At 42.8% G+C, this 60,948-nt stretch overlaps 1 protein-coding gene across 1 annotated transcript; it reads left to right on the top strand.

Moving 5' to 3' along the window:
- Positions 1-6,582: 6,582 nt before the first annotated feature.
- Positions 6,583-49,408, top strand: CUNH12orf75 (chromosome unknown C12orf75 homolog). The gene is made up of 6 exons (XM_033220804.1): positions 6,583-6,875; positions 25,870-25,894; positions 43,704-43,739; positions 44,510-44,589; positions 45,383-45,420; positions 48,530-49,408. The coding sequence occupies exons 1-5, from the start codon at positions 6,830-6,832 to the stop codon at positions 45,385-45,387; spliced, it is 192 nt and encodes a 63-aa protein (XP_033076695.1). The 5' UTR covers positions 6,583-6,829; the 3' UTR covers positions 45,388-45,420; positions 48,530-49,408.
- The last annotated feature ends 11,540 nt before the right edge of the window (positions 49,409-60,948 follow it).

The raw sequence follows: 60,948 nt of genomic DNA, 5'->3' as shown, positions 1-60,948 counted from the left end.
AGCAGACACAGTAGTTGCTGAAACTGTGCTATGCTATGCTATGCTATACTGTGCTATGCTATGCTATACTGTACTATGCTATACTATGCTGTGCTATGTTATACTATACTGTGCTATGCTATGCTACGCTATGCTGTGCTATACTGTGCTATGCTATGCTATGCTATGCTATACTGTGCTATGCTATGCTATATACTGTGCTATGCTATGCTATGCTGTGCTATATACTGTGCTATGCTATGCTATATACTGTGCTATGCTATGCTATACTGTGCTATGCTATGCTATGCTGCGCTATGCTATACTATACTGTGCTATGCTAAAATATCGTATGTTATGATAACACAACCCTAACATCTCAGGTGGCTTACAGATCACAAATGTTTCTTTCTCATTCATGTTGCAGGTTCAGTGTGGGTGTGGGTGAGGTCCTCCGCCCCACGCCATGCAGTGACTTAGGGGTGCAGTCTGATGGAGGAGCCAGCATCTCCACATGTGCTTCTGGGGTCATTGCAGCTGGAGAATCTAGAATCTACTTACTGCAGAATCTCTTTTTGGGGGTGTGGGTATAGAGTCTTACTCTGTAGCCCAGGCTAGACTGCAGTGGCATGATCTTGGCTCACTGCAACCTACACCTCCCAGGTTCAAGCGATTCTCCTACCTCAGCCTCCCAAGTAGCTGGGACTACAGGCATGCACCACCGTGCCTGGCTAATTTTTGTATTTTTAGTAGAAATGGGGTTTTACCACGTTGGCCAGGCTGGTTTCGAACTCCTGTCTTCAAGTGGTCTGCCAGCCTCGGCCTCCCAGAGTGCTGGGATTATAGGCATGAGCCACAGCCTCTGGCCTGCAGAATCTTTATTACTCTTGTAATCAAGTACTTCTTGTCTACCACCCTTGAAGATGCTGTGCTGTAAGGAGTGAAGTTGGCTGACAGCCTCCAGCTGTTGGCACCTTTGGAATCTGCTGCTGTGTTGAAGCTGAGCTCTGGGCAGCTCAAAGCCTGGTGGAATTACTAGGGCCTGGTAATGTCTGCCCAACAGGGGACTCCCCTCCAAGCAATCTGCCTTTGAGAGTCCCACTGGCCTTGGCCAAGACTTTCTCAGAGGTGGACCACAGTCTAAGCTTCTTTCTGCTCACTCCTTCTAATTTACCTGTCTTTGGATTTCCCCCTGAAGGGTGTCAGATGTGCACTGCAGTCTGAAGCCTTTCCCTGCCTACTCCTGATTCCCTTCTGCCCCACACTCCCTGTATCTTTCAAGCATTGCCCCCAATAAACCACTTGCATTCCTACCTCCTAACTCCCAGCAGTCCAGAATCTCGAAGTCATGGTTCACCTTTAATCACATTTCATTGGTCAAAACTAGTCACATGTCCATGCCCATCTTCAAAGGGTTAGGACAGTCTAACCCAAAGGAGAACTGGATATTGGGGCACATTTGTAATTTTTATCACTAGTGAAAAACCCTAAATAATGGAAAGAGAGGTTCTCTAAAAGAAAATAATATTTATTTGGGAGTAAGCATTGCAATGGAATATGGTGGGTATATTTGGGGAAGTAAAAGAAGGTAATGGTTTTTAAAGAATAAACAAGGAGGATTACATAATTGTTTTGAGATAATTATCCTTGGCTACAAGGATCAATAACAAGGGTTATGTCAGTCAGGTTCGACAGGCAGTTGCTGGGCAGATGTCCTTGCAGAAAAATATCTTTTTTTGTATAAGGCTGCAGCACCCTTTGTGCAAGATTGTGAGTTTTGGTCAGGTGCAGTCGCTCATGCCTGTAATCCCAGCACTTTTGGAGGCTAAGGCGGGCAGATCACCTGAGGTCAGGAGTTGGAGACCAGCCTGAATAACATGGCGAAACCCCGTCTCTGCTAAAAATACAAAAATTAGCTGGGCATGGTGGCACACGCCTGTGATCCCAGCTACTTGGGAGGCTGAGGCAGGAGAATCTCTTGAACCCAGGAGGCAGAGGTTGCAGTGAGGTGAGATCGCGCCATTGCACTCCAGCCTGGGCGAGAAGAATGAAACTCTATCTCAGAAAAAAAAAAAAAAAAAAGATTGTGAGTTTTGCATTCTTTTCTAGTTGTTTTTGTAATCAGCCATATGTACGTGGGAACACTTCCTTCATGGCCTTCCCAGCCTCTATTTGTCAGGGCTTTAATAAAGTGATTCCATTTTGATTCTGACAACTTTGGATACACAACTAATGATTAAACAGTTATTCGTTACCCTCCTTTTCTTGCCAGCAGAGCCCCAATTTTTTCAGGTGACTATCCTGCACTTCTATCACGACTCAGGGGTAAACTGTAACTTACTAGAGCCAATTATAACCAATTTCCAGTAATTGGATCAAGAAAAGGCCAATGAAATCTTGGTTAATGCAATGGGAGAGGAAGTGTTCTGGGTGCCACCTGGATTTAAAAGTGACACAGGCCGGGCACAATGGCTGACGCCTGTAATCCTAGCACTTTGGGAGGCTGAGGCAAGTGGATCACCTGAGGTCAGGAGTTCAAGACCACCCTGGCCAAAATGGTGAAACCCCATCTCTACTAAAATTACAAGATTAGCCTGGCGTGGCATGTACCTGTAATCCCAGCTACTGGAGAGGCTGAGGCAGGGGAATCACTTGAAACCGGGAGGCAGAGGTTGCAGTAAGCCGAGATCCCGCCACTGCACTCCAGCCTGCCTGGGTAACAAGAGCGAAACTCCGTTAAAAAAAAAAAAAAAGTGACACAGTGTGGGGAAGAGCCTTTTTTCTCTTTTCTGTTGGTGGGTATGGTTATATATGAACTTGCTACCTACCGGGTGCTGAGGCAGCCATCCTGCAGCATGTCAACAAGGAAAAAGAGAAAAGCAAAAAGAAAATCTAGGCTGCCAAACTTTTTGTAGGGAGCCCTTTATAGGAAGAAAAATCATGAAAACTTAGACTTACTCAGGTTTATATTCTCCTACCTCTTGCTTTCTTTTTCTTGTCAGAAGAAGATTACTCATACACCTCTTCTCTCTCCTTCACGCCAGATCAGTTCTGGTTGGAAGAATGAAAACAACAGCTAAGTGGTGTGATCTAACTGACACAGGGAAAGAAGCTAAAATTGACCACTCAGGAAATGAGGCATGTATTAATGATTTTCTTTTGACTAGTTGTTTTTAAAAACATCGACATGCAATTAACTGTTGTCTATAAAATAAAGGAAAAAGGGGGCATAGACTTGCTATTTCATTCCACATTAGGAAGAGGACTAACATTTATTGGGTACTTACTATATGCCTGACATTTTACTAGGAACTTTTCATACTCTGTCTCACCAAATGACCTTGCTTGCCCTTTGAATAAAATTTTAACTCCTTTCCAAGGTGTATGTTCTGACCTCCCTCTCTGAAATCCGCACCCTCCCCATCTCTGCTCCACAGATCAGCCTTTGAATTCTGGCTTTATTTTTTTCTCCTCCTGTTTATGAAACACACCCAGCACATTCCTGTCTCAGGGCTCCTGTTCTTGTCATTCTCTTTGCCTGGAATCCTCTTTCCTTGGATCTTCCCATGTCTGATTTCTTTTTTTTTTCTTTCTTTCTTTTTTTTTTTTTTTTTTGTGAGACAGAGTCTCACTCTTCACCCAGGCTGGAGTGCAGTGGCACAATCTCGGCTCACTGCAAGGTCCGCCTTCAGGGTTCATGCCATTCTCCTGCCTCAGCCTCTGGAGTAGCTGGGACTACAGGCACCTGCCACCATGCCTGGCAAATTTTTAGTAGAGACGGGGTTTCACCATGTTAGCCAGAATGGTCTCAATCTCCTGACCTTGTGGTCTGCCATTCTTGGCCTCCCAAAGTGCTGGGATTACAGGTGTGAGCCACTGCGCCCAGCCAATGTCTGATTTAATGCAATTGCCATTAAAAGTAATTGCAAAAATTGTGATTACTTTTGCACCAACCTTCTATCTAGAATAGCACCTCTCCCTCCACCCCTAGTCTCCTATTCCAGTGACTTATTTTTTTCCCGTTGCACTTGTATCTAAAATTATCTCATTGTATTTGTTTTGATGTATCACCTCCCACTTGATTTTTCCTCTCTGTCTTGTTCACTGCTGTCTCTCAAACATTTAGAAGAGCGGCTGGCACTTATAAATAGATTGGGGGTACAAGTGCATTTTTGTTACACGGATATATTGGGTTGTGGTGAAGTCTGGGCTTTTAGTGTAACCGTCACCCAAACAGTGTACATTATACCCAACAGGTAATTTCTCATGGCTGGAGCTCTTAAGGTGATACTCAACAGTGCTTGTTGAAATAATCGATAGATCACATAATCTATAACATTGTAACACAGAATGCACATCACAAGGAACCACAAGGTATCTCAGTAAGTGAGTGTTAGAAAAGAATTTATAGGATTTAGGTTCATAATAGGTGATTTTGGTTGGGATTTAAGGAAGCAGGACTTTTTTTTTTCTACATTGGATATTGTCAGAAAGCAGGGACAATTCTAATCTCTAATCAGAGATTCTTAATGAACCTCATATCTAGGCAGGAAGACCAGAACAGGGCTAAAACCATAACTGGTAAAGCAGCAGCAGACAATCATATCAGGCAGGATGGGGAGATGTTTGGTGTTTTGGGGTTTGCACAATGACCTTGTTTTTGTCAGCACTTAGACATGATTACTGAATGGCCTTGTCTTTTTGTCTCATTTCAGAATTCACAGAGTGGCCTTGTGCGATATTGGTGTTCTATACAACTGTGTTTAACAGGAGAATGCAAAGGGCCAGCTGTTGAGTATCACAGCTTCTAGGCCAGTTTCTAGGTGTCAAGGTCCGTTTTCTGTCTCTTACAAGTGTCCTAAGGCTAGAGTCTAGTGTCAGCACAGAAATAAGCAGGAGTATATCTTTTGGCTACTTGATAGTCCCCTTTTCCCCAATTCTGGATTTGTATTGGATGGACACTGAACCAAGACAGCACAGGCCAAGGTAGAGAAGCAGTACTTCTAGAAGGCAACTAAAAATGCCTTTATTTATCCAAGAATTAATTATCCTCTCAGCACATGGCTAGCATAGTTAATTTTCAAATGGAGAATGCTGTATATTTTGCATCCTGAATGATAGAACCCACCACTGCCTCAAAGGTCATGTTCAAAAATCTGCCAAGTCCTTGATTCTGGTTCAAATTTTTATGTAAACACAACAGTATGGTTTTAGGAAAGTCTGTTTGTTTGTTTGTTTGCTTGTTTCTTTGAGACAGAGTCTCGCTCTGTCACCCAGGCTGGAGTGTAGTGGTGCCATCTCGGCCCACTGCAACCTCCACCTCCAGGTTCAAGCGATTCTCCTGCCTCAGTCTCTTGATTAGCTGGGATTACAGGCATGTGCCACCACACCTGGCTAATCTTTGTATTTTTAGTAGAGACAGGGTTTCACCATGTTAGGCTGGTCTGGAACTCCTGACCTCATGATCTGCCTGCCTCGGCCTCCCAAAGTGCTGGGTTTACAGGTGTAAGCCAACGTGCCTGGCTTTAGGCAAGTCTTTTAACCAGCATCCCAGCATCCTCTGGGACTCTATGGCAGCTGTATTCCTCTGTTAACATTCCTGCTATATCGTAATTAATTTGTTATAATCTATCTGCCTGGTTAGACTGTCTCCCACATGTTTGTAACCCTGGAACTTAACAACGGACTTGGCACAGGCTAGGCTCCTTACAAATATTAAGTGAATTTAAAATGGAGCTTTAATTCCTGGTTTGAAGTCACCTCACAAAACATTTAGTGAGTCTGTATTACGAGCCAGGAGGACGCTATGAAAAATCAGATAATCTTTCCCTTTAAGGAATTTGTATTCATTTCTCTTAGAGTTAATAATAATAATGATAATATTTGATATTTACTGAAGATAGGGAACTTTGTTAGGTACTTGATATGTACCTGAGTTATTGTCATTTTATAGGTGAAACAATGGATATACTCAATGGGTTAAGTTACTTTCCTGAGGTCACACAGCTATCACGGGGCAGAACGAAGACTGTAATTCAGACAGTCTGACTCCAATAACGCTGGCCCAACTACTAGGTTGAAACGTACCATCCACAGTTCTCTCATTTATCAGAGAGGAGGTCCTCAATCCAAGTTATCGAAATCGTTGCAGACATTTGTTTTAAAGAGGAATAGGTCAATATGACCAATCTGGGAAATAACTTACGTCTTTTGCCAGGCAATGCGTATGGGGAACAGAGCTGCGTTGGCCTTCTGTTAAAGCAGCTGTGGATTTCGGTTTTGGCTTCAGACCTGAACATCATTCAGTCAATAGCATTTATTGGGCGTCCACTGTGCGGAAAACAGATGCCCCCTGCTACTTCCTCTCCTCCCCACATCCTGGGGCAGGGAGGGGAAGTGAGGAAAGAAAAGCAAAAACAAGGCAAGGAGGATGCAGAGGGTGGGCAGGTGGGCACCCCCGCCCCGCCGCACCGGCCACGCCCCTTGCCGCGCCCTCGCCCCAGAACCCACTTTAAACTCCCGCCCCTCGTAACGACGACCAATGTCCGACCGCGAAACGAGCAGGCGGCTGGGGATTGGCCAGTACGCGGTTGCCGGGGCGACGGGTGGGTCCGGCGGGTCCCCGTGCGGGGCGGGGCGGGGGCGAGGGGTGCCGGGTTGTTTCCGCCCTGCAGCCCGCAGCCCGCCGCGCCACGGGCCGCGTCCCTCGGCTGTGGGAGGGGGCGGCCTCCACTAGGTTCCTTGCCCGGTCAGCCTCCCGCTCGGGGCGCGCCGCCTTTCGTCTGGGTCTCCGCCCCCCAAGACCCGCGGCCGCAAGCCCCGGAGTACGGCTTCCCCGGCCGGCTGCGCGATGGGCTGCGGGAACTCCACCGCCACAAGCGCGGGCGCGGGCAGAGGTGAGCACGGCGGGAGCGGGTGCCGGCGGGGGCGGGCTGGAGAGGCGGCGGGAAGGAAGGGTGCAGGGATCTTGGGTGGGGGGCGCGCAGCCCCCCTGTTCCCGTCCCCATTTTCGGGACAGGAGCAGACCGCCCGTTTCTGGAAAGACCGAAAGCGTGGAAAGTCCCCCACGCGGGGGCGGTCGCGCCTGGAGCAGACGAGCCTGCGGGGCATCTCTGCCGAGGGAGCGCGGGGAGGACTGTCGGGGGCTCCCTTGCAGCCGCCGGGGCTCCCCTGCAGCCGGTGGGGCTTGGCGCCCTCTTGGGGGAGAGGATTCCTGGACGTGGCCCCCGGCCGCTCCCCCACTTCCCACACTTGCTCCTCCAGGCCTCTCCCCCAGCTCCTCGGAACCCAGGCGCTGCACCGGGAAAAGTGCAGCAGAGCAAGACAGGACTTTCCGGGCAGTGGTGGTGGGGCAGAAAGCGGGGAGTGGGAGTGGGGTTAGGGAGAACTAGAAACAGAGCTGCAAAAACGCATCCGTGTCTGCCGTGATGTCTAAGACCGGCTGGGCTGCTCTTAGGATTTCTGTGAGAAGCTGCAGCAGTAAGGATGTTTTACATATGTGAGACAGAGCTTTATTATTAACAGATTAAAGATACTTTTCATTAAAAACTCACAGACACACACACAGACACAAATCGAAACTTCTTTTTATACCACTTCATTTTGTTGATTGGCAGGCAAGGTCTTCCAGCTTCCCCGGGCCAGCTAGGCTTTGTGTCAAGTGACTTTTTTCAAAACTCACCCTTCTATTTCACCCTGCCTTTGTCTCCGGATTTAAGATAGCCTGGATCTGTTTTGAGTAATAGCTGCTGACCTATTTCAGTGTCCTTTTGGATAAAGAGCTCCTATCTCCTCCAATTGAAATAAATCTGATGCCACATCCTAGCCTAACCAGCAAATGCAAACAGCAGTTGGAGGCTGCAGTATTTCCTAGGCGGCTGTGGAGGCCCTGGCAGTGACTTTGTAACCTTGGGCCTGTCGCATCCCTTAACTCAGACGCCGGTAAAAAATGTAGTTTTAGACTCAAGACTTATTTATTTATTTTACAGTTTATTTTGACTTTCACATAATGGAATCGGATGTGGCAATCTGCTCAGTACTTGCCAAGTTTTGTTTCCTCCTTGGCTGCCGTTGTTGCCACACACCGGGAATATTCCGCTTCAAGAGAAAGGGCTAACATATGTGCACTTCTAGTCCTAGAGATATGAATGAACCCAGGTAGCGATTTGTTGAAAAGTTTATGACTTAGAGTTAACCGTTACCATCTTGAATTAAATCCTGTCCTGGTGGTAATGCAGAGAGCCACAGGAGAGCGAATTTTTTAGATTCATGTAACAATGGAGAAGGCTAGCTTAGCGCCTTGTGCTAATGAGGGCAGACTGGCTTCAAACCTGCCGGTGGCCAGAAAGCTCCGCGTGTATGAAACAGTGTCAAGGCCACACCCTGCACTCAAATTGTGTCTCAGTCTACTAGGTACTGTGGCCCTATGCAATCTACTGCATGTGTAGCCTACTTTTAAAAAGGTTAAGAAAAATTATCCACATTAAAAAAAATTGTAGGAAGGATTTGTAACAGATTTCCCTTAAAACGAGGCTAGTTTCATGCATGTACATTTTGATTTATTAATGAACTGCTTGTCAGTTTTAGGGATGGAGAGGGGCTACCATTGCCAAATGAAAATCAGAATGATGGACCAGGCGCAGTGACTCATGCCTGTAATCCCAGCACTTTGGGAGGCTGGGATGGGTGGATCACCTGAGGTCAGGAATTCGAGACCAGCCTGACCAACATGGTGAAACCCAGTCTCTACTAAAAATACAAAATTAGCCGGGTGTGGTGGCGCCTGCCTGTAATCCCAGCTACTTGGGAGGCTGAGGCACGAGAATTGCTTGAACCTGGGAGGTGGAGGTTGCAGTGAGCCCAGATCACACCATTGCACTCCAGCCTGGGCAACGAGTGAAACTCCACTCCATCTAAAATAATAATAATAATAATAATAATAATAGAAAGATGGTAAGGTATGATGAACTAGCTTTAAAATGTTAATGTGAAAATCAAATTTGGGGGGAAAATATGATTTCTTGGGGAAATACGATTCTCTTTATGAATATTTGATTGACTTTTTTTTCCCCCTGGGAGCACATCCCTTATCACCTAAAGGGAAGTCATATTGAAAAAAAAAAAAAAAAAAACTACCAAAAGAGTAGTTTGAGGAGCAGTCTCACTTTTGTTTGTGAGGGAAAGTGCATGTGAGAGCATGCTATTCTCTCCTCCAGCGTGCTCTTGGCCAAAAATTACTTTTTGTTCAGAGGAGAGAAGGATAGTGAATGCAGACTCAAAGCATGCAGGAGACAACATGATGAGCAGGGAGTTATTGCATCATCTCTTTGATGGATCTGCCCTTGTCTTGGAGAAGCCATTCCCAAACATTTCCCTGCCTGTGAGTCCACCTAGCTGACTTTGGGATTTGGCCATTGTTATTTTGAAATGTTGTCAGTTGGTGGTAGGAGTTTAGGTTCAGAGAGGAAATACATCAGGATGAGAGGTGTAAAGAAAAATAAACCACCTTGCAAAGGTGGTACTGAAAATCTCTTCCAGCCGTGAGCTTGGGCATCCGTGTCAATTACACTGTTGACCAAGCTGCACACTTGGAGGACTGAACCTGAGCGATACGAAACATGTTAAAGAGATGTTGTCCTTCTCTTCTAGCTATTTACAGTGCACAACTGCCGATATGTCCTAGGAGTCTTAGAATTCAGTAGCCATACTTCAACTTTTCAGAAAAAAAAATGTCCAAAGAGATTGTGGAAAGGGTGCTGAACCTAAGAGTCTGGACAGTGAGCTTAAGCTTAGGTTTGGTGCTGGGCTGATTGCATTATTGTGGGTGTTTCATGTTACTTTTTTTAAACTTGGTTTCTTTGTTTATATAATGGGAATAATTGGGTGTATCTTGTTTCATAAGTGTTATGTGAAACTCAAAAATAATGTGAAAGCACTCTGTAAACTAATTGTTACTATATAATAATATTATTATTATCACCATTTTGAAGGCAAAGTGGTTTTCCTTGAATATTTTTCTATGAGAACATGCCACATCTTTTTTCATGCATTAATATATTATTATAAATACCCCTAAATCTGAAATCTCCATTCTAAGCCCTGTTTTACTTCTTGAGTTATTCAGGTAAACCAGATAATTGTTTCCCCTTCCCCTGAGATATCAGGACAGCTGCCTCTCTTGGCTTTTGTCTGGGGGACTTGGTTAACATGACAGATTAATATGCAGTAATGTACTTGAGTAAAGTGGGTTCCGTATGCCTCATGCGTGGAGAAACTGGTATGGAGTAAAAGGGTCAAGTGGCCATAAGGAGAAGTGAGATGGATCGGCCCCTTGATAATTCTGGGTAGACTTGCCCCTAGAGTATGTTTCTATTAATAACTGTAAGCTTACACATCATCCACCCCTACGTGGGACCTCCTCTGCTGGGAACTTCTAGGGCAACACTGGGGCAGTCAGCAGTGGATGTTTGTAGAATGAAGTCAAACTTGGTTGCTCTTGAGAAATTGATAGTCTAGGTAGGAAGATTAAGCAATTGAGAATCACTGCAAAGCAGTGGATAATAGAATATCATCTGGACCTCCAAGTTTTCAGGAGATGTTGAATGACACAGTTTAATCAGAGAAGTCCTCCTAAAGGAGTTGAGCTGTCGACCTAGATGGAATCGTGAGAGGCATTTTGAGTACACAAAGCTCTCACATTTTGATATGATCACTCTCTCAAGGTAGGAATTTGATTTTTCCCAACGTACAACTACATAAAGAATGCAGCAGTTTTTTTCTGCATAGTCTGGAGTCTAGACCCCAAATTATAGAGAAACATCTGGATTTAATAGTTCATTTTAAAGTCACATTTATTATAAGGCAGGGAGCTTTTGCACTCTCGCTCACTCTCGCTCTTTCTCTGCAGTCAGATTCTCTACTCGCTTGTTTTTCCCCCGAGCATATCTCCTGACTAGGCAGAGAAATGACCAACCTTGCATTCTGAGTTAATGATGCACAGCAGGTCAGTCATTCCCTTTTATGTAGTCACATACATACAGACTATGAAGCAAGTCTTTGTAATATAAATCAGAAATTCCTTTTTATGTAAACCAGAAAATCCCTTAAAAGTTTGATAGTTCCCCATATCTACAGTAGCCTGTTTTAATGCAGGCTAAAGGCTGTAGATATTATTTGCAGTGGGAGTTATCTCAGACATATTCAGCTCATGGTATTTGGTTAAATTGGTTAGTTGAAATTTTTCTGCCAGAGATATGTAATTGGCAACTGATCTTAACTTTGCAGGCAATTTATTGTCAGAATGTTTCCGTAATAGTTTTCCTACTGTTTATGTAACAATAGTCCAAGGGGAAGGAGCTTGATAATTATTTACCCTATTTTGTCAGTGTACCCCAGGGAGTTAATACCATCCTTTTGGGTCCAATTATTTAGATTAGTTATGTCCTTGTCCTCAATTAGCTAGATAATTGCATTCTTTTGAGGTAGCTGTATTGGTCCAGCCTTAATTTACATCTGTAAATGGTTTGGTAGTATTGAAATGATACAACTGTGTTTACCTTTAGTCCAAGATTTGTGGGGGAAATAATATAAAAATAATATAAAATTTTGTTGATATCATCAAACATTTTTGTCTTGCACTACTCCCCTTTCCCCACAACTGTGTACCATCCTTCTTTCTATTTAAACATGCTGAACTCACTCTTGTTTTCTCTGTGTGAAACATTTTTTTTGCTGGAGAGCTGATACTATGTTTATTTCTTGTCTCCTTTCCCCTCCCCCAAATGGAGGCCTCATGAAAGCCTATACATTTTGTTTACAGCTGTATCCTCAGCCTCTAGACCAGTTTCTACAATTTTAATGGATTTTTTTCCTTCTTGAAATATATTTGTTGAATGAATGAGCATATTTGAGAAACAAAAAAGATACAAAATGAAGTCCTGAGTTGGTGTGGGCACACTGTACTGATGTAGCAATTGAGGGAAGAAAATTAAACCTCAAGAAGTCAGGGAAACCTGCGTGGAAGAAGTGGAACTTTGTTTGGGTTTGAAGAATGGCTGGAGGAAGTGGAACTTTATTTGGCTTTGAAGAATAGGTAAGATTTGGATAGCAGAAAATGGAAGGCAGGTCATTTTTAGTGCTGTAGGAAGTCCTAAAGACAGAAATGGGCTTGGCGCGTTTCAGGGTAATAAGTCTAGCCTGATTGGATGTAGTCGTTCACATTGGTTGCAGGGTATTGGGAAGAAGGAATGGTTAGGATACGGGACGAGGAGGACAGAGAGGCACTGAGGCCACAGCGTTGAGAGTGGGCTCTGCAGGCAAAAAGGCCAAGTACAAATACTACATTTGCCATTCATCATTTGTATGACCTTGGGCAACTTGCTGAGGCTGTCTGTTCCTTAGGTTCCTTGACCATAAAATGGGGGTGTAATAAGAGAGCCTACTTCAGTGAGTTAATGCGTGTAAAGTGCTTAGAACAGTGACTTGTATATTATAAGTACCCAATATCACTGGTTTAGAACAGTGACTCATATATTGTAAGTACCCACACTGGTACTGTGTAAGTACCAGTACACAACTGGTATAGAAGGAAGGCGTGCACCACTGATGGCGTGTACATACAGAAGTGGCATCACTCACAGCTGCTCTCTGTGCTCAGAGAAGTGCTGAGGGCCTGGATCATGACTGTGGGCCCTGGAGGGGTAGAAGCGTTGAGGTCACAGAGATGGGGAAGACAGTTGAGCTAAAGAGAGGCTGCAGATGTGGGATGAAGGAAGAGGGAGAAGTAAAAATTAAACTGTTAGAGCCTGGGTAACTGGAAGGAGGTTGCTGCTCACTCTACAAGTAAGATAGTAAGGGACAGGTGGTCAGCATACTTGACTATACCATGTTTGAAGTGATGATGAATAAAGAGGGGTGTGGAGACCCCTTTGCTCAGGTAGTCATCACTGGTGAGACAGAACCAAGAAGCTCTGTGCATCATTTGCTTGTTCTGTCTCCCCAGAATTGATGGTACAACCATGTGAATGATTCATAAAGGCATCCAAAGTGAGTGATTCGTTTCTGCCATTGTCACAGCCTGGTAGGTTCTTTTTGCCCACTGCCCCAAACAAAATCAATGAGGGCTGGGTGTGGTGGCTCACACCTGTAATCCCAGCACTTTGGGAGGCTGAGGCAGGCAGATCACCTGAGGTCAGGAGTTTGAGATCAGCCTGGCCAACATGGCGAAACCCCATCTCTACTATAAATACAAAAATTAGCCAGGTGTGGTGGCACGTGCCTGTAATCCCAGCTACTCGGAAGGCTGAAGTGGGACAAATGCTTGAACCCAGGAGGGTTGCAAGCAAGGCTGCAGTGAGCAGCTTGGGTGACAGAGCAACATCCCTTCTCAAGAGAAAAAAAAGAAGCAAACAAAAAAACAATGAGAGCAGCAGTTTTTGTGGCAAAGAAAGAGTTTAATAATTGCAGGGCTGACCAAGTGCGGAGAACAGTGAGAAATTTCTCAAACCTGTCTCCCTGAGAATTTGGAGGCTAGGGTTTCTTTTTTTTTTTGAGACGGAGTCTCGCTCTGTTGCCAGGGCTGGAGTACAGTGGCCGGATCTCAGCTCACTGCAAGTTCCGCCTCCCGGATTTACGCCATTCTCCTGCCTCAGCCTCCGGAGTAGCTGGGACTACAGGCGCCCGCCACCTCGCCCGGCTAATTTTTTTGTATTTTTAGTAGAGATGGGGTTTCACCGTGTTAGCCAGGATGGTCTCGATCTCCTGACCTCGTGATCCGCCCGTCTCGGCCTCCCAAAGTGCTGGGATTACAGGCTTGAGCCACCGCACCTGGCCAAGGCTAGGGTTTCTTAAGGGGACTTTGATAGGCAGGGGGTTACTGGGGAATTGGAATAATTGGTTGGCTAGGGATGAGGTTATAGGGGCATGTAAAACATCTTTGGGCAGTAAAGTCAGTTCCCAGGAAAAGGTTGGTTCTCAGAACCAGGTGGCATCTCTTGATCTACCAAAATGTGAAATCCGAAAAATATCTCAAAGACCAGGTCTTTAGGTTTCACAATACTGATGTTATCTATAGGAGTATTTGGGGACATTGGAAATCTTGTAACCCTGGTTACGTGACTCTAGGGCAGTAGGCAGCTTATAGGAAAGCGTGCTAAAGAATAGCGGGGTCATTGTTTATGCCTATTTTTTAGTAAAGTTTAAGCCCCTACCATAATTTTAACCTTGCCATATGAATGCAGCTCTGATCTTTGAACAAGGATGGGGGCGTGGGGGTTGGGGGTCAGTTTTCCTTGCTTCAAAGTGTAACTGTAAACTAAATTCTTCTCATAGTTATCTTGGCTTCCATGTCAGAACAAGAAAAAAAAACCTATTTAAAAGCAAAGCAAAATAGAATCAGTTCTATTAAATTTCTCTCATTATTTATAATTCAGCAAAGGCAGTTTACCATGAGCCTTTACAGCTCCATGTAGACATGACTTAAATTTTAGTATATCAGCTAAATGTCAGTGCACTAACTTATGCCTGTACTTTTTATATGGCTGCATTTATTTTTGGTTTATTTATTTATTTATTTTTGAGACAAGAGTCTTGCTCTGTCGCCCAGGATGGAGTGCAGTGGCGTGATCTTGGCTCAGTGCAACCTCCACCTCCCGGGTTCAAGAGATTTTCCTTCCTCAGCCTCCTGAGTAGCTGGGATTACAGGCATGCACCGCCGCACCTGGCTAGTTTTGTATTTTTAGTGGAGATGGGGTTTCATTATGTTGGCCAAACTGGTCACAAATTCCTGACCTCAGGTGATCCACCCGCCTTGGCCTCCCAGAGTGCTGGGATTACAGGTGTGTGGCCATTTTTGCTACTTGTCTTAGTTCATTTTTGTGTTGCTATAAACGAATAACCAAGACAGGGTAATTGATAAAGAAAAGAGGTGTATTTGGCTCATGGTTCTGTAGCCTGTACAAGAAGCATGGCACCAACATCTGCTTCTGCTGAGGGCTTCAGGCTGCTATCATTCATGGCAGAACGTAAAAGGGAGCCATAGTGTGCAGAGATCACATGGCAAGAGTGGAAGCAGTAGAGAGAAGAGAGGGAGATGCCAGGCTCTTGCTAGTGACCAACCAGCTCTCATGGAAATGAATACAGTTAGAGCTCACTCTTTACCACCAGCCATTCATGAAGGATCTGCCCCTGTGGCCCAGACACCTCCCATTAGACCCCACCCCCATGAGATTTGGAGGGGACAAATAAACCAAACTCTAGCACTACTCAACAAGGGCGACCTATAAAAACGAGATTTTCTATAAGAGCTTCCATTTTCATTGACATAATTTTATATTTCTGGGACACATTGACCTGAATTTCTTTCCTCCATTATTTGAAGAAATCACTTACGAATCTGTATTTTTTTTATTGCACTCTGAAAAGCAAGCATTGCTTTGGATGAAGTAGTGAGCTGTTGTTCCATTTCTTTTGGCCAAACCAAGACTATGACATAGTTTTATAACTGTTATGGGTCAGAAGAGCCATAGCAAGCTGTCAAAATTACAGAGAATTTTGTTTTTTTTTCTGCAGTTATATTTATATAGTTCTCAGGGGGACTGTTTCTTTTCTAAAACAAATAAGGAGTAAAACATTCCTGCGTGTTTTTATTATTTCCCATAAGAGCCATAGACATTTATGTTTCTGATCATTTATGCTGAAAGAAGAGTGCTTCTTAAATCTTTAGTATTTTTTTTTTTTTTTACAAATTCTTCACATACATAATTTTGAGTGTGTGTGTGTGAATTATCATCACTTGGTTTGAAGAATATAACTTAATATGTAACTTAGCAATTCATTTACTTGTGAATATTTCTAGTATATTTTATAAAGTCTATAGAGTATATAGTGTAGTGATCATAAAAGGTATTAATAGACTAAAATGTATATGACCTTTTCTTTTTTTTTTTTCCCTGAGATGGTGTCTCGCTCTGTTGCCCAGGCTAGGTGGGCGCAGTGGTGAGATCTCCGCTCACTGCAAGCTCCGCCTCCTGGATTCACGCCATTCTCCTGCCTCAGCCTCTCGAGTAGCTGGGACTACAGGCACCCGCCACCTCACCTGGCTAATTTTTTGTATTTTTAGTAGAGACGGAGTTCCACTGTGTTAGCCAGGGTAGTCTCAATCTTCTGACCTTGTGATCTGCCCGTCTTGGCCTCCCAAAGTGCTAGGATTACAAGTGTAAGCCACCATGCCCGGCCCTTCTTTCTTTTAAAAGATAGAAGTATGTTCTTCATAATAGAGTTTGGCATGTGGGAGGAGAGTCTCACATCAATAGATGTTTGAATCTGTATAATACTGAAGGCATGCTGGACAGTATGACTCACAGTTTTTAATGTACATGACAGGCTGATTAGCTCTCAAAGGACCATCTGTCTGTAGGAACCAAGATATTGTATCCATCTACTTAAAATTACTCAATGCAGGCTGGGCATGGTGGCTCACGCCTGTAATCCCAGCACTTTGGGAGGCAGAGGCGGGTGGATCATGAGGTCAGGAGATCGAGACCATCTTGGCTAACATGGTGAAACCCCGTCTCTACTAAAAATACAAAAAATTAGCCGGGCGTGGTGGCACGCACCTGTAGTCACAGCTACTCGGGAGGCTGAGGCAGGAGAATCGCTTGAACCTGGGAGGCGGAGGTTGCAGTGAGCCGAGATCGAGCCACTGCAATCCAGCTTGGCAGCAGAGTGAGACTCCGTCTCAAAAAAAAAAAAAAAAAAAAAGTACTCAATGCAGTATCTTGTAGCTGGCTTGTGGATGAGAAATAAAATTCTGTTTGTGTTGTGCATGATATATATATAAAATTTAGTTTCCCTCCAGATATTAATTTTGCTGTGTATTTTAAAAGATAATAATTTTTGGAGGCAGGGAAGGACAAAGATAAGGTGTAGTGGGTTGAATGGTAGCCCCCAAAAAGATATGTTTGTGGGGAAAAGAAAGAGAGATCAGCCTGTTACTGTGTCTTTATAAAAAGAAGTAGACATAAGAGACTCCATTTTGTTCTGTATTTGAGATGCTGTTAATCTGTGACCCTACCCCCAACCTTTTCCTTGCAAGAGATACGTGCTGTGGTGACTCAAGGTTTAAAGGATTTTGGGCTGTGCAGGGTGTGCTTTGTTAAATAAGTGCCTGAAGGCAGCTTGCTCGTTAAAAGTCATAACCATTCTCTTAATCTCAAGTAGGGCCTCTGCCTAGGAAAGCCAGGTATTGTCCGAGGTTTCTCGCCATGTGATAGTCTGAAATACGGCCTTGTGGGAAGGGAAAGACCTGATCGTCCCCCAGTCTGACACCTGTGAAGGGTCTGTGCTGAGGAGGACTAGTGTAAGAGGAAAGAAGGCCTCTTGGCAGTTGAGATAGAGAAAAGCATCTGTCTCCTGCCTGTCCCTGGGCAATGGAACATCTTGGTGTAAAACCCGATTGTATGTTCTGTTTACTGAGAAAGGAGAAAACCGCCTTAGGGCGAAAGGTGGGACTTGCTAGCAATGCTGCTCTTTATGCACCAGAAAGGTTTATGGAGATGTTTGCATATGCATATCTAGGCACAGCACTTTTCCTTAAACTTATGTCACAGAGATCTTTATTCATATGTCTTACTGCTGACCTTCTCCCTACGATGATCCTATTATCCTGCTACTTCCTTTTTTCTTAGATGGTAAAGATAATTATCAATAATACTAAGGGAACTCAGAGACCGGTTCCGGCGTGGGTCCTCTGTGTGCTGAGCGCCGGTCCCCTGGGCCCACTTTTTCTTTCTCTATACTTTGCCTCTGTGTCTTATTTCTTTTCTCAAGTCTCTCGTTCCACCTAACAAGAAACGCCCGCAGTTGTGGAGGGGCAGGCCACCCCTTCAGTGTCCGTGTTCTCATCTCTGCAGTGAGTGAATGCAACCTTATTTGGATAAAGGATCTTTGCAAAGGTAATAAATAATGGATTTTGAGATGAGGAAATTATACTAGATTATCTGAGTAGGCTCTAAATCCAATGAGAAGGGTGTTTATGAGAGACACAAGAGGAGAAGACAGACATAGAAGGGAAGGTGATGTGAAAATAGAGGTGGAGCAGACAGTGATGGGGCCACAAGCCAAAGAATGCCAAGGAATGCTCGCTGCACGAGAAGCCAGGAGAGGCATGGAATGGTTGCTTCCCTAAGGCCTCTGGAAGGAGTGTGGATCTGCTGACACCTTGATTTTGTACTTCTGGCCTCCAGATCTATGAGTGAATAGATTTCTGTTGTTTAAACCACCCAGTTTGTGGTAATTTGTTACAGCAGTCATGGGATACCAAGACAATGTTTTTCTTCAGTAGTTCAGGAATGAGACAAAATTAGAATATAATAAAATGCATTAAACTCTATACCTGGAGTATAAGTAATTCTTTGCTGAAATAAATACAGCATGATGCAATCTTGGTGTGATTCATAAAGCCCTTCAAGACTGTTCAGAACCTTAGCCACTACTAGGACAAATACAATTTTTATATGAAACATAAAGAATGTCTGAGAAGTTTTTTTTTCCCCTTCCTGACACCTAATTCTTCGACACCAAGTGTCCTGCAATTCAATTCAGTTCTAACACTACCTGGAGTTAGCGTCAGCCTCCACAGGTTTAATGGGTCGGTCCCACAAGACTGCCCTCCCTTCAGACTCTAGTTGCAAATATTGGGCTTCCAGGTTGCCACACTTATGTCAACTTGGCTGTAGATTTGGGGGTCTTCACAAATCATCTCAGGCTCAATGATTTGCTAGAATAGCTTACAGGACTCAGGAGGACACTTTCCCCATATTTATTGTTTGATCATAAAGGTTCTGAATGAACAGCCAGTGGAAGAGGTACTTGGGGAATCTGGAAGTATCCCAAGTGCAGAAGCCTCTGACCCCAGTGGAGTTGGGCTGTGCCACCGTCCTGGTGCATAGACATCTTCACTACCCTGGAAGCTCACTGAATCCAGTAATATGGTTTGGCTGTGTCTCCACCCAAATCTCACCTTGAATTGTAATAATCCTCACATGTCAAGGGTTGGGCCAGATGGCGATAACTGAATCATGGGAGTGGTTCCCACATTCTGTTCTCGTGGTAGTGAATAAGTCTCATGAGATCTGAAGGTTTTATAAATGGGAGTTGCCCTGCACAAACTCTCTTGCCTGCTGCCATGTAAGATTTGACTTTGCTCCTCCTTTGTCTTCCACCATGACTGTAAGGCCTCCGCAGCCATGTGGAACTGTGAGTCAATTAAACCTGTTTCCTTTATAAATTACCCAGTCTAGGGTGTGTCTTTATTAGCAGTGTGAGAACAGACTAACACATCCAGTTATTTTGAGGTTTTCGTAGGAGCTGTGGTTTGAATGTGTTCCCCAGCATGTGTTGGAAATTTAATCCCCAATGCAGTAGTGTTGGGAGATAGGGCCTAATAAGAAGTGATTAGGGCTTGAGGGCTTTGCTCCCATGAATGGATTAATGTGTTTAATCATCAGTAAACTGGGGGACGAATGGAGTGGGTTGGTTATTGAGAGTGGGTTGGTTACTGAGAGAGTGGGTTGTTATAAAAGCAAGTTTGGCCCCTTCTTGCTGTCTTGCCCTTCTGCCTTCCCATATGGGATGAAGCAGCATAAAGGCCCTCACCAGATGTGGGCCCCTCAATCTTGGACTTCCCAGCCTCTAGACTGTAAGAAATAAATTTTACTTTCTTTGTAAATTATCTGGTCTGTGGTATTCTGTAACAGCAACACAAAAAAGGACCAAGACGCAAGCATGATTGGTTAAATCCTTGGCCACTGGTAATTAACTCAATCTCTAGCCTGTCTTCTCTCTCTGCAGGTGACAGGGTGGAGCTCAATGTTCCAAGCTTCTAATCAAGGCTTGGTCTTTCTAGCAAACAGTCCCCATCCTGAAGCCATATAGGGCTTGGCCAAGAGTCATCTCATTAGAAGCCTCACAGAGAGGCTCCTGTCACTCATCACTCAGGAAATTCCATGGGTTTTAGGAGCTCTGTGCCAGGAACCAGGGACAAAGACCAAATATCTTATGAGGAAACCACAATACCAGATTAAGTTTTCTGAATGTTTGAATAGATTGGGTTTGCTATGCATTTTTAATTAATTGAGACTTCTGTCATTGAGACTCATGAATAAAATGTTAAAATCTTCAGAAGTGTAGAAAGTAAAAGCTAAACACAGCCAAGGTGAGAAGTGATACTGTAAACAACCAACAGTGATGGAAATGTCCTTCCTTATTTTCTATTTACAATCACTTTTTGTTACTGAAACTGCATATAATACTTTCCTGAGAACAAACCTTTCCCCTCTCCATTTTTAGGAAGATATTTAAAATTATGATTATCATTTCTACAGTTTTGGGAAATAGTCGTTAAATCTTTTGACCCCCTCCCCCCCAATTATAATAGTCTCTCTCTATTTTTTGGTGTGTTTTTTTCCCCACAAGAAACATTGTTACCTTTTTTTTTCATTTCTACTTCTCCTGAGGCCTAGGCTCATTGTATTAACCCACCAAGGTTATGTTTAAACAGTAAGGAGCCAGTTTGGCAGGACATGAAGTGGTATTAGGATGAATGCTGTGTCCTTGTGGTCTGGAAAAAAATAGATGTAACATTATACATATTTGTTTAATAAATGATAAAGCACACGAACCACAGATACAGTTTAAAGCAAATGGGATCTTGCCACTATCTAATTTTGATCAAAGCACTTTTTGCATAATTACTTCGATTAGGGATTGCCATTTGGTGAATTACAATAAATATATAAGTGAAGCATGATTAAAAGGTTGCAGTGAGGGTAATTTTATTTTATTTCTGATCATTCTATGATTTTATACTTTTGCAGGACAAATTTATGCTTTGCATTTTACATACTGAGGTACTCTGATAGTTTTGTTCAGGGTTTCCAACATTTGCAACCTTTTTTTTTTTCCTTTTGGGAAGTTGTGTGTTAGGGAGTCATATTCTCATTACCCTGGTTACAGGCTTCTCAATAACCACCATGTTACCTTGCTTCTAAGATGCACATTTTCTCCCCTGTTAAAAAATGGAGCACATTTTACAGTCATACACACACACACACACACACACACACACACACACACGCACACTCTTCATGGAGTGTTTCTGACTTCTTTGCCCCACCCCTACCATTGCAGTTATTGTGTTGATGATGCCCTTTCAAATGAGGGCTGTTTTAGAACAGAGGGAATGGTCTGTTGACTTTGTTTTAAATGGTGGCACCACGCATCTCTCTTGGGCCTGCTGGGATGTTAAATGGTGAGCCCAGCAGGGAAGAGGCCCTTGATGGTGCCCATAGCTTGGTGTAATCAAGGTGAAGTGGATGGAGAGTTCTTGATGCTGATTAAAATAAGCACTGAATGCACAACATGTGGCCATTTGTAAACTCATTTCTCATTTCACACATATTACTGTGCTTTGCCTTCCTAGCTGCATTTGTTGACCCAGTAAGTCCTCATTTACTAGATGCTGAAACAAAGTGATTTAGTGACTGTCAGACAAACATTGGAGCAGGGACCTGACTCCCGTCATCTGCCTTCTGATTCCATGCTGTTCCTACCCATCCCCCTGCTGCCATCCCTGAGATGTAGCAGGGCAGCCTTGGCCACTCTCTTCTTCCTGTGGATTGTACTAGATCGCCCCTCGTCTTTAAATGTTGAGGACTCAGCCGGGTGTGGTGGCTCATGTCTGTAATCCCAGCACTTGGGGAGGCCAAGGCGGGTGGATCACTTGAGGTCAGAAGTTCAAGACCAGCATAGCCAACATGGAGAAACCCTGTCTCTACTAAAAATACAAAAAAAATTTAGCTGGGTGTTGTAACCGGTGCCTGTAATCCCAGCTACTCGGGAGGCTGAGGCAGGAGAATAGCTTGAACCCAGGAAGTAGAGGTTGTGGTGAGCCGAGATTGCGCCACTGCCCTCCAGCCTGGGCAACAGAGTGAGACTCTGTCTCAAAAAAAAAAAAAAAAAAATTGAGGACTCATGGTCCACATTATAATCATTGTTTTCTTCCCTCTGTAAGACTTGCAGAATCAAAGGCTCACCTCTGGCTCTCCCTTCCCCTGACTACAGCAAAACCCAAACACATTCTTTATCCTTTTCCACAAAAATAAAAAAGAAAAGCTAAAAAGATAATATTTTCTTTTTAGATGTAAACTGAAAATTCTAAGCCCCCCCAACTGATTAAATGGACCCCTCCTCTTGGCCAAGGTCATTCCTAAGTTAACCTGAAAAACCAGTTCAGGCCATGATGGAAGTGGGGATTGGACATGCCTCATTATACCCTCTTCCCTTTGAAATTCAGGCACAACCCATCAGCATTTAACATTAAAACAGACCTTAATAAGACTGACAAAGCAGACTCTTTGTAGCAATAAGATACCAACATGACAGCAGGCTCTAAAAGAAGTCAGGCCGGGTGTGGTGGCTCATGCCTGTAATCCTAACACTTTGGGAAGCTGAGGCAATTGAATTGCCTGTGCTCAGGAGTTTGAGACCAGCCCGGGCAACATGGTGAAACCCTGTCTCTATTAAAAAATACAAAGATAAGCCAGGCGTGGTGGTGCAGTCCTGTAATCCCAGCTACTCGTGAGGCTGAGGCAAGAAAATAGCTTGAACCCAAGAGGCGGAGGTTGCAGTGAGCCGAGATGGCACCACTACACTCCAGCCTGGGTGACAGCATGAGACTCCAAAAACAAATTAAAAAAAAAAAAATCAAAGTATTTTACCCCAAAATATATTTCTTTGATGTATTTTGAAATGGCTAAGCAAAGTTGTCACTTGAGAGGAAAATCTACATTCTATAGAGAAATTCTCTTTCCTTTCCAGGTCTTTTTCCTGATCTAGGAGAGAATTAGTGTCTGGCAGTTTTTTTTTTGTTTTTTTGTTTTTTGTTTTTGTTTTTGTTTGTTTTTTTTTTTTTGAGACAGAGACTTGCTCTGTTGCCCAGGCTGGAGTGCAGTGGTGCAATCTCAACTCAATGCAACCTTTGTCTCCCGGGTTCAAGCAATTCTCCTGCCTCAGCCTCCCAAGTAGCTGGGATTATAGGCGCCCACCACCATGCCTGGGTAATTTTTGTATTTTCTTTTTAGTAGAGACAGGGTTTCACCATGTTGGCCAGGCTGGTCTTGAACTCCTGACCGCAGGTGATCCGCCTACCTCAGCCTCCCAAAGTGCTGGAATTATAGGCGTGAGCCACGGGCGCTGGCCTGGCACCTTTTTAAGTCTGATAAGAAACATTTAAAGGAGCTTCATTGGCAAAATAAAACCTTGGTCTCCACAGTCTCTAAAATCAGACAGTTCCAGGAATCAATTGATTCCAGATCTTTAAATAAACTCTTGCAACCAGTTGCCAATCAGGAAATCTTGGAATCTACCTGTGACCTGGAAACAACCCTCCCCCCATGCCCCCACCACCTTTGATTTGTCCTGGACCAAACCAGTGTACATGGTCTAGGTATCCATTGGCGTCTTATGTCTCCCCACAACATGTGAAACCAAGCTGTAGCCTGGGCACCTGCGGCACATGTTCTCCAGACCTTCTGAGGCTGTGTCACAGGCTTTCCTTAACCTTGGCAAAATAAACTGAATTGATTGAGACCTATCTCAATATTTTTTGATTTGTGTAGATTGTCTTATAGATTCTCATGCTTGACTCTAAAATAAAACGTTCATTTTCACGGGTTTATGGTGGCACTCATCTTTTGTTTATTTTTTTTTCTATCAAAAACACTCTATGTTGGCAGTTTTTCCTATGTTAAGACTTTTTTTTAAGTTTAGGATTTTTTGGTTTAATAATCTCTGATTCCAAAGCAGTTTATATAATTTTAACAGTAATGGTGGCACAGAAATGTTTTTCCCTGAAGAAAGGAACTAAATTTATTGCAAAGTTTAGGTTTAGTGAAAGCCTTGAAAGAATTTGTTTGAGACATAGCCTCAATTATCTTTAGGATCAGCTTTTTATTTGCAGTATTACAGATGCAAAATGAATATCATTGTTGGATTGTTTTTGCAATTTGGCAATAATTCCCCCACAGACTTATTTACTTACTTTGTAGCACATCTTCCTTTATTCTTATACCTCTGTGACTGTGCAGAAATTATTTTAATTTCTATTTAATATGTATCAAAAGTGAAATATTAACTTAAGTGTGACGTCTAATAACTTAGTGTGCTATTTTTATGTGCCAACTTTGTGTTAAGTGTTTACATTGTCTTTTTACACATTGTCTTTTTAAATCTTCACAATAACCTTTGAGAAAGATACTCTCTTACCCTCATTTGACATAAGGGAAGTGAGGTTTTAAGAGGTGAAAGGATGTTAAATACCGTATATCTTGTAAGAGTTGGAACCAAGTACTGTGCCTCCTGGATAAAGATATTGGGAGGAGGAAATGTGGGCAGAGAATCTGTGAGAAGTAATGGGGATGGGCACCGGAAGAGATGGGCTGTCTTTTTCACATGGGTGGTGTATTAGGGTTCTCCAGAGGGACAGAACTAATAGGACAGATAGGTATATATATATGCAGGAGAGTTTATTAAGGAGTATTGACTCACATGATCATTAAGTGAAGTTCCACAATAGGCCGTCCGCAAGCTGAGGAGCAAGGAAGCCAGTCCGAGTCCCAGAACCTCAAAAGTAGGGAAGCCACCAGTGCAGTCTTCAGTCTACAGCGGAAGGCCCATGAGCCCCTGGCAAACTACTGGTCTAAGTCCAAGAGTCCAAAAGCTGAAGGACATGGAGTCCGATGTTCGAGGGCAGGAGGCATCCAGCATGGGAAACAGATGAAGGCCATAAGACTCAGCAAGTCTGCTCTTTGCACCTTCTCCTGCCTGCTTTATTCTAGCTGCGCTGGCAGCTGATTAGATGGTGCCCACCCAGATTAACAGTGGGTCTGCCTCTCCTGGTCCACTAACTCAAATGTTAATCTTTTTTGGCAACACCCTCACAGACACACCCAGGAATGATACTTTGCATTCTTCAGTTCAATCAAGTAGACACTCACTATTAACCATCACAGGTGGGAAGCCAATGGGAGCAGAGTTAAGAGACACATGTGACTCTTTTTGGAAATAAGCTCGTGTCTTTGAGGCTTCCTAATTCATTTAGCTCATTGCTTGCATTGGTGCAGTTTGACTTAACCATGGCATGCAGACATCAACTTAGAAGGTGTGTGGCTTAGGAAAAAAAATGTTTCTCGAAGTCTGCCAGTTTTGAAATTCATAAAATGGGAAGTTGAGTTAACATGATCTGTAAAATCTTTTTGAGAACTGGCACTGTGTAATTTGCAGGAATTCTTAAAGATGGGTGGAATAGATTCCAAAGCTAAGATTTGAAACCTAAACTAAATTTGAAATTTAAGATTGAAATTTGGGGCCGGGTGCAGTGGCTCATGCCTGTAATCCTAGCACTTTGGGCAATCAAGGTGGGAGGATGGCTTGAGCCCAGGAGTTGGAGAGCAGCCTGGGCAACATGGTGAAACCCCATCTCAAGGAAAATTGCAAAAATTAACCAGGCATGGTGGTATGCACCTGTATTCTGAGCTACCCAGGAGGCTGAGGTGCGAGGATCACTTGAGCCCAGGAGGCAGAGGTTGCAGTGAGCCGAGATTGCATCACTGTACTCCAGCCTGGGCAACAAAGTGAGACTGTGTCTGGAAAAAAAAAAAAAAAAAAAGATTTGAATTTTATGATTTTCTGCCCTCCTTTCTCTGTTTTTGAAAAATTTTTTAAACCCATTTTCTTGTCTCTTCAGGAATATTACTGTATTTTGGTTAGGTATTAGACAACATTTTTGTAGCAATACTATCACACCAATACAAACCTATCTTCTTTTTTCTCTAGGCCCTGCAGGAGCAGCCAAAGATGTGTAAGTATTGAATATTAATGATTTTATAAGCTGTCTTTCTGAGGAAGTTGCTGTTTTTCATGATTATGACATTTAGATCTCTGTGGGTATGACTGAAAAGACATGGAAATACTTTGTATATAACGCACATGTCAAGATGATCATTTGGTTGTAACTAAAGTGCTATTTGGAGAACGTTCTTTGTGCTTTTCATAGCTGGGCACTTTAACTCAGGATCTTAAGAAGGGGAAATGTTGAATTGTGTTTTCATCCCAACTTGTGTAGAGTTGTTTTTTTTTTTAGTTAAAAGCAAGTGCTTATAGGAGAAACAAGCACATAGCTCCTATGACTATGCAGTGTTTTAGAGTTAGCTGGGGAGGAAAGACTGGGGCCAAGCAGTTACCAAGTACACACTGAATTTTTTCTTTTTTTTGAGACGGAGTCTCGCTCTGTCGCCCAGGCTGGAGTGCAGTGGCCGGATCTCAGCTCACCGCAAGCTCTGCCTCCTGGGTTTATGCCATTCTCCTGCCTCAGCCTCCCGAGTAGCTGGGGCTACAGGTGCCCGCCACCTCACCCAGCTAGTTTTTGTATTTTTTAGTAGAGATGGGGTTTCACCATGTTAGCCAGGATGGTCTCGATCTCCTGACCTCGTGATCCACCCGTCTCGGCCTCCCAAAGTGCTGGGATTACAGGCTTGAGCCACCACGCCCGGCCCACATTGAATTTTTTTAAAGTTGATAACTAGATATTCAAATGAATATATAGGGCCATTCAACATAGTCACCATTGAGCTATCTTTAGAGCACAGTACATTTAATAATGGGCATCTCCCTGTGGAGAGATTGGGAGCTCAGGAGCATTCGGGATTTCCATGCCCCCTCTCTCTGCATCCTCCTGCCTCTAATCTAGCTTTAGCAAGGACACTGCAGCAGTTCACTCTTTAAGAGGATTTCTGGTTACCTAGTGAAGGGTGGGATCAACTGTCCCACCCAAAACTGGGTTGGATGTCAAGACTGATTCACCACATCTCAGGAGGGTGCGGAAAGATGTATTACTCACATGAGGCTTTCTGGGGAGAGCAGGGCAGCCATCCAGATGGGTCTGGTTTTTATTTTGGTTGGAGAATGGGCTGGGCAGAGGCTACTTATGAATGGGCAGAGGTTTGATCTTCCTGCTGGCACAGGGAATCATTGCCCCTACTTTCTTATTGGCTTACACAGATGTGGGGCGAAAGGGGAGTGATGGGGCTCAAAAGCCATCCATGGTCAAATATCAAAGATAGGGCCAGGTGCAGTGGTGCACGCCTGTAATCTGAGCACTTTGGGCGGCCGAAGTGGGTGGATCACTTGAGGTCAGGAGTTCAAGACCAGCCTGGCCAACATGGTGAAACTCTGTCTCTACTAAAAATACAAAAAATTAGCCAGGCGTGGTGGCGGGCCCCTGTAATCCTAGCTACTTGGGAGGCTGAGGCAGGAGAATTGCTTGAACTGGGAAGGTGGAGGTTGCAATCAGCCGAGATCACACCACTGTACTCCAGACTGGGTGACAGAGCCAGACTCTGTCTCAAAAAAAAGAAAAAAAAAGAGTCAGACTTTATTTCTTACTACAAAGAATTTAGAGAAGATGAGAATGGGATTGTAAAGCTTTCTGGGAATTAATATTTGAATATGCATTTTTAAAATTAGGACTTTAGATACAAAGGAAGCAGTAGTCGATGGCTTCTAGCTCCTGGTTGCTGTGTTGGAGTTTATTACCCAAACATTTAGCAACAGTGAGTTCTGCACCCTGACCGTATTCCTATTATTGCAATATTTCGGTCTCTCCTTCAGTCTCTCCCTTTAGTTTCTATATGTGTTGCCAGATTAATTTTCCTCAAGCACTGCCCTGCACTTGTGTAGGACTTCTGCTCAAAACCTTTCAATTATTCCCATCATCCTCTGGACTGAACCCAGGATTTATTAGGAATAGGAAGAGCATTTATGTTTTAGCCTCAAACTGACTGGCTCGCATGGCGTGGGAGGAGATCCTGCAGTGGGGAGCGAGCAGAGCCCAGGGCTGGGAGGGCTGTGCAGAGCTGCTCCAGGCCACTGTTCTCAGGGGCTCCTGCGACCTCATGCTTCTTGCTCCTGTCATTGTGTTTTGTTTTACCGTGCCCACTGCCTGGAATGGCCCTTTCCCTTTCTGTTTATAGAAATGCCATCTGTTCTGCAGGGCTTGTGTGTTATCCTTCGTGAGAAGTATTTCCTAGCTCTCTCAGCTGCATAGCGTGTCTTTCTCCTCAGAACCTTCACAGCATTTTGGACCTTTCTTGTGAGGCATTGTGTTGCGTTTATATCGTAGTTCTTCACATTCTTGTCTTTTCTCCCTTGGGGATTGAGAGTGGGGAAATGCCTTACCCATTTTATTGTGCTCTAGAGTTATTCATGTCATGCTTTGATCATAGTTTGTGTTGAATAAATAGTTGTTGAATCAGTTCCATCATTGCTCTTCAAGGACGGAGTGATTTCATGACATCTTTCTTTTTCTAATAAAATTTAGTGATGATTTTGTCAACAGAATTAACCATTCCAGGATGTGAGATGCCATGTAACTACTTAACTATTTCACTATTTAAAATCCTGAATTCTTCAGATTTAGGTTTTCTATGACTGTACCTCATTCTATGTCCTATAACTTTAAAATAAAGTACTTTATTAAATAAATGACCTTTTTTTTTTTTTTTTTTTTTTTTGAGACGGAGTCTGGCTCTGTCTCCCAGGCTGGAGTGCAGTGGCCGGATCTCAGCTCACTGCAAGCTCCGCCTCCCGGGTTTACACCATTCTCCTGCCTCAGCCTCCCGAGTAGCTGGGACTACAGGCGCCCGCCACCTCGCCCGGCTAGTTTTTTGTATTTTTAGTAGAGACGGGGTTTCACCGTGTTAGCCAGGATGGTCTCGATCTCCTGACCTCGTGATCCGCCCGTCTCGGCCTCCCAAAGTGCTGGGATTACAGGCTTGAGCCACCGCGCCCGGCCAATAAATGACCTTTTAAAAACAAATGCAGTCAATTTAACTGGAAAAAGTTAAAGAACATTATAATATTACTTTTCCTTACACAAAAGGTATATTCAAACATGTTCAATTTTTTAACTAGAAGCGATAGATTTATAAATCTTGACTATAATATTAGGTGATGCCATGAATGAATGACAAGCTAAGAAATTAAGATGACTTAATTTTTTTGTTGTGCACATTAAATTTTTTAAAAAATCTAAACAGACTGATCCCAAACCAGAAGAACTGGCCAAAGTAATAGAATAAGTATTGAGAGTAAAGAACTTTGAAAAGGGGAAACACAATATTATGTAGAGCACAGAAAAGTCTTTGTGGGAAAATGGTAGTTATTTTTGGAAGCCAGAAATACTATATATTAAAAAAATCAATTCTCTAGGAAAGGTCTGCAATTTTTACTACTACTCCTTTTTCTTATTTATTTGCTGCTTTCTATAGGTGAGAAGACAGTATATAATAACAAATAAAATGATGTATCTGTCCTGAAGTAGGTCACTGTCTATTAGGGACCAAAATACAGTGTGGTAAGTGCTAATTATTCCAATATTCAGAATTTAATGCTGGTCTTGGAATTGAAGGATGAACAAGAGTTCATGCAGAAGAGGGGAAAAATGGCAACCCAGGGCAGAGGACAAGCATGAAAAAAGGCATTGGAGTGCAAGAAGACAGTAGGTCTGAGAACAGCCAACCAGGTGGTGTCCCCTGGAGCCTGTAGTACAGTCTGGGCAGAAGTGAAAGATGAGGTTGATGGGCAGGCCTGGCTTGTGAAGGGCCTTGGGTGCAAGGCCAATAATTGTGCTTGGGTTTTTTAATGCATTCAAGGGCTGATAGAGATTTTAGGGTGGAGGAATTAAATGATTATGTTTGAGTTTTAGGGCAGTAACACCCAAAGCAATGTGACACATGGGATGAGGGAGGGTGCAGGCACAGAGGAGTAATGGAAGTGAGGCTACAAGAGGGTCAGATGGCAGAGGGAAAGTAGAGATGATGCAAACAAGGTGCATTAGAAAATGCAATTGATAAGATTTGTTTAATGACTTAATGGGGAAGGAAAGGAAGAAAAAACTACCATATCTGAGGGTAATGCTGCAGTCAAACTTGAGCCAAAGGAAGAGATGACTGATAGTCCAAAGAGGTCACGGGGGCTGAAGGAGGAAGGGAAGTCATTGCGTGTGTCATGATGGCCACATTGGTCTCCCTGGGGACTGTAGTTTCAGTTGAGCAGTGTGAATGATAACCAAGTCGAAGTGGAAGTGAGCCAGGTGCGAGGAAGTGGAGAGAGTGATGTGGGTCTTTGGTTTTATGCTGCTTGGCAGTAAGGAATGGAGGGATGTTGGTGGCTTTAAGAGGAGGCAAATTTTCAAAATATACTGTGTTATAAAAAGAATACCAAGGAAATTTGGAAAGTACAGGGAAGTATTTTTTAAGAGAAAAATTCAGTTAGAATACCAGAGACAATCATTATGAACATTTTACACTTTTCTTCAGGTGTTTTTTGGTTATTTGTTTCTGCCCAGTTGTGAGTGTGGTTGATTTTGTGTATTGAAGTTTGTTTTTCCTTTTGTCTTTTTTTTTAAATTATTTTTTGACATGGAGGAGGCATGGATATTGCTGTAGGCTAAAAGGCAGGAACCAGGACAGTAAGAAAAAACTGATGGTAGTTTGGGGAGTGGGTTTTTCTCTGGTGGTGGAGAGAATAACGATGTACATAGATCCTATAATAGGCTAGAGAACTCAAAACCTAGCTAGGTTCACCTTCAAAACTTGAAAGCATGGTTGACAATGTCTAGAAACTTAATCATCATAAGAAAAAGCCTACATGCATATCAGAAAACAAGCCTTTCTTTTCCTCTCTTTCTGTCTCTTTGAAATTAAATCACAGTGCAGTAACACACTGAACAAAACAAACAAAAAAAGAAGTGAATTCAAGGTAATGACATTTGGCTGCTTTCACAAACCTGCGAACATCAACCATGTTCTTATTTTAGTGTGGCAGATTCTCAGCTACTTGGCACCGATAGGCTGCCTGGGATATTTTTGGTAGGAAATGGCAGAAGCCCAGTTTAAACTGGCCTAAACAAACAAACACAAAGGAATTTATTGGCATGTGGAGTGGAAAAGCTCCAGGGACTTGGCTGTAGTCACAGCTGGATCCAGGTGATCAAACGACAGGAAGAAACTCTCTTCTCTGCTTTTGTCTTCATTCGTAGGCAGCTTTCCTCAAGTGGTGACAAACAGGACCAGTTTATATCTTATCAGCTTAGTAATTCCTGTGGAAAAAACAACTTCTTTTTCCTTGTAGTTTGATCAAAAGTCCTAGGGCTGGGCTTTCCTGGCCCGTTGGGGTCGTGTTCCTATCTCTGAATTAGTCAGTGGGCCAGGAGAATGTAGGGTTCTTATTGGCCAGGCTGTGGTCATGTGCTCACCACTGGAGCCAATCAGTATCATTAGCCTCCACCTAACCATATGGCCAAAGAGCGGTGGTAGTTCCCCCACAGAAAAATTGGGATGCCGTTACCAAAAAAAGGGAGAGAAATTGTAAGTGGGCCAGCAGAAACAATTGGAATTTAATTGAAAACACTTTTTCTTTGTAGATCAATTTTCGTGTTCTTAAAAAAGTCTTGATTTAAAGTTTAAGCAATGTTTATAAGAATATTATACCTATGTTTCAAATAAGAAACAGTATTAAATAAGTTGACTCAAATATAATATTTGCTGTTGAAAATAAAAAACTATAGCCACTCAATGTAAACAATGTAATTCAAATACTTCTTTCACTTAAAACATGTACAGTGAATTTTATTGAGATTCTTTCCTTGGCAAAGCTATTTTATTTTTATGGAAGGTAGCAAATATAAAGAAAAATATTTTGGAATGAAATAACATAAAACCCATTGGCAATTTGTTTTTGTTTTTGTGTTTGGAAAAAAGAAATGATGAATCTCTTATGTTGAGTTTCTTGGGATCCTTTATAAATTTCCCATGTCTAATGCACCATGTCAGCTGGGCCCGCTCTGCCCCTCATAGATACAGACCTGAGGGTGTCTGATGGGCTCTTTTCTCATCCTTGTAGTAGGAGGCAAGGCTGTCTTCTGAGGGTGAAGAGGATGGGGTTGAAGTAGCATTGGAAAAGCCTGTTGGAAGCAGAGAGACCTGTGTTTAAAATTCCCTTCACCATTTACTAGCTGTGTTACATCGTGTCCTTAGTATAATTATCTGTGAAATTGGGATAATGTAATAATTGTGCAGGGTAATCATCTTCATCATCATCATTCTTACAGTAGTAGCTAATCTTTACTGAGGACTGTGCACCATACACTGATTTCCAGCATTTTCCGTACGTTATCTCCTTCCATACCCATGATAATCTGATGGACAGAATAATGATGTTTCATTTTACAGGTGAGGAGATGGGGAGCACAGAGGGCTGAAGTAACTGCTCGAGGGACAGATTACAAATACAGTATATTTAATATCCTAGGAAAATACTTGGCATCATGCTTGTTGCCCCGGTGAATGACAGCTAGAATGATTAGTTTAAAATGTTGTTGAGAAAATTTGGCAGGGCCTGTGACATACATACTTGATGGCAGAAGACCTAGCATATTGAGGGCCTTGCTGTGGTTAGAAATCATATATTCCCATTGTTAGCCACGATGAGATTTTCCTTAGGTAGGACCCTGTGAAATCGGAGCAGGAAGAGAGAAAGCAGATGGACGGATTCATCCAGGGATGGAGAGGAATAGGTGGTGAACAGCAAGTGCTGCAGAAATATTTGACTGCAAGACGCATGCTAGGGAGAGAGGGAAAGGGAGGCACAAGGGGCTGCTGGATGGGGAGGACGGAGAGGGATGGATGAACTGGAACTGATGATGCAGTAAGAAAGCAGGCTTCTTGGGAATGACGGGACTATCGAAAGGAAGATTTTTTTTTTCTACCTAGGGAGTGGGATTTTCTACTCTAAAATGTGGTAAAATTGTTCGAGGAATAAGCTCCATGGAGCAGCCATGGGATTATGTTAGCAGAGCAGCACAGAAGTTGTTGGGATAGAGGAAGTCAGCAAAATGTGAGGTGAGAGGTTGGATGGATGATTTTCATGAATTTTTTTTTTTTAGGCAGAGTCTTGCTCTGTCGCCCAGGCTGGAGTGCAGTGGCGCTATCTCAGCTCACTGCAACCTCTGCCTCCTGGGTTCAAGTGATTCTCCTGCCTCAGCCTCCCAAGTAGCTGGGACTATAGGCGTGTGCCATCACGCCTGGCTAATTTTTGTAGTTTTAGTAGAGACAGGATTTCACCATATTGGCCACGCTGGTCCCGAACTCCTGACCTTGTGATCTGCCCACCTCGGCCTCCCAAAGTGCTGGAATTACATGTGCGAGCCACCGTGCCTGGCCGTTTTCATGGATTTTAAAATTGACCAAGATAATGGTGCTGAGAAGGAAAATCTTTGGGTCAGGGTCAAAATCTTTGGTGCACTGGGGACAGTTGTGGCAGGATTTAGGCTCCAGAGAGGAGAGGTTCTGAGTGAAAATGAAATGGTCCCACCTGTAAGAGCTGTGTGGGGAGATAAGGAGCATGCTGGCTCCATCTCCTGTTAGGTGAGGCTGGGATAGGTGAGAACAAGATGCGTATTCTTGAGGTTTTGAGAAAAGTGGTGCCAGCAAGGAAAAGCAAAATTTCTTAAGGTAAGGAGATGAAGAGTGCACCCTTGCCTTATAGCAAATGATGCTTTTACAACCAATTCTGAAATAATTCCTAACACTGTGTGCCCTCTTAGTAAGAGAATAACTAGGAGGAGAGCCGGAGAGGACAGGGAATTTGCAGACCGGCTCTTGATCCCTTGCTTCTGGACAAAGAGAAGTTGAAAGCATTCCTTTGAAGTGAATGTTACTCATGTTCTCCAGCCATACACGCTGGAAGAAAGAAAGGGACTAATGTTGGCCAATGGGCTCATCCAGGGAGGGAGATCAAAAGAAAACTGTCCAAAGAAGTTTTGAAATTGGGAAGAAATGAATAATATTAAACATAGGCCAAAACAGCCAATGGTCAAACAGAATTCATTGTGTAATTAAGGGTTTGCTAGAATGGATTGAAACCACCCCAAGAGGCAGGAACCATCATGAAAACATGTTATAAAGAAAATTAAATAATTTTATTTTATCTGGAGAATTGTAGTGTAGATGGAAGTAAACACAATCAATTAATAAACCTATTCCAGAAGATTATCATGAATGGTAACTGGAAACAGATCAGGAAAACCATGGTCTCCAGGGTTTCCGTATTCAATTTTTACTGTTTACGAATCAAAATAAGTTTAGCCTCTTTAGTGACACTGCAAATACGGAAAAAGAAAAGACTACAGGCCTTTTTTTTTTTGCTTTTTGCTTTTTAGATCAGCCCTAATAAGAATAGCTATATATTGAGAACATTTTTCTTGATGAGTAAGTAAAAAATAAATCATTTCTTTGCCACGTGACTTTGTTAATTCTGGAAGCCTAAGGGAAGTGAGAACTTTCTGAATTTTCAGGCAAGTTGTAGCAAGGATGACTCGGGAGATGCTGTTTCGAGTGGCTGGCTGCTATCTAATATTTGTCATCTGTATTTGTCCTTGATCATGACATGGGTCCATTATTTCATCTTTAGGTCACTTAGGATAGCTGTTTTATACAACCCAGAAAATAAGTAAATATAATGATGAAAAGTTTTGACTACCACATATTACTAAGAAAAAGATAGAGATTCCTATTTTATATATTAACTTTGGATAAGGTTTCACTTAATTAAAGTGATAGTTATTGATAAGATAAATCATAGTAATATAAAATGATGGTAAGGTTTAGGTGTTCCATACACATATTTGGTTTTAAATAGGCATGCAAAAAATACATTAATTAAAAAAAAAGGCCAGGTAGGTGAAAGCCCACCCACCCCAAAGAGCAGCCACAGAGACGTGGTCGTTTTGGAGGCAGCCCACCTTCCAGAACCCCGACCTACAGGAAGGTGGAGCTTATTTATGATTAGAGAGACGTTCAGTGTCTGGTTCGTTCAGAAAAAGTCTGTGACCTTAGGGTAAAACAGAAGGGTGCATAACTACCTAGAGAATCTGGATCAGCACTGCTATTCACCCTGAGAAGGGTAAGAAGAGCACCGGGCTGGTTTTAGCAAGTTCACAGTAAGTGAGCTAGAAGTGGAATTAATAGAAACTGTCAGACAGAGGAAACCCGAAGCTATCCATCTGTAATCTGAGTTGCAGTGGTTGCCTTTGGTCAGTTGCTTTTATTTCTTTTCTTCTTCCTTTTTCTTGCATGCCAAGTGTCAATCCAACTTTGGTAAGGTACATATGACTAAACAGTATCTTACTCAACAAGAGTGAGTCGTGTTTAAACTGTTAACTGAGGATTTATCTTTTCAACAATCCCAAAAGACGTTGAAAGTAGGGAGAATATGAGTTACGGGGTCCACCTTGAATCACACTTGTTTCTGCAAACAATTTTATTAACACTATGAGTGAAAGTCTGAGTCAGAGCCCTGTAAGTGTGTGACCTTAGGCTAGGAGATGATTATGATACTCAACAGGTGACTTGATCCTCGACTCATTCTTTCTCCTTGATCACCTGTTCTTTGATAAAAGAAGCTACATTTTTTGCTAACAAAAGACCTGATTTTAATTGAATGCCCAATGTATTTTCTGTGTGTGTGTGTGTGTGTGTGTTAGAGAGAGAGAGAGAGAGAGAGAGAGAGAGAGAGAGAGAGAGAAAAGGAGAGAGAGAGAGAGAGAGAGAGAGACTTGCTCTGTTGCCCAGGCTGGAGTGCAGTGGTGCGATCATGACTCACTGTAACTTCGACCTCCCAGGCTCAGGGAGTCTTCCCATTTCAGCCTCCTGAGTAGCTGGGACTACAGGTGCAAGCCAGCATGCCTGGCTATTTTATTTTGTATTTTTTGAAGAGACAGGGTCGCCCTTTGTTGCCCCAGCTGATCTTGAACTCCTGGGCTCAAGATATCTGTCTGCCTCGGCTGCCTGAAGTGCTGAGATTACAGATGTAAGCCACTGTGCTGGGCTCAGTGAATTTATTAAACCTGGTCCAAATTGGTGAATACATGTTCTATGGTTCTTAGGGAACGTTCTTGTGGTTTAAAAGGTCTTATAGCTAGGCGTGGTGGCGCGTGCTTGTAGTCCCGGCCACTCATAAGGCTGAGGTGGGAGAATCACTTGAGCTGAGGAGTTCGAGACCAGTGTAGGCAACATAGTGAGACTCCATCTCTACAAAAACAAAAAAAAATATGTTAGCCAGGTGCGAGGTGTGCGCCTGTGGTCCCAGATATTAGGGAGGCTGAGGTGGGAGCATCCCTTGAGCCTGAGAGGTTGAGGCTGCAGTGAGCTGTGATTGTGCCACTGCTATCCAGCCTAGGCTACAGAACAAGACCCTGTCTCAGAAAAGAACAAAACAATAATAAAAAATAAATAAATACAGGGTTTTCCTGATAAGATGGTATTTGAGGTTATGATAAAACAATATTTCACTCTTAGGTTTTTTCAAATGTTGCATTGCTTTCCACACATTTTTCAAATGGTATAGATGGTGAGAAACAACATTGTCTTGCATACCAGAGAAGGCAATTTACCGATAGGTTTTCAGTCATGCTTACCCTGGAAAAACGAGCTTATTACACAAGTTTATTCTTCAGAGTAGCGTCTCGTGTGTAACTAGAACATGGAATCACTGCTCAGTAAAATGAATGTAAATCCTTTAGTACTGGCTTCCTCCAGCACTCTTTGGACTCCAGAAGTCGGTCTTCCTTCTAAGATTGGCTCTGGGCACAGATGTAAAGCAGATGTTGTTTCGACCAAACCCCAGCCCTTGGTTCCAGTCCCTCCCCTTGGGCCTTCCTTCCCCTTTCACTTCTCTAATGGACTTAATGTCTAGCACAGGTCCCCTAGCAAGAGCAGGATTTGTCTTGATGTGCCATGTGCTTGTTTCCAGATTACCCTTGATCCCTTGGTAATTTGGGCTAATTTCTCTTCCCCTGCATTGGCACCAACGTTTGACTCCATGGTTGTGAAATTGAAGAAGTCCTGAGAAGCCTCAATTCTTGGGGCCAGGCCAGAAGAGGTGGGAGGGAAACTGGTAGAATTCACCTTTTACTTTTTGTTTTTAGGTGATTTGGTTTATGGCACCTGATCTCTTATCTCCTCTAACTCTGCATGTTGGTTCTCTTGGTATAAGCCTTATTTTCAAGGTTTCTTCCCCATTTATAGTAGATTAAGGGGTATTCTTGTTGTCCCCAAGTTGCTTCTCTCCCATTTTCCAGTTTTTAGTGCGTTGGCTTGTGGGTGTCTGGGCATTGCTTCCTGAATTACGCCTTCCACCCCAGGAGGCTATTATTTAGAAGTGGATTACTACTGGCTGGGCGCAGTGGCTCACACCTGTCATCTCAGCACTTTGGGAGGCCAAGGCGGGAGGATCACTTGGGGTCAGAAGTTCAAGACCAGTCTGGCCAACATGGTGAGACCCTGTCTCTACTAAAAATACAAAAATTAGTCGAGCGTGGTGGTGTGTGCCAATAGTCCCAGGTACTTGAGAGGCTGAGGTAGGAGAATCGCTTGAACCTGGGAGGCGGAGGTTGCAATGAGCTGAGATTGCGCCATTGCACTCCAGTTGGGGCAACAGAGCTAGACTCCTTCTCCAGAAAAAAAAAAATGTATATATATATTACAATTATACCATGAGAGATTTATCCTGGTTGCTGTTTGTCCACTTGCTCCTTTTCTGAGGGAGAAAGGTTATGTTTAAACTGAGTTTGTAGAGGTATTTGGACCAATTAACTCCCAAAGAGTGTGATCGAGTGCAGCAGCACAGCTTGATCTCTTTTCTAGTTTCAGCCACCGTGAATTGGCCTCGTCTTCACTTTGCTTATCTCCTCCAGCACAGAATAATTCAATCTCCAGGCCCTGCTCTCTGAGGGAAGATTCTAGAGGGTGAAGTCATCTCATTCCTTGCCCTTACTGATCTGCATTAGGACTGACTGCAGAGACTAGGGCCTTGCTGCCTCCTTCTGAGGACCTTCTGGGCCCTATCCATGGCTGCTGTTCTCACAAGGCTGGGGAGGGTATGGCTCTGTGTTCTGCTCTCCCTCCCCATTTCTTTCTCTGGTTTGGGGGACAAATTTTGCAGTCCATCAGCAATCACCGCTGCAGACCATGCAGTGGTCACTGCCCTACAACTGGAGCTATAGTGACCAGAAAAGAAAGTAATCACATCCTTGGTGAAGAACGGAGTGGCTCATCCAGGAGCTTACATGGCTGTGGATGTTCTGGCCTGAGCGTGACCATTTCCAGCAAGACATTCTGGATCCTCAGGGCTGAGGAAGGACCAGACACTATTTTTATAACTTCTGAAACCTAACAGATCTGAAATCTACGTGTGCCTACAGTGATGTGTACCTGTAAATGTAAAATGTATTTGCCTTTGATTTGAATGACATAAGCTACCTGTGGGCACCTCAGTTATCCCATGCCCATCAGAAGCTCCTTTTGGCACTTAAGTGTCTAAGAAAATATTGACAAGTGCATTATTATAATTATTATTTTTTGAGATGGGGCCTTGCTCTTTCATCCAGGCTGGAGTGCAGTGGCATGATCTCAGCTCACTGCAACCACTGTCTCCCGTGCTCAGGTGAACATCTGGGCTGCCTCATCTTAAATAGATCTTTTTTTTTTTTTGAGACCGAGTCTGTCTCTATCGCCCAGCCTGGAGTGCAATGGCACAATCTGGGCTCACTGCAACCTCCGCCTCCCAGGTTCAAGTGATTCTGCTGCCTCAGCCTCCCAAGTAGCTGAAATTACAGGCACACGTCACCATGCCCAATTAATTTTTGTATTTTTGGTAGAGACGGGGTTTCACCATGTTGGCCAGGCTGGTCTCAAACTCCTGACCTCAGGTGATCCGCCCGCCTCGGCCTCCCAAAGTGCTGGGATTAAAGATGTGAGCCACTGTACCTGCCCTGTAGATTGATTGCGGTGGCTCAAGCCTGTAATCCCAGCACTTTGGGAGGCCGAGACGGGCGGATCACGAGGTCAGGAGATCGAGACCATCCTGGCTAACATGGTGAAACCCCGTCTCTACTAAAAAATACAAAAAAAAACTAGCCGGGCGACATGGCGGGCGCCTGTAGTCCCAGCTGCTTGGGAGGCTGAGGCAGGAGAATGGTGTAAACCCAGGAGGCGGAGCTTGCAGTGAGCTGAGACCCGGCCACTGCACTCCAGCCTGGGCGGCAGAGCGAGACTCCGTCTCAAAAAAAAAAAAGAAATCAACATACCTTTTTTACTCACAAGAGGGAGGCTCTTGTGATCCTTCGACCGCCACCTCCTGTAGCTGGGACCACCACATACCACCACATACCACCACACCTGGTATGTGGCGCATACCACCACACCTGGCTAATTTTATTTTATTTTCTGTGTTCTTAGTAGAGACGAGGTCTTGCCATGTTGCCCAGGCTGAAATTATTAAGGCAGGTAAAATCTTTCAAAATAAGGAGTTTTGTGGGGGGAAAAAGGTATGTTGATTCCTTAAAATGGTTTCCATATGGGGCACCCCCTATGTTTGGATAGCCAGGGCATTATTCAAAACTTGAGAACTTGAGAACAAGGATTCAAATCCCAAAGACTTTAAGTTTCTTGTAAAAGTGTTGAGTGATAAAATAAATTTAACATCCCAGTTTTGAACGGCCAGAGGATAAAGTCCACTTCTCTTACCAAGAAATGACCTTTATTGAAATGAGTCCCCCGCACCAGAAGGTGTGCTTTTTAGACTATGGAGCCTAAAAGCCTAATAACCTAAGGCAATTGCATTGGCCTGTCAGGAGTTTGGCTTAACATATCCGGGCTTTCCTTTTACCAGGGGTCTTTATTGCTGTGTATTGACCCATTTTTCTTCCTTACGCTAAAGCTTGTGCAGTTGGGGCAGGACCGTGCCACCCCAGGAGGTAGGATACCCGTGTCCCCTTGAACACTGGCTGGACAGCATTTGGTTCTCTCTCCAGGCAGCTCAACACAATGGCTTGGACCTATCCTTCCACAAGGAGAGTTGGTTTAGACCAACCACCCCTTTCTGATTTAACCTTAGTCTGGACCTGGTTGTCAAGTTGAATAGATTCTAATGTAACTGCTCCTCGGAACAATCTTTGTACCTACATAAAAATGACTTATGTGGCAATTTGACAAGATCTGCAAAGATTGATGGTCCCTGGCAGCTGCCAGAGGTTGTTTCTCATGCTGATGAAACAGGCTAGGAGTCTTCTACCATCTCATTTCCGGCTTTTCTTGAGTGGGATGATACAAATTGGAGAGCTCCAGCTGCAGGAGGGTGCATGTTTCTCTCATGCAAATTAGCATGGGCCCACAGTGTATGAAGCAGGAATTAGGATCACACAAATCTGGGTTTGAATTCTGGCTCTATGACTTCGTAACTTCGATCATGCTACTCAGTTTTTCATTTTTAAAATGTGAGCAGTACTGGCCTTGCAAGATTGTATGAGGATTAAATGAACTAATAGGATTAGCAAAGTGCCTAGTATAGTTACACAATCAGGTTGAGAGATGGGGTGATGGTCAAAGCTTTTGCAAAAGCAGTATGGAAGTGAATTGCCCACTTTAGGAGAAGCCACTATGTTTGTCTTTCACAGGAACTGTTTTTGACTTTTACATCTTTCTACCTGAGAAGGAGAGTGGTAAATCAGAATATGGAGCATGGCTTTGGTGTCAGATGGATGGGGTATGGATGTTGGTCATACTTGTTAGTCTTGTATGTTTATGAATTACATGGCTTTCTATACCTGGTTCCTCAGGCCTAGGCTCTCAGAGCTGTTGTGAGGAATAGCATGGATGCACGTGCAGTGCCCTGCACTGTGCCTGACACACAGGAGGAACTCATGAATGACATCATTGTACCCATGGAGTCCTGGTCTCTAGTCCTAGTGTTGTAGAATAACTGTTTGTGGAAGGAATGGATGAAGTGACAGTCTTATACATGGAAGTGTGTATGCAAAGGCAGGCTTTACAACTCAGTGGAAGGTTTAAAAGAGTGGACATCTGACCGGGCGCGGTGGCTCATGCTTGTAATCCCAGCGCTTTGGGAGGCCGAGGTGCACAGATTATGAGGTCAGGAGTTCAAGACCAGCCTGGCCAACATGGTGAAACCCTGTCTCTACTAAATATACAAAAATTAACTTGGTGTGGTGGCACGTGCCTGAAATTCCAGCTACTCGGCAGGCTGAGGGAGGAAAATCGCTTGAACCAGGGAGTCAGAGGTTGCAGTGAGCCAAGATTGCACCACTGCACTCCAGCCTGGGGACAGAGCAAGACTCCATCTCAAAAAAATAAAAATAAAAAAAAGTGGATATCTTATAAGGCTTTATAAGTGGTATTTTTTAAGATTTGGCATTATATCTGAAGCTTAATTTATTATCAAATAAATATGGCAACTACATTATCCTTTCCTGCCAGTTATACGTGTAAGGTTGTTGATTAATTTTATAATGGAGAACACAGATTGAGTTTTAAGATATTGAATAATTTCACAGGAGAAAGTAAATGACTATTTTCTTACATTTGGGAAAGTGAAAATATATTTTAAAACCTTGAATATATCCTTAAGCACAGTTAAGCAAAAGGGGAAAGAATTAAACGGATATGTAAATGGACGTGAAAAGAATAGTTGTGGCAGGAAATGTGTGGCATAAGCGACCAGTTACCCACAGGTTCGTGTGATTTCATGAGAAAGTTAATCACTCAGGACCAAAGTAAACAGTTCTTAGCAGAACTTATCTTGAACGAGTTTGTCCTCATCATTTCTCCATTATCTACACTAAAGGATTATAAATCCATTTTAATTAAAAGTAGTAAACAACACTTTCTTATACCACATCAATAAGCATAACACCATTAGTACAACTTTGACACTTTCGAATTAAAAAACGATCCAGCATGAACAAGAGGTGAACGAAGCTGATAACCATGTGGTGCATTTAGGCTGTATGCTCAGTTTGGGTAAATTAGGTCTCAAGATGGATTTTGTACTCTCTTGCAGTATTAGCTGTTCATGGCCAGCGTTCACCAGATAATTGTTAAATCTGCACTTTCCTTCTTTTATAGACTTGGACTTGCTGTTCCGATAAAGCAAAAATCTCATGCACATGTATAGTCACATTTGAAATATCACAACTTTTAAGTGGGTAAAATCAGAGTTAGACTGTCTCTGAATCAGAAGAGTCAATGACATTTAGATGTTTGCAGCCTGCTTTTTTCTCAACTGAAGCCCCTTAACATTACAAGTTGAATTCAGCCAGATACATTAGAATCTTATTGATTTTTTTTTTTCTTTCAGAAAAGCAACTTATGTGTGCCAAGTAGTGCTTCAAGGAAAGTGTCCTGATTCTCTTAGAAATATGCCAAGGATGGCCGGGCGCGGTGGCTCAAGCCTGTAATCCCAGCACTTTGGGAGGCCGAGACGGGTGGATCACGAGGTCAGGAGATCGAGACCATCCTGGCTAACACGGTGAAACCCCGTCTCTGCTAAAAAATACAAAAAAAAAACTAGCCGGGCGAGGAGGCGGGCGCCTGTAGTCCCAGCTACTCGGAGGCTGAGGCAGGAGAATGGCATAAACCCGGGAGGCGGAGCTTGCAGTGAGCTGAGAACCGGCCACTGCACTCCAGCCCGGGCGACAGAGCGAGACTCCGTCTCAAAAAAAAAAAAAAAAAAAAAAGAAATATGCCAAGGAATTCTGGTAGAATATGGACTCCTTTTTTTTCTTTCTTTTTTTCCTTTTTTTTTTTTTGAGACCAGGTATCCCTCTGTTGCCCAAGCTGGGGTGTAATGGCGTGATCTCTGCTCACTGCAACCTGCACCTCCCGGCTTCAGAGATTCCTGTGCCTCAGCCTCCTGAGTAGCTGGGACTACAGACATCACCATGCGTGGTTAATTTTTGTATTTTTAGTAGTGATGGGGTTTCACCATGTTGGCCAAGCTGGTCTCGAACTCCTGACCTCGAGTGATCCACCTGTGTCGGCCTCCTGAAGTGCTGGGATTACAGGCATGAGCCACCACACCTGGCCTGGATTCCTCTTAATGCAAGGAGAGAATCTGTGCATTTTAAAGTAGTGATCCCCTCTAAATGTGTCCTTTTAAACATTTTCCCTGTCTTTGCAGTATATCATGTATGAAATGGCTCATGTTTTTAGATAAAAATAAATCAAATAGGCATTAACTCTTTTTGCACTGAAGAAATCTTTCAGTACCTATAGTTGTGCCACTGAAGTGTCAGAAGAGATCTAAAATCATGTATTAGGACTGGAAGAGACCTGAGGGGTCATCTGGTCAACCGGCTTATTTTACAAATGAGACACAGGCTGGAAGCTCGCCCACAGCCTGTCTGTCACACAGGGAGTGGGTGGTACACACAAGACGATAACTCAGGCTTCTTCCCAATTTCAGCTGCCCTCAGTTTTCCATTTCATTTGGCATTTGTGCATTTTGGCATTTGCTGTATTCACACATTTTGGTTTGTAGAAAATTACCAAGTTTTAATGTATGAACGATTGAGGTGAAGGCAGAATATTGTCACAGAAACACTTGATGGATAGTTTTGCTCCTCTGCTTAAGTCTTATGGAAACACTTGAAATAAAATTGACTTTAACTCAGTAGTCCCTTTTTCTCATAACCAAAAATGAAGTCCCCAACTATGTAACCAACTGTCTCATAGCAAATGTTTCTGACCTTTTAGAACAGAAGAATCCATAACAGAAGATGACAAGAGGAGGTATGTTTGGTGTTGCAGCTGGCTTTAGTTTGAATGGTTTTGGCCATACCTCATGGATTTAACACACTGTAGCACATTCCCAATAACACAGATTCCTCCAGGAAAACTGTTGGTACAGAGAATACAGGTAGGGGTATATGGTCTGAAAAAGAACTTGCCCAGGATGCATCATCTTTCCTCCTTCCAAGCAAACTTAGTTTTTGTTCTATGCATGTGGTGTGTGCTAATTTTCATCCTATGACGTTTGGGTGTGCTCCTCTCCCTAACTGGACAGCTTCCCTTCATTCTCTCAGCCTTCCCTGTCCTGTTACTTCTCTGATTAACTGCACTCCACCCTCATTTCTCTTTTGCTCTCTCTGCCTCATTTTATATCTCCTTATTAGTAAGATATCTTTGTGTGTCCATAATGCCTATTATCATACCATGTTGACCACTCTGAATTCTTGATAAATGTTAACTGTAACATGTCACTGTATAATAATTAATATTATACTAAATTGTAACATCCCAAATTATTTTCTTCTTTCTCACTACAAGTAAAATATCTAAAAATTCTAACGCAATACATCTTTCTTTTTTGTTTTTTAAATAGCTTCTTTTTAACCTAGGAAACCAATGACATTCCCAAGGGCCATAATATTCTAAATTCTACTTTTGAAAAACCATGAGCTATTTTAATAATTATGTAGTTGTTTGGAGTACTCCATGCTTCTGTTGCTTCCTGTAAATAGATAGTACCATTTAAATTGGTTTGATTTCTTTTTATCAAGAAACTATGGAGGAGTATATGTTGGCCTACCATCTGAAGCTGTCAATATGGTGTCCAGTCAAACAAAGACAGTTCGGAAAAGTAAGTGAAATCATGTGCTACTGATTTTCCCTTCTTATTTATTTTTATGTTTTATGAAAAAGCATGAAATTTGTATTTCGGCTTACTTGACTCAATCTATGTATCGGCTATAGTGAACCATGTATAAGTACTGTCTGTTCATTGCAGTCATTGGTTGAAATGGCTACCTACATGGTAAGAAGAATTCCAGAGCATAATTTAGCTTTTATTTGTGGTTATTCTCCATATTTTTAATTTCTTGTTAATTTTAGTGATGATCAGTGTGAAAATGAAAGCTAATATTTATGTAAGCTTACGGCGTTTTCATAGAACAGAAAGGTAAATTTCTGTAATATAAGATGACTGACTGATAAGCAATCTGCTGTTTAAAGGAAAAGTAATTGCCTATTGCATAATTAAATGAAATGAGACTCCGTTTTCTGAGTTTTAATAGTTAGCAATTATGGGGCCAATGAAGTCCTTTTGACTAATAGGCATCTTTTGATTGATAGATAGCTTCTTGCTCAAGGCAGTTTTTAAGTGAGGCTCATGGTAAACAATGCTGATTTACAAAACCACTGTACAAGGTATTGTCTGATGTATAGTTTTAAATGACTATTAATATGTTCGCTTTATACACAAGGCTATATTACATTATTTTTAACATACTATATTTGTTCCTCATTGTTCTTCCCGTACTTTGTGATTTAGACTAGCAAATACTTATATGTCATTACTGTTTACAGTTCTATAGAAAATTAGAATATGTTATTTATAATCTGAACATTTAACTTTTCTTAATTTTCTCTTTAAGATTAGAAGAAAATAACATCATGACTCAAGAATCAAGAGGTACTGTGTATTTTTCTAAATAATTCTATGTATTTAGACTTGTTGATGAATGGACTGTAGATATTATTTGCTCTATATTTCTAAGAAATCCTGAACTTCACAATTTAAAGAAGGGGTTTCATCCTATGGAATTGAGTGTGTTTTATTGCAAAGAGGTGAATAATCAGATCAATTTTCTTTCATCTACTTTTTTCCATTTTATTTTGTTAAAAATGAAAATTTATTTAGTAAGAGCAAGCTAAGTGTCTACCTAAAACACTGAAATCTCATCCTTCTTCATTGCAAAAATCTTTGAGGGCCTAGGACTTGAGAAATGGCAGGGAGAGACCAGAGGCTAGAACTGGGAATTAGATTAGAATCGATTTTAAGTGGTATTAGCCAGTGGTTAATACACAGAGAGGAGATGTGTCAGTACCAAAACTCCAGTAGAGATGGGCAATTGATCAATTAAGTCCCAGACACTTAATATTGATTCTAATCTAACTGAACAGAGATGTAATTATGCAGGAAGGAATAGTAAGAATCAGAGTATAAGTTAACACAGATTGGTTTTACAAAACACATTCAGTATGGAGACGATGAAGAACTAGGAGTTAGAATTATAAGACAAACAAGAATAAGGACAAGAGAAAAATAGCTTTCATTTATTAACTGCCCTGCATACCAGTCTCTAAAAGACATGGAGCAGCATTTCTAGGCAGACAAAGAATCTTCGTTCACTGGGTCCAACAAGGGTCCAACAACACATTCCATGCTGGGCTCCTCACTGTATTTCACTCTTGCTGAATGACACCCAGCCTCTTTTGAAGCCTCCAGTGACTAGGAATGTCCTATCTCCTGAGATAGCCCATTCTCTTCTGGAAGTCAGGCAGCCTTGGTTTTGAATTCAGGCTCTCATTGACTAGCTGGGCAAGTTCCTTCCCCTTTATGACCTCAGTTTTGTTATCTGAAAAATGGAGCCAATACTTAAACTGAAGAGTTGTTGATCGGATTAAATATGAAATAAATGGTAGCATCTGCGATCATCATTGTCATCACCACCATACTATTAATTTTTTTAATAACCAAAATCTAACCATTGGCAGACCAAAAGCAAGACTGATTTGATACTGAACCAACTTCTCGCCCAGGGCCAGTACTAGATTTGCTATTTGGGGTGGGGTGGGATTACAGACTAATTTCACAGGTAGAGACAAACAAGCTTTCCTGCTAGAGAAAGGAGACATAGAAACTGTAACCCGTTTCTTCCTGACAAAAACTTAGAACAATCTTTGGGTAGCTACATCTTTGAAGATTTTCTCATCAAGGCAACATGATGGAGGTTTATCCCCTCGTACCCATGAACACAGGGTGTTCGGTTTCTTTTTGGGAAGTCACTGGAGAGTTTCTATTTCTAGTATTTTTAACATAGTTCTAGCCCTCCATATAGATTTCTGAGTTCCCTGCTAGTTTTCTCCTGCGCAGAAGTACTTTTATTATTTGTATCAAATAGAAAAGGTAAGTCGAAACCAAGAATATACTGCTGTTTACCCTCCTGGAAACAGAATGTATTTCAAAAAGCAAGGGAATAGAGTGGAAAGAGGTGCTGCCTAGATAGCCATCAGGAGACTGAGCAGCTCTGCTGCCAACACAGACCTAAGATGAGTCCCTTAACTTCCCTCAGCTTGTCTCAACCACAGTTTTCTCATGGGAGTGTTAGACACGATGATTGCTCACCCTCGTGGGTGGATCTGAAGTTCGCCACTAACACTTCAGCAATAATCCTGGTGAGCAAGCTCGTATAACTTTAGGCAGCTAGCTAAAACATTTCTTCCTGTTCATGGCTGTAAATATGTAGTATTTTATTGCCACCCCTCTCTCATCTCAATTTTCCCCGTTCTTTAACTCTTTCTTTTTTTTTTCTATTACCCTTACATTTTGTTTATTTACTTATTTTTTATTTTTATTTTACTTCAAGTTCTGGGATACATGTGCTGAACGTGCAGGCTTGTTACATAGGTATACATATACCATGGTGGTTTGCTGCACCCATCAACCTGTCATCTAGGTTTTAAGCCCTGCATGCATTAGGTGTTTGTCCTAATGCTGTCCCTCCCTTTGTCCCCCACCCCCCAACAGGCCCAGGTGTGTGATGTTCCCCTCCCTGTGTGTTCTCATTGTTCAGCTTCCACTTATGAGTGAGGACATGTGGTGTTTAACTCTGTCTCTAAACAATTAGTTTGATCCTGGTCTTTCCGTAGCCTCCTTTGTATTATCTGAAAAGTTTTCTAAGTTGATAAGCTGCCCATTTTCCTTAGATGCTAAGCATCCATTGTGGTCCTTATCTGTGACATGTGTGAACTCATGGCTTTCTAGGCCTTAGTTGTTGGGCAGAAACCCCGATGAGAAGACTTGAGAAAAGAGATGTTTCATGGAAAGGATTGGAGACACTTTTGTTGTTGTTGTTTGTTTTTTACCTAACATGTGGACTCTCTCTGAACTAAATGCAGTCAGTGATCAAAGTTGATTTGGTTTGGTTGATTTTGAAACAAATTGAGGAATGATTTCAGAATCTCTTAAAATTACTTATGTCAGGATGCACATGTGTAGTTTCTTCTGCAGATGACCCTAGGGTGAAAGCTATACCCGCTTAGAAGTGCAGAGTGCTTCCAGCACAGAGGGCCTTAAGTGATGCTTCTCAGATGACAATGGGTGGCCTGGCTGCATCAGAATCCCGTCGGGGAGCGCCGTGTAATGTGGAGGGCTAGGCTCTCCCAGGAGTTCGGACCAAGTAGGGAAGGGATGGAATTGTGACCGAACAGTCTCTATTTTTAATTTGAATGATGTTAATAGAATGCAGCTAGGTTTGGACATTGGTTATCAAGATGCATTTTAATTGTAAGTTTGTAAGTCTCTTTTCCTACCCAACTTTGTCTCTTTATATAATTATCATCAGTGCTTAGCTCTACACTGGCCACATAAGTCTTAAATTAATATTGGGTGGATATTAAATAGGTGCTTTACTTAAAAGAAAGTCAGTACATAACTTGTAGGCTTAAGGCTAATGTATTTTTTAACCTAAGTTGTACCCGTTTGCTCACTCTTTTCTCCTCTTCTGTTGTCTCCTTAGCATGCTCATCAATTTGGAAGGAATTTGGCTCCGTGGGACGTTGTAATGTGCATAGACATTTCCAAGGAAATTCTAAACAGTCACCCTTCCCTCTTGCATTCCCCCAAATCTTAAGTGTATACATAAAACCCTGGGTACATATTGTTGTGGTAATAGAAGGGAATTGGTTAAACAGTACACTTTATGGAACTTTCTGTGGCCACCTACGAAAGACAAGTTAACAAACTGTCATGGAGGCTGCTGTTGCCTAGCCAGGGCTGCTGCATTTTGACATTTCCACCGTGGCCACTCAACACATTTCATGGAGGTCATGTCTTTTCACTGATACTTTTTGATAGTTTTTATATAACAAAATCCTTATTCTATTTATAACTTAAGATGATAAGGCACTATAAATGAATGACCTAAAATAATATATTTGTCTGTTATCTTTTGCTATTTCTACTTCACTTTTAATTTTTAGCTGTGAAATTGGTAAATGGATTCTTACAACTATCTCTTTCTGTTTTTTACTATTTGGTTTTCAAATTTCATTTAAATGTCAGAATTTCCTTTTTAGGAACAATGTGTATTTCATTGCAATATTTAAAAATAAACTCAAATTTGCATGCCATATGCACATTTTGATTACATTTTTATTTTCTTTCATGAAAGGCATGTGCAACTACAAATACTTCATAGCCATTGCGTTGCTCATTCTATGTCACGGCATCTCTTCATATTAGTTCTCTGACTGTTTTCAAGGACTTGGTGATGGACGGTTAGTGGGATATCTGGAAATTAATTTGATAATGATTTGTGTATCTACGTAGTACTACAATGTAAATTACTCAATTTACCAATGTATTTCAACAATTAAAACATTTTTATCCCTCTTCACTTACATTACTTATTTTTCAAAGAACACTTAGAAGTCATACATGGCATTGTGATGTATAGATACATTATATAAATATGTAAGGATAATAATGTATAAATAGATTACTATGAAAAACCAAATTTTTCACAGGAAGAAGACATTATCTTATATATTTGGTCTATATGACAACCACAGGGACATCAAATTGATAAAAAATATCAAAGCTAAGAATTACTAAGAAATTATCCTGACACACACAATTCCTGTCTCATGTTCGTTAAGTCCATAATGGTATTTAGGTGGAATATCAGCAGTTTGACCTATTAGGGATAACAGATAGACTTTTTTTTTTTTTTTTTTTTTTGAGATGGAGTCTCGCTGTGTCGCCCAGGCTGGAGTGCCATGGTGTGATCTCGGCTCTCTGCAACCTCTGCCTCCTGGGTTCAAGCGATTCTCCTGCCTTAGCCTCCCAAGTAGCTGGGACTACAGGTGTGTGCCACCACGCCCGGCTAAGTTTTTGTATTTTTAGTAGACACAGGGTTTCACCATGTTGGCCAGGCTGGTCTCGAACTCCTGACCTCAGGTGATTCACCTGCTTTGGCCTCCCAGAGTGCCGGGATTATAGGTGTGATCCACTGCACCTGGCCAGATTGACTTCTAAAAAACTTTTAATTTTGAAATAATTTTAGATTCATAGAAGCATGTAAAGATTATACGAAGAGTTCCTGTATGCGCTTAACCCAGCTACGTCTAATGCTAATCTTGCATGACCACAGTACATTTGTCAGAAGAAATTAAACATAGGTACAACGTGGTAAACTACAGCCTTTAATTGGATTCCATCAGTTTTTCTACTAATGCCCTTTTTGTTTGTTTCAGGATCAAATCCAAGATGCCATTGCACTCTGTTACTTGATCATCCTGTCTCCTTATTCTCCATTTGTCTCCTTAGTCTCCCCTTCCTGGTACTTTCTTCATCTTTCCTTGTTTTTCCTGACCTTGCCACTTTTTTAACCTACTGATTAGATATTTTGTAGTGCATTTAATTTGAATTTGTCTGTTCTCTTATGATTGGACTGGGGTTGTAGATTTTTAGGAAGAGGTATTAGCCGGGTATGGTGGCACACACCTAAAGTCCCAGCTACTCAGGAGGCTGAGGTGGGAGGATTGCATGAGCCCAGGAGTTTGAAGCTGCAGTGAGCTATGATTGCGCCACTGCACTCCATCCTGGGCCACAGAACAAGACACTGTCTGTGGAACAAAGATTGTTGGGAAGAGGACCACAGAGGTAAAATGGCCCCCTCATTGGATCATATCATTATATCTCATGATCTCAACATGACTTACTACTGCTGTTATTAGCCTTCGTCACTTGACTAGGTGATATCTGACAGCTTTCTCTTTGATAAAGTTTCAAGTTTCTTTCTTTCTTTTTTTTTATTTTTATTTTGGAGATGGGCTTGCTGTGTTGCCCAGGCTGGAGTGCGGTGGCACGATCACAGCTCACTGCAGCCTCAAACTCCTTGACTCAGGCAATCCTCTCACCTCAGCCTTCTGAGTAGCTGGGACTAGAGGTGCATGCCACCATGCCCAGCTAATTAAATTTTTTTTTTTTTTTTTTTGTAGAGGTGGGGTTTCTCTCTGTTGCCCAGGCTATTCTTGAACTCCTGGCCTCAAGCAGTCCTCCTGCCTTGGCCTCCCAAAGTGCTGAGATTACAGGCGTGAGCCACCGCATCTGGCCTCTAGTTTTCCATTTTCATCCCCTGTTCCTTATAAGTGATAAGTGAACCACTAAGTTGAGACCACACTCAAGGACGGGGAATTAAGCTTCACCTCCTGGAGAAAAGAGTATCAAGGAATTTTTGAACTGTTTGAAAGGCACCATGGTAATTAATAAGTAATTTGGAGAAGATAGTTTGACACCCTGCAAATACCCTGTTTCTCCTTAGAGTTTTGCCCACTAATTTTCAGGTTCATCCTTGGGTCTTGTCTGCAGCATCTGTTATGTGGCATAAAAATGTGACTTTCTATTTCTCTCGTTCCTCTACCTGTGTTTTTTGGAATTCTTCTCTAAGGAACATTTGTCCCTTTTCCCCCCATTTACTTACTTATTCAGTAATTCATTTGCATCAGTATGGGCTTTTGGATATTTATTTTCTCCTTTAGGTTATAATACAATACTCTTGCTATTTTGTTGCTCAAATTGTTCCAGCTTTGGCCTCTGGGAGCTTTTTCAGGTTGGTTCTGACATGCCCCATCCTCCCCTGCGACCTCCACCCGCTCCACCTTTGGTTGATTTTTAGTAACAAGCAGGCCTCTAAAATAAAAATCCAATTCAAAGGTTTGTTTAAAACACATTCCTAAAACTTCATCACATTTCGTCATAACTGAATAGTAATTTCCATATTGTGATAAGTCTTGGCGTTTTCCTTCAACTAGACATTCTTTAAATTTAGAACTTTGTGATTCTCACTTGCCACCCACTTAACCTATATCTTAAAGCTAATGACTATAATTTTTATTAAGTACTGCAAGAAACTTGAGTGAATAACTCAGAGAAGAATAAATAACATTAAAACATTTCAGAAGAAAAGTGAGAGATGGATAAAGCCTTAAAAATGCCTGAAATTTGGCCGGGCGCGGTGGCTCAAGCCTGTAATCCCAGCACTTTGGGAGGCTGAGGCGGGCGGATCATGAGGTCAGGAGATCGAGACCATCCTGGCTAACGCGGTGAAACCCTGTCTCTACTAAAAAATACAAAAAAAAAAAACTAGCCGGGCGAGGTGGCGGGCGCCTGTAGTCCCAGCTACTCGGAGGCTGAGGCAAGAGAATGGCGTGAACCCGGGAGGCGGAGCTTGCAGTGAGCCGAGATCGCGCCACTGCACTCCAGCCTGGGTGACAGAGCGAGACTCCGTCTCAAAAAAAAATGCCTGAAATTTAAGAGTTAATGCCTTTTCAAACAACATATGGTTTCTTTGCAAGATTATTATTGAAAAACACAATGAAGATTTTGAGATTTTCTAATTAATAAGATTGAATAAAAAAGGTTTTCTTAAGTTTTCTAAACTACAAGGCACTCATTGCTAGACTCAGTTAAAGAAGACAGCTGTAATTTAGTTTTTGAGAAACTCCTTGGAACTCTGGAATGTGGAAAACTCTGGTTTTGACAAGCGCAGCTGACTTCCGGGGTGCTATTGAAGAATGCTGGCCTGTTGGTAAGTGATGTGGACTAGGCTCTGGGGAGAGACGCAACATAATAGAAGGCACTAAGTTAATACAATGGGGAGTTGCCTTTCTGGTTTTTTGAATTGTTAAGAGTTTGAAGAGGGAGAGAAAACAGGCTTAGTCTTGCAAATGGGAGCTAGTGTGTCTGTACTGTATCCATGCCCAAGAGTGGGAAGAATTTCTGCTGTGGAAAAGTTATGTAAGGAACTCATTCCCAGGAAGATAGTTTGCATTTTATTTACTTATTTACATATTCTTAATGCAGCTGATCAAGTCAAGCAGTACAGAAGGATGAGGTGCTTTTCATAGGTTTTGTCCCAGTACCCAATTCTGATTTTCAGTTGTTTCCCAACCCTCACCAGTTGAGTTCTTGCTGTGCGCCTGATGAGCAATGGTTACTGGGGTACAGCTGAAAGACCCAATACCATGCACTCAAGGCTCTTCAGATGAGTGGTGGATACCCTGGGTAGCCTGTAGGGAACATCTAGAGCAGTGGCTGGGGCTGGTGTAGATTACTTTGGGACCACAGAGCAGGGACGCCTAAGTCAGAGTGGTGGACGAAGGAAGACTTCCCAGAGGGCAGTGCCTGGTGCAGAGCCATAGGGAGGGTGTGAGTTTGCCAGCATAGGTCAAGGAAGAAAGCAGCTTCAGGCTGAGAGCTGCAGGTGCAGACACCCCTGGAACGCCCTTGGCATAACCTGGGAACTGCTAGGAGTTGAGCCTGGCTGGGTAGGAGGTGATGGTAATGCGATGGGAGAGGCAGGCAAGGTGAGCTCGCGTGGAGCCTGGAGGGTCACCTTTGAACTGAAGCCTGTGGGAAGCCACTGGAGAATGAAGCTGTCGTGGAGCTCAGGTGCTTAAGAGCCGTCCTGACTGGTCTTAGTTTCCCCTCCAGTGCCTGGTTTGTGGGTCTGTCTCTGTAGTAGCCATGATAAGTACCTGCAGTACTTTCCGTGTTTTATGAAGGTGAAGCTTTCCCATTTGATCTATAATATTGTACAAACTACTTGGAGTTTTCAGGTACATCATGGCGGGGTATATGTAGCCAGGCAATGAGTGTGTCAGGAGCATTCCATTAGGGCAGGGTCATGCCTATTCCCAGCACCAGGTATAATCACCAGCAGCTTAGTTTAGGTTTGTGACAATGTTGGGGTTATCCTATTGCTTCACATATTTCTCCCATGCCTTTTTTTTTTTTTTTGAGACAGAGTCTTATTCTGTTGCCCAGGCTGGAGTGCAGTGGCGTGATCTCGGCTCACTGCAACCTCCACCTCCCTGGTTCCAGCAATCCTCCCACCTCAGCCTCCCAAGTAGCTAGGATTACAGGTGTTCACCACTATGCCCAGCTAATTTTTTTATTTTTATTTTTAGTAGAGACGGGGTTTCACCATGTTGGCCAGGCTGGTCTCAAACTCCTGACTTCAAGCAATCCACTCACCTCGGCTTCCCAAGTAGCTGGGATCACAGGTGTACGCCATCATGCTCGGCTTCCTATGTCTTTTTTCACAAAAGTATTCCATTAAGACAAATTTCTGGCTGGGTGCGGTGGCTCACGGCTATAATCCCAGCACTTTGGGAGGCTGAGGGCATATCATGAGGTCAGGAGTTCGAGACCAGCCTGGCTAACATGACGAAACCCTGTCTCTACTAAAAATACAAAAATTAGCCAGGTGTGGTGGCATGTGCCTGTAGTCCCAGCTACTCGGGAGGCTGAGGCAGGAGAATCACTTGAACTTGGGAGGCGGGGGTTGCAGTAAGCCGAGACTGTGCCATTGCACTCCAGCCTGGGTGACAGAGTGAGACTCCATCTCAAAAAAAAAAAAGACAAATTTCTTTCTCCATTAGTGGAGTGTCTAACACTTAGATAATGTAGCACTCAATTCTATAATTTGTTTTTTCTCCAAATATTTGATATTAAAATACTGCAGACTCCTTAGAAGGCAGGGGCTTTCTATTTTCTTTTTTATTTTTATATTTAAGCCTCAGGGACCCACCATGAAGAAAAGGCCTTGTATTTGTGTAAAAGTGAAATAATTTGTGACTTTCTCCCCAGACACAGAGCTTTTGGGCATCTACGGTGTCATCTCTCTTAAGAGCAGCAGTGTCTTTGGAATTATTTTTAGGGCCTTTGGGAAGTTATTTGGCTTTTTCATACCGCAGAAATTTTCAGTCAATGGGATAACATGAATTCTAATTCTAAGATGGTTAGCAGAATTCATTTATTCATTGATTGTTTCACCAACAATTTTCCCTGAGTATCTGTTATATGACTGGTGTTGTTTTAGGGATTTGAGATGCAGCAGTGAACAAATCAGAAAAAAGTTCTTGTCATCCTGGGGTTGTGTTCTACAGAGGGGAGGCACATTAAGTGAATAAATAATATATATGTAATTGTTAACAATTATACCAGAGAAGAGGAAATGGCCAGTTGGGAAGGTGGGCATTGCAATTTTCATCTTAAACCGAACTATCAGGGAATTACTCACTGGAAAGATGACCTGTGAAGGCAAAGGCCTGAAGGAGAAGTAGCCAGCCCTGCAGGTATCCAGCAGAAGATATTCCAAGAAGGACATGTTAAAATGCCTTGTACAAGAGTGTGTCTGGCTTATTTGCAGAAGAGCCAAGAATTCGATGTGGCTGGGCAAAGATTGCAAATGGGAGAGTAATAGGAGAGGTCAAAGGGCTGCTGGGAGGGGGATTTGGAGGAAGATCTGATCTCTTGTAGACCATCATGTGTATTTCCTGGGTGACTTTCACCTTGGGAAATCATCCAGCCCTTGAATGGTTTGGAGCAGAGGAGTCATGTGATCTAAGCTCAAACCAAGTTCCTGGCTGCTGTGTCAGGTGTCAGGTGAGAATGGGAGCAGGGGGATCACTTAGGATGCTGTTAGAATAGGAAGGAGGGCAAGACTTTGGAACAGGGTGACAGTATTGGAAGTGGTCAGATTCTGGATAGATTTTGAAGATCGAGTGGATAGAATTTGTTGATGGGTTAGCTATGGGGTGCAAGAGTGGAAGAAGAATTAAGAAGTAATCCAAAGATTTTGGCTGAACCACTAGGAGAACAAGGTTGCTATTTGCTGAGATGGTGAAGACTGTGGGAGGAGTGGGTATGGGGGTAATCAGGTGATTTGGACACATTAAGTCTGAGAGGCATCTTTGACTTCAAAGGGGAAGCATAGAATAGGAAGGCAAGATATCAGAAGAGAAGTCAGAGCTGAGGTATGCGTTTTTTTGGTGTGCATGCATGCGTGTGTATTTGGCTATCAATTAGGTAAAGAATATTGGGCTGCTGGGACCTCCAGTGGAGTGAGTAGATAGAATAGAGTTTGAAGGGCCAACACTGAGTCCTGACCACTCAATGTTTAGAGTCTGGAAGATGAAGAAGTGTCAGTGCTGAAGTAGCCAGAAAAAGAGAGGCAGAAAGAGAAAACCAGGAGAGTCTGGTTTCCTCGAAAGCCCATGCAAAGAGTGCTGAATGAGGTATTTAGCAAATGGGTAGAATAATCATACTCTCAGAAACACAGGTTCCCATAGAAATGGAGCCAATGGGGCAGAGAAGACAGTCTGGGGATATTAATTTTGTATTGGGCAGATAGCCTTTTAACAGAAACCCTCTCCCATTTAGGTCTGTTACAATTGTTGGCTTAGGTATATTTTTATAACTGATGTAGGTTCTGTTTGGAGCAAAGAATGAAATCTATAACTTGAGCTTCCTAATTCCCTCCCTAAAGGGGGTATTTGTTGTGAGGGAGTGATATAAAGAGGTTGTATCCTTTAAGAACAAATTATTTTGTCTATATAAGAGTTTTAGTGCAGTTACAGTTATAAAATATGTCAGTTGAGAGTGGAGGTGACAAGCAGAACATGCCTTACTGGATATCAGAGCTTTAATGTACCCACAATAGCCACAGGAGGACTGGGACAGGAATAGATAAATGGATGGAACAGAAGAGGAAACACATACATAGACTCTAAGTATAAATTTTGCATATGATGATGTCATACATTGGAATGTAAAGAAAGTTATTTTTTAAATGGTGCTGGAAATAGTTAAATAGTTACATGGAGAAATGCCACATATCACCTACTATCCTATAAATATAATTGAGTGGATTTGAACATAACATAAATGATAAAACCATAAAACTGAAGAAAATATTGGTGAAGAAAAATTCTATCTCACCTGAGATTGGGAAACAGATTTATGTGAATGGCACGTGAGGCTGAATTTATAAAGTAAAATATTGCTAGACCTGATGATGGAAAAAAATGAGAATATCTGTGTGTGTGTGTATGTGTATATATATATACACACACACATAAGGGTATACATATATATATATATATATATATATATATAAAGTTTCCAGACTTTATATATTTATATATGTATAAAGTCTGGAAACATATGAAAGGCAAATAGCTGGAAAACAAGGGAACATTTGTCACAGACAAAGAGGTAATGTGCTTTGTAAAGAGCTCTTAGATGAAGGGCCTAAGAGAATTACTAACAAAGGAACCAAAAAGACAGTTTGTAAAAGGAATATAAATGGCCATGAGTCATAGGAGGGAATTGAGCCTCATTAAAGTCAAATGATTGGGGATAAAAAATGAGAGACAGTTTTCACCCATCAAATGAAACTGCCCACCACCCTCCTGTGGCTGTCAGCTGGACCGCAGGGGCTGGTGGTCCATGAGGACTTCTGTTGTTGGTCACTGTGACCGACATGATTCCTTGATGATTTCCACACCCATGTGCAGGAATCATGCGGTGCCCTGGCCTCCCAGCTCTTTGACCTTTCTATTCTCGAGTGAACTTGTTCTCCACCCAGCCCCTGACATCTGCTCCCATCCTGACACCCAGCTTTGTTATCCATAACTACAGCTTCTCTTAAGGGCAGTTTCTAAGATCCCACACTCTGGCTGCGATCTCCTCTCTTTCCGTCTCTCACTCCAGACATCTTTTGGCCTCAGGGGCCACTTATTGCTGTTTTCACTGCTAGAGTTTCCTGTCCCTCCTTCCTCAGCTTAAACACCAAGGTCGCTCAGTGTCATCCCTCCCTTGTCCCCCTCTCTTTTTCTTGTAATCACTTGCTTGACTATAATCTTGTTTGAAGCCATGGCCCTGCATGCATGTGCCCTGGTGATATGGCTGCATAGACAACCACACGGACAGGGACTTCCAGCGAGTCCATAAGACTGCCAGGGCACCACCCTCTATTTCCTGAGCCCATTCGTTCTTTCTTTCCTTAGATGACTATTTCATATCTTCTAGCTTTTCCTCAGAACTCCAACACATCCTCTCATCCTCGCTCTCAGCTGTCACCCTTGCTTCCTATCTCACTAACAGCAAAACAAAACAATGTAGAAACAATTGAGCTTCCCCCACGATGGGTACCACTTCTCTCCCTTTCCCGTCATTACTCGGAACATGATGTGAACACCGCTATACGTGTGCATTGCATCCCATCCTGTTGCACTCAGCCAAGCACTTTGCCCCAACAATTCTCCAACTATTCTCAAATCAGTTCTTCCCCCTCTATGGGATTATTTCCATCATCATACAAACATTATTTTATTTCTCCCATCCTAAAAAAAATGACCCTCTCTCGACCAAATGCCCCTTTCTCTCCTTCCCTTGGCATCGGAGCTCCTAATAAGATTAGTCTATAATCACTGTCTCCACTTTCTCTCTTGAACCCACTCCAGTCAGGTCTTTGCATCTCTCACTCCACTAAGACTGGTTCTCATGGGCCCCAGTGGCCTCCTTTGTTGCTAATCTAATGGTCAATTCTTAGTCTTCATGTTAATCCTGATCCCTCCAGCCTCCCTGAGACTTCTCCACTTGGCTTCTGGGTCACTGCATTCTCCTGATTGTTTTCTTGCCTCTCTGTCTGCTTGTCCTCAGTATCCTTCGCTGATTCCTTCTGGCATCCAAACCTCTGAACCTAAGTGTGCCCATAGCCTTCATCTTTGGACAGATCCTCTTTTCTGTCCATTCTATGTGCTGTTAATTCCTGTGTGCCCTCAGCCTTGACCTCTCCCTAAGCTTCAGTCCTCTATCCCACTGTCTACTTGGTGTGTAGGGACCAGCCCTACTGGGCCTGTGGGTTTTTCTCTTCGTGTGCGGAGACGAGAGATCGTAGAGATAAAGACACAAGACAGAGAAGAAAAGACAGCGGGCCTGGGGGCCACTACCACCAGGATGTGGAGACCAGTAATGGCCTCAAATGCCTGTCTGCACTGTTATTTATTGTATACAAGGCAAGGGGACAGGGTAGGGAGTGTGAGTCATTTCCAGTGATAGGTAAGGTCACGCGAGTCACGTGACCACTGGACATGGGCCCTTCCCTATTTGGTAGCCAAGGCGGGGAGAGAGAGGGGACAGCTTACGTCGTTAATTTCTTCTATGCATTTCTTGGAAAGATCAAAGACTAATACTTTCACTAATCCTGCTACTGCTATCTAGAAGGCAGAGCCAGGTGTACAGGGCAGACCATGAAAGTGCACCAGGAGCGTGACTGCTGAAGCATAGCATCACAGGGAGATGTTTAGGCCTCCGGATGGCTGCGTGCAGGCTTGACTGATGCCAGGCCTTCCACAAGAGGTGGTGGAGCAGACTCCCTTTCTGGGTCTGCTAAGTAACGGGTGCCTTCCCAGGCACTGGCGCTACCGCTAGACCAACGAGCCTCTAGTGGCCCTGTCCGGGCATGACAGAGGGCCCACACTCTTGTCTTCTGGTCACTTCTCATCGTGTCCCTTCAGCTCCTATCTCTGTATGGCCTGGTTTTTCCTAGGTTACAATTGTAGAGCAGAGATTATTATAATATTGGAATAAAGAGTAATGCTACAAACTAATGACTGATAATATTCATATATAATTGTGTCTATATTCTATGTCTAATATAACTATTCTTATTTTAAGTATTTTCTTTATGATACTGGAACAGCTTGTGGCTTCAGTCTCTTGCCTCGGCACCTGGGTGGCCTGCCGCCCACATTGGTGTCTCTACTAGGATGTCTTAAACCGTATCTCATATTTAATAAGCCCATATCTGAGGTCTTGATCTCCACTCTCCACCCCTGTTCTGTTTTGTTCCTTTGCAGACTTTTCCAACTTAATAAATAGCAACATCATTCTCCAAGCTGCTCAGGCCAAAAAGCTGGGACTCACCCTGACTCTTAGCTCTCCCCTATCCCTGAATCAGCAAATCCTGTAGTTGCCCGCGCCACCTTCACGTCTCTAGATTTCAATCTCTTCTCACCATCCCCATCACATCTATTCCATTGCCACCATCATCTCCATCCTAGATTACAGCACTAGCCTCCTTCATTCCTCAGCCCACCACAGACTGTTCTGGACACAGCAGCCAGAGGGATCTTGTTAAATCCCAAGTCAAACCCTCCAGTGCTCCCCTTCTCTTCAGGGAAAGTTGAAGTCCACACAGTCCTCCACAACACATCTATCTCCTCCTCCCCCTCTGATTTTGGTTACTCCTTTGACCTCACCTACACACATTACTCTTCTCTGTCCCTTTCTCCGGCCACACTGATTTTGCTTTACCTTGAACTTGTCAACCAGGCTCTCATCTCACACCTTCTTGCTTGCCGATCCTTCATGTCTGCAATCTTGTCCTCCAGATATTTGCATGCCATCTCCCTATTTAGGACTTTACTCAGATATCTCCCCAGTAAGCCCTTCTCTGCCCACCCTATCTAAAATTCATGTCCCTTTCACCCAGCACTTCCAGTTGTCATTGATGGATTTATTTTTCTCATTAGCATTTACAATGAACATGCTGCATACTTTACTGATTTCCCTTATTTTAACTGACAGCCTCCTGCACTAGAGTGGAAGCTCCAGGAAGCAGGAATTCCTTATCTCTCTTGCTCACTGCTGTATCTCAGCACCCAGCCCAGAGCCTGCCACCTAGTAAATGCCTAATAAGTATTTTTTTGAGTGACAAGATATTAAATGTGATAATTCTCAGCCTTGGCATGAATGTGGCCAAATGGTCACTCTCATCTTTGCTTGGAAGGTTCAATTACTAAAACCTTTGTAGAGAGCAGTTTGGCAGTTTGATCAAGAACATTTAAGGCCAGGTGAGTTGGCTTATGCCTGTAATCCCAGCACTTTGAGAGGCTGAGGCGGGTGGATCACTTGAGCCCAGGAATTTGAGACCAGCCTGGGTAACACGGGAATACTTGGTCTCTACAAAAAATACAAAAAGTAGCCTGGTGTGGTGGCTCTCATCGGTAGTTCCAGCTACTCAGGAGGCTGAGATGGGAGGATTGCTTGAGCCCACGAGGTCAAGGCTGCAGTGATCCATGC

This window comes from Trachypithecus francoisi, unplaced genomic scaffold, assembly GCF_009764315.1.
Source record: "Trachypithecus francoisi isolate TF-2019V2 unplaced genomic scaffold, Tfra_2.0 Lachesis_group11, whole genome shotgun sequence".
NCBI classification, from domain to species: domain Eukaryota; kingdom Metazoa; phylum Chordata; class Mammalia; order Primates; family Cercopithecidae; genus Trachypithecus; species Trachypithecus francoisi.
The sequence above is the reverse complement of the archived record's forward strand: the minus strand, read 5'-3'. Positions and strand labels throughout refer to the sequence as shown.

Bases quoted from the DNA above. Each gene is read 5' to 3' on its own strand.
- CUNH12orf75 (XM_033220804.1), top strand. From the start codon at position 6,830: ATGGGCTGCGGGAACTCCACCGCCACAAGCGCGGGCGCGGGCAGAG. The intron at 25,895-43,703 runs GTAAGTATTGAA...CTGACCTTTTAG, and splicing joins GCAGGAGCAGCCAAAGATGT to AACAGAAGAATCCATAACAG. The intron at 43,740-44,509 runs GTATGTTTGGTG...CTTTTTATCAAG, and splicing joins ACAGAAGATGACAAGAGGAG to AAACTATGGAGGAGTATATG.